General features: G+C 35.8%; 1 protein-coding gene across 1 annotated transcript; it reads right to left on the reverse strand.

The window, feature by feature from the left end:
• Positions 1-43,719: 43,719 nt before the first annotated feature.
• LOC149255412 (uncharacterized) lies at positions 43,720-44,472 on the reverse strand. Its single transcript, XM_089455033.1, has one exon. It carries the CDS (start codon positions 44,470-44,472, stop codon positions 43,720-43,722), a length of 753 nt encoding a protein of 250 aa, XP_089311159.1.
• Between the last annotated feature and the right edge of the window lie 23,637 nt (positions 44,473-68,109).

Raw genomic sequence — 68,109 nt, forward strand, 5'->3', positions numbered from 1 at the left:
CCCCCAATTTGAGATATGATTGAGAATGGAATCAACAACCAATTTGATTGCAAGATAACATATTTTATACATTTTCTTCCCTAGAATATTTTTCCTTAGCGGGGTCCCACATTTTTTGGGTCTATTAACACATTTTCCTATGTTTTCTTTTCTTTCTTTTTTGAAAAAGGATTTTTTTCCTTTTTCTTTAAAGCTTGAATTCTATGTCTTAGTTCCTTATTCCATGCATACTTAGCATCTTTCTCTAGCTAAGTGATTAAATAGATCTTTCTCTCCCATATTATTAAATCTTCTCCATTTCCTCCCGGAAATTTTGTAACATCCCTCTCCTGTTATGTAAATATTTTCCTTCTTGTTTGTCATTAGACAATTTTAGTATGTGGCTAGTGCACCACCAAAAAAAGAAAAAAACTAGATTTTGAAAATGATATTTTGAATTAATAAAATTATAGAATAAAGCTCTAAAATGTTGGGAGGGATTTGTATTAGAGAAACTTTCCAAATGAGAAAAATATTCAGATTATCATAAATTCCTTAGAAAAAAAACACTTAGATAAAAATAAAGACAAAGGAAAAAGATTTGTGGGAAAGAAAAACAAATTTTAAAGAAAAAAGGAGAACCTAGGCTAAGAGGTAGATATAATTCTCAAAAGCCAGACTTTGCCATGGAAACATTTGCTGAAGATTAATGTATATAATACATGATGGGAATCATCAAGAAATTGTTGATTCAAAGGAAAAATTTCTCTGATCAGGGGGAATCAGAGAATCAGAGGAGATTGGTTCGAGGTTGGGAGGAAAAACTCCTTCCCCGAAGCATTTTACGGCTAGGAACATTATTCCAGGCAGGACTTCGGATAGAGGTTCTACTGATTTGTTTTATAAATGGACTTGTTTCTACATTGATTGATCAATTAAGAGTAGAGGTTCTATTGATTTCTTTTATAAATAAACTTCTTGCTATGTTTATTGATCTGTTATGGAAAAAGTATAATTATTTCTTTGTGATAAATGAAGTAGGAGATTTTTATTTGATTATTTATTCCAGAGATTTTATGTTCGCTATTTTAGATAGTGGTACTATGCATGGAATTTTGGTAGAAATAGTATTCATAGGATGATAGAGAGCTATTGGAATTTTTATGAAAGTACTCGAAATGTTATTATGATGTAATAGTTTCAGTGGAGATGTAATCTGAAGAAATGTGAAGATTAATCATTCTTCAAAATGATATGAATGGTTGTTTAGTCAATACTATCACATATGAGTTTCCTGTAGGAAAGAGAAAAAATATGACAGGATTATGGTTAACTTCCTCTTGGAAATGAAAACTGAGACCATTGTATGAATCTAAAGTTAGCAAATTAATAAATGAAATGGAACAGGAAAATAAAGGACAGAGATTTATATTATGCATCCAATGGAAGGTTTTCCCGGTTGTGAGTGTAGAAATGTAATGTAATGGATCTACGATATGCATAGGAAACTTTTAAGTTAGTAATAGTAAGTATCAAATGTATGTCAGATACAAGTTTCGAGATACAAGGTTAGATCCCACATGTAGAGGGTTGGTGTGAATGGACTGATGGAAGGTTGAATGATGAGCTCAAATTCTATTAAGAAATAAAAGAGAGGAGGCTTGTACACAATTATTACTAGCTTAAATTGTTGGTTTGCCTATGTGAATTATATGGTGGGCCAATTTAAGTTTGGGCATCAGTTTGGGTCGCTAGTTAATGCCTAGAGCTATGAAAGAGTAGTGGAATAGCTTAGGGTAAGAGGTATAGGACTTAATAAATTAACAAAATGTGTTCCATCAAGCACTCAACAACCATTGTTATGGTTCCAATTTGTTATCAAACAGTGCGATAGTAGTCAGTGACCTAAAGAGAACCATGGAGTTAGTAGTCAGTGACCTAAAGAGAACCATGGAGTTGACGTAACCTCAACTATTATAACAAGGGAGGTTGTGGCCATATTTTTGGTTCAGCACAAATTAAGTTTGGCATAAGAAAGCGCTGAAACTCTCCTCTGGAAACATTCCCAAACTGATAGCACATGCTGTCACGTCTCCTATAAAGAGATAAGAATAAATTTTTTTAGGTGTAAAGGTCATTAACTAGTATATGAGATTAGGTGTCGTGAAATTGGTTATATAATATACAAACACAAAACTTACGCGCGCACACACACACCCTTCTGAAAATAACATGTTAACCCCTAACTATGTACACTATCTTAGAAGATTTTATACCCTGAAAAGCAGAAATCGGTAGCCACTAAATGGGTATCATTGTTAAACGAAAACGATACTGAACCCAAATGATTTTGTGGAAATATTTTAGTTTAGTAATCTTATAAGCTAAAACTAAACAATTAGAAAAGAAAACTCAAAATTTTCCACATGTATCTATATATATAGATATAGATATAAACATATATTTAAAATTGATACAGTTTCATCATTATAAGGACGAGAATAAAAATTGGAAGCAATTACAGTTTCATTGATATAGAGATGATAATAAGATAAAAAATGGAAACAATCATAGTATTATCATTCTAGAGACAAGAATAAAACTGGAAACAATTATAGTTCCATCATTGCAGAGATGAGATTAAGAACTAGGACAAAAGATACAAAAGGGGGGTGTTGGTCAATAATTGTCATTGATGGAATATATATATCGTTGAGCTCTCCTAGTAAATGTCACCATGAAGACTTAAATTTTCAAATGGCCTTATTGTTCATGAAGCCATTCTGTCCTACCTCCAATTCTACACTAATTGATGACGAGTCACATTAAAATATCTTTTTCACTATCTTATAGGTACCCTCTTAATATGATTCTTGTACCATCTTTTGGAGCATAATTTTTCCTTTCCAATGAACTCTTTCGTGGCCCAAAACTTCAAATATTTTGAGAGATATAGATTTTTTAAGTTAGGGGTATTAATCTAGTCCTTTAGCCAACCTGTGCTAAGCCTCTCACGTCAACCTACCTATGGTTCATGTCCCTTTGCATGTCCACTGTAAAACCACTATAAATATAGGACGCTCGACCTTATTTTGACTCAGAAATTTGACACACAATCACATAACGGGTGAAGGAAGTTCACATCTCAGGAACACTAATTATTAAGGCATAGAAAGAGCACATAAATATAAACTTTGGACTGTGATATTGTTCTGCACCTCGGACCTCAAAATAACTAAAATGAACAAGGTCCTACACTTGGATAGAAGGTTGGATTGAGAAGTCATCGGACAGTGGCTTTGAATTCACTAAAGAGTGGGGCGGATCCCTTACTGTGTAGCTTGATCACCTTCAAAATAGTGCTCAGACTTGGATACCTGAATATTATGATGATTTTGGCTCTTTTTTATCTTTGATATTTGGCTCGGTGACTTTGGCTTAACCTGGACACTTATGTACCTCACACTATGCAATAGTTTGATGATAAACCTTCAAACAAGTACTACAGAACTGTGAATTCCTGACTATTGTTAAAACACTCTAGCTCAGATTAAGAGATAGAACTTCAGACTATGGACCATCATCTTACTTCTGTGATAAAAGGACTTGGTTTCAAAATCATATTGCTATATCTCGGGTTCCTCTCTAGACAGTGGGCTTGGATTGCTATATCGCGAGTTCCTTTCTAGACAGTGGATAGTGAAACAGTGCCTTATCTAGATAGTGGACATAAACAGTGAAAAATGGACATAGACACTGGAATAATGCCATTGTTGAATAGCACATTAATGGAGTAAGTGAAATGAAGATTCCTCCACCTCAATAAGCAACCAACAGTGGCACAAGCAGTCATGGATTAAGTGAAGTAATGTAAGAGGACAAGTGAAATTGAACTTGAAGATTGAAATCAACAAATAGAGTAAGGTGTTCTCATTGATGCCAATCAAGCAAATACATTTTTAATTCACAATTAAAAGAACAAAAGACAAACAGGATTGGTGTTCTTGGAGTTGGTGCTCCTAAACACAAGGTTGGTGCCTTGGAGAAGATAGGGTCGAAGCCCTAGAGGTCAGAGCCTCATCAAAGATGAAATTGGTTCTTGCCAATAATTGTCATACATTGTATTTATTCTTTTATACTCAATAAAATTATTCTTATATGTTTCTCTGATTAAATTTTGAAGAATTTAACTAGTAATAATAACAATTAAAAGAAAATATCGATTAACCCCACTCTCAATATTTCCAAAAGGGGTTGGAACCTTAACCCTCACTCTTCATCAAGAGATAACACATCATGTGCTTTTTTTCTACAACCTACAAACTACAATTATATGAATCCCAAATGATGAAGCACATCGCTGGCTAGAAATTCAAAGGTGCACGAAGGTATTTTCCCAGGTGGAAATTCTAATTGAGGGCGAATACAAGCCTCAATAAAAGGTGCAACCTAGCCAAACTAAAAGCCATGGTGAGCTCAACGCAAGAGGTACCCACCTGTAAAAATGAAGAGGGACGATTAACCTTACGCTCAAATTTGTGACGAAATCACAAAGAAGAGAAATTGCATTGAAGGTACTTAAGAAGGGATAAAATGAATATGTTAAATTGGTAATAGAAATGTGACAAAAAATAAAGAAAACACAAAAATGAAAAACATGATAAGAAGGGACATAAATAAATTTACAAGTACAAGAGAATTTGTAAAGTAGGGTCGCCTTCGAGCTACCTATAATAGAAATTACTAGTTAAACCCCAGCTAAGGAATTTTGAAAAAGGTGGAAATGCTATCAAGGAGTGATTTAAGAGAGAGGTTTTCATGAAATTTTAGAGAAAACAAAAATGTAAACTTACCCTTACTCATTAACTGATGGTAGAACTTTCCAATGGTAGAGTAGCCTTCCTAAGCAAGTGGAAGCCAAAAAGGGAGGGGCACCTGTGTGTATAATCAAAACCATAGAGAAAAAACGAGAGAAAATTAGAACCCAGAAACCAATGCAATTGAGAAAATAGGAGGTTGAAGGATTAATACATTCACAAAGAGTAGTGATACCTGTAAGAGGGTCATCAACCTTAAGTTGCTTAGACAGAAGGATTGCCTACCATAACTGGTGTACAAACCTGCAAAACAGAGCAATTCTTTAAGCATTTGCAAGTAACCATGTTGAAAGAGCGGACAAGAGGGTTTTATCAGGTTATGATTTCACGTGGTAAGAGGTAGATGTTGTAAGGGCACTGAAGAATTATCAAGCCAAGGTTGAAGCCACCACAAGAAGCTCTGGACAGAGCCCAAGTATTACCCTCTCTGAAATCCAGCCGATGCACCGAGAAGTTAGCAAGCGAAAGGATACAATGGAGCTAATGTTAATATACTCGCAGGATCACGGTAGATTTTACACACATAAATCCCCACTCTTGATTACCGGTACCTCAAGTATTGAGCAGCTGCGTGAAGGGTGTGGTAGACATGTGAACAGAGATGAGGTGTAAGTAGGAGAGTGGGGGAGTTTGGAGGTAGAAACACTACATTTAACGTGAGGTTTATACTTCGAAAACTGGTAGCCACCCTACCGTAGATGCATAGTTAACACAATTAATGTAGAGTTGTGCCATATTACTATGGTTATTAATGGATAAGGTACAATTATAATCTCTAAAAGAGGAGCAGGAGAAACGACCATAACACCCGAATAATTTGAAATTCGACCTTAGCTAAGTATGACATTGCACATTAATAAAGTTACCATCGGTTCTCCCATAGTGCTTAATTAGAAAGAGAAGGATGTTTACCAAGGCACCCACACTATTGAACCATGCATGATAAACACAAGCACAATATATCTTATTGGCTATGTGCATAAAGGTAGATATAAGCGTTATGTCATTCCAAATTATTTAAGAGTAGAGTAGCAAAACTTTTATTACTGTTTTCAAAACAAAAAGTCTTAGTGCTTGTATTGAAGGAACATATTACAATGTGTAGTCTTAGGTGTATGACAAATCGTATTAGAGATCCATTCACTACACTTGGCCTTAGTGGCACCATAATAAATAAATATAATATATTGATCGTGATTGTATGTTTTATAAGGTTCTAAGGTGGACTAGACGACGACGGAATGACAGAAATCCCTCCTCCAACTAATATGGGTGGTGAGAATTTTTATGTGGAATTGGATGAAGGTAGCAACTCACTACCCTCTTAGTTCGTGGATATAGTGAATAATCTACAATAGGAACTAGTATAACTTGGGAGTAGTAAAGAAAAATTACTGAAATCCAATGTAGAGCATGAGATAATGTTCAAAGAGTGGATGAAAAATTCCAGCCATAGAAGCACTGAGGTAGAAGGGCTAAAGAGGAAGAAAAGTGAAACAAAATCTAAAAAATTTGAAAGTGGAGGGGAGTCGGATCAGATATCCCCAAAAGTACAGAAACAAGAGAAGAAGATAGAGTTACAAGGTGAGTTTAGGTAGATTAATCCCCATAACTTTTATGGGGAGAAAGAGGAAAATGCAAAGTCTTTGCTACTGAATATGATCAAGTACTTTCAGGTGTATGAATATGAGAGTAATTTGAAGGATCGTCTAGATATCTATCAGCTATAAGGTAAAGATACTTTCTGGTGGGAAGAGGTAAAAAGCATATATTTTCAAGAAGAGAAGATAGTATCCTAGAAGGAATTTCAAAAACAATTTAAGTCACACTATATTAGTGAGCATTACTATGATGATCATGCCAAATAATTCCATGAACTGAAGTTGGGGTAACTAACCATCAAAAAGTTCATGGCAAAGTTTACAAACCTGCAAATATGTGTACCCTATCTTAAGGAAGAAAAGGCCAAACTACAATGATTCTTAAATTGTTTACCCACCTCTAATAAAGAGAGAATCAAGTTTGATCAAGAAAAATAAATGGATGAAGTAGTAACAGAGGCCAGGCTGTGTTATCAAAAGTTTGAGAATAGAAGTGAGGGTGGAAACTCATGGAAAAATAATGATAGGAGCAAGGTTGGAGGGAGTTTTAAAAGACAAAAGCCCTCTTACCTTAATAATTTTGGTAAGGATCATCAAGGAAATAAGTTTAACAAAGGAAATGAATCTCCACCATCACAATATATCAGAAGATGAAAAGCCACAAAACCAAACAAAAAGAACAATAATTTCATAAAAGATCAGGAACCATTAAAATGTTGGGGCTGTCATGAGCCACCGCTATTAAGAGATTTCCCAGATATCCCTAGATTTTTTTAGAATATTCCAACAATCCAAGAAGCAATGAAAATACATGACATTGCTATAAGTATTCCTAGGAATAATGTAGCATTGGAAGACACACAAGCCGAGCATAAATCTACCATGGTTGAAATCAAAGGTACTATTCTGAACCAAATTGTGTCTGTTTTAATTGATCTCGAGGCTAGCTTTTGCTATATTAGCCCTCAAATTGTAGAAAAATGTAATTTAAAATCTAAAAAATTCAAGAATGCCTCGTTGGTCCGGTTGGTGATGGATATAAAAAGAAGTGTAACCAATCAAATTAAAAAATTTGTTATTAGTTTAAATGGGTATCGTACATCAAAAAATTTAAATATTCTTTGCTTAGAGTCTTATGATGTGCTAATAGGCATGGATTGGGTAGGAAAATAGGGAGCTTATATAAATCGTTTGGAGAAATAGTCCAATGTGTGGGTCAAGGTGGACAAACTTGCTTAGTTAGGGGAAAACCAAAACCAGTATTAGTTCAACAAATTTGAGCACTATAGTAGGAAAGAAGTGCTAGGAAGGGGTGTCATATGTATATGGTGAAGGTAGAAACCAGTGAAAAGTTAATACGAAAAAGAAAAAGTAAAACGTTTAATGGTTATTAAGGAATTTAAATATGTTTTTCCAGAAGAAATTCTTGGACTACCCCCACATAGAGATATAGACTTTTCCATTGACTTGGTGTTGGGTGTTGTTTTGGTGTCTAGAGCCTCGTATAGGATGAGCATACTAGAAATACTAGAATTAAAAATGTAGTTTCAGGAGTTGTTGAATAAGGGGTATATCAGGCCTAGTGTCTTACCGTGGGGGGCACCGGTACTCTTTGTTAGGAAAAGGGATGACACCCTTAGGATGTGTCTTGACTACCATTAGTTGAACAAGTTAACGGTAAAAAAAAAATATCCTTTGCCTCAAATTGATGATTTATTCAATCAAGTGAGAGAGGCAACAATATTTAAAAAAAAATAACTTAAGAACTAGTTACCACCAGTTACGTATCGAGAATGAGGATATATATAGAACAAACTTTAGAATTAGATATGATCATTATGAATTTGTTGTGTTACCTTTCGGTCTCACAAATGCACCAAAAACTTTTATGTGCTTGATGAATAGCATGCTTCATCCATACCTTGATAAGTTCCCACTAGTATTTATAGATGATATTTTAGTATATTTAAGGAATGAGAAAGAGCACAATGAGCATTTGAGGATAGTGCTACAAACATTAAGGGAGCATCAATTGTATGCAAAACTCAGCAAATGTGAGTTTTACAAAGACAAGATACAATATTTGGGGCACATTATTTCTAAAGAAGGATTGGTTTTGGATGCAGAAAAGGTTAAGGCCATCATGAATTGGCCTATATCAAAGGACGTCTCACTAGTACATTCATTGATGGGAATTGCGGGATACTACCATAGATTTATAGAATTCTTTTCTAAATATGCCCACCCTATCACCTCTCTACATAGAAAGGGAATAAAATTTGAATGGAAAGCCAAGTGTCATGAAAGATTCAATAATCTAAAGCAATTATTAACCACATATCCTATACTAAAAATTGCAAATCCCAATAAAAAATTCATTCTATGTACAGATGCCTGTTTGGAGGGCCTTGGAGGAGTACTAATGTAAGACAATGTGGTGATAGCCTATGAGTCTAGAAAGATGAAATTACATGAACAAAACTATGCAGTGTATGATTTAGAATTGGCACCGGTAGTATATGCACTCAAAATCTAAACACTATTTTCTAGGGAAAAAGTTTACTTTTGTGACTCATAACATCAGTCTGAAATATTTTTTTAGCTAACTCGACTTAAATGCAATACAATCAAGGTGGTTGGAATTCCTTAGTGACTTTGAGTTTGAAATAAAGAATATAAAATGGAAAGAAAACAAAATGGCTAATTCTTTAAGCACACATTCACATACTTTGTTGGGGATGTTTGTTAGTAAGGTAAGTACATATTTTATAGAGCAGTTAAGTAGTCAATAACCCTAGATGCTCAATATCTAGAAACTCAACAAAAATTATAACAAAAGGAAATTCTAGGATATGCATAGAGTGCAACAAAAACTACTCACATATCGAAATAAGCTATATATCCCCAATGTGAGTAAATTGAAACATACAATATTAGATCAATATCTCAAGAAACCTTATGGGAGCCATCCGAGATACTAGAAAATGATCACCTCACTAAAAATAATTATTCTGTCCAGGTACGAAAAGAGATGTCATAGAATAGCTAATGAAATGCATAAAATTCTATGAAGTCAAAGTAGATCATCAACATCTTGTAGGATTGTTGAACCCCCTAACTATACATGAATAGAAGTGGGAAACAATTTTAATAGATTTTATTACCGGAATACCATGAGAAAAATATCAAAATGATTCTATAATGGTGGTCATAGATGTGCTAACTAAAGTAACACATTTTATGCCGGTACAATCCACATTTGGGACTGCCCAAATTGCTAGTATTTTCATGAAAGGAAGCTTTCGTTTGCATGGGGTACCTGAGTTAATTGTATTAGATAGAGACACTAAATTTACCTCCAAATTTTGGAAAGAATTATTTGGGGTATGGGCACACATTTAAATTTTAGCATTGTATGTCACTCGCACACCGATGGGAAAGCAGAAAGAACAAATCAAATTTTTGAAGATATACTAAGAATGTATGTTATGAATCAACCCATAAAATGGGAGGATTTTCGGCACTTAGTAGAGTTTTCTTATAATAGTAACTAGCAAGCTACTAATAAAATGAGTGATTTTGAATAATTGTATGGAAGGAAGTGTCATATGCCCCTTAGTTAGGGTCAACCAGAAGATAAACTTATATTGGGACCAGATGTTTTGCAGGAAATGGAACAAATAGTGTAGAAGATGCATCAGAATATCAAAATATCTCAAGATCAACAAAAAGTTATGCAAACAAGAAAGGGGTTCATAAAGAATTCAACGTTGGGGACCACGTATTTTTGCGAGTAAAACCCAGGAAAATTACTCTATCAATAGGAACCTGTGAAAAGTTTGCACCATGATTCTGTGGGCCTTTAGAAAAATTAGGCATAATTGGGCCAGTAGCATATCAATGGGCTCTGTCAAATTAAACTGCATAATTTATTTCATGTATCCTTTTAAAAGTTATGTCCATGAAAATTCTCATGTAACTGATTAGAATTTGATATACGTGGAACCCGAAAAAGATTCCCTACCAGAGCCACTCCGTATTCTAGATTGGAAAAAGACCAAGAATTGAGATCTCGCTAAGGTTAAATTACAATGGAAGCACTTTACCCCTAAGGAGGCTACATTGGAGCGGCAGGATGCTTTGAAGGAAGCGTACCAAATACGATTTCAGTAAGACATAGTTGAACAATAAAAGCACCAAGGATGGTAGTATTTTGAGACGAGGAATATGTAACACCGCTCTGTTGTTATGTAAATAATTTATTTATCATTTGTCATCAAACTGTTTTAGAATGTGGCCAGTAAGGCACAAATTTTTTTTGCTTATAGAATAAAATTGGAAAATGTTGGTAGAGATTTGTATTAGAGAAACTTGCCAAATCTGAAAAATATTCAGATTATTACAAATTCCTTTAAGACAAACAAAAAAAGCACTTAGTTGATGATAAACATTGAGGAAAAAAATATGTGGGAGAGACAAACAAATTTTAAAGGGGAAAAGAAAATAGCCTAGGCTAAGGGGAGGGCAGAATCATGAAAGGCAGGATGCTACCAAGGAAACACTTGTTGAAGATTAATGTATATAATACATGATGGGAATCATCAAGAGGTTGTTGATTCAAGGAAATATTTTTCTGCTCAGGGGGAACCAGAGGAGATTGTTTCGAGGTTGGGAGGAAAAGCTATTTCCGAGAAGCATTTTCTAGCTACAACATTATTCGAGCCAAGACTTTGCGTAGAGGTTCATTTGATTTCTCTTATAAATGAGCTTGCTAATATGTTGATTGATCAGTTAAGAGTAACAGTTCTACTCATTTATTTTATAAATAAACTTGTTTCTTTATTTATTGATGTATTATGGAAAAAGTATAATTATTGCTCTGTGATGAATGAAGTAGGAGATTTTTATTTGATTAATTATTCCAGATATCTTATTATTTTTATTTTAAATAGTGGCACTATGCTAGAAATTACAATAGAAATAGTATTTAGAGGATGATATAGAGCTATTGGAATTTGTATGAAAGTACTCAAAATGTTATTATGTTGTAATAGTTTCAGTAGAGATGTAATCTGAAGAAATATGCAAGTGAATCATTCTTCAAAATGGTATGAATGGTCATTTAGTCAATATTATCACATATGAGCTTCCTCTAGGAAAGAGAAAAAATCAGAGGGGAGTATGATTAAGTTACTCTTGGAAAATAAAACTGAGACCATTGTATGCATCTAAAGTTATAAAATTAATTAATGGAATGGAATAGGAAAATAAAGGACAATGATTTATTTTATGTATGTTGGGGAAGGATTCTGTGATTATGAGTGTAGAAAAGTAATGCAATGACCTCTACCATATGCGCAGGGAATTTTTAAGTTAGTAATAGTAAGTATCAAAAGTATGTCAGATAGGAGTTTTCAAATAGAAGGTTAGGTCCGACCTGTAGAAGGTTGGCATTAATGGAATGATGCAGGGTTGAATGATCAACACAAATTCTATTAATAAATAATATAAACGAGCCTTGTACACTATTACTACTAGATGAAAAGGATGGTTTGACTATGTGAATTATATGGTGGGCTAGTTTAAGTCTGGGCAACAGTTTGGGTTGCTACTTAACACCCAAAACTCTAAAAGAGTATTAGAATAGCTTAAGGTAAGCAATATAGGACTTAATAAATTATTAAAATGTTTGTTATCAAGTGCTCAAAAACAATCATTATGGTTAAAATCTATTATCAAACAGGGGACGTCGAAGCCATATTTTCAGTTAGGGAAAATTAAGTTTGACATAAGAAAGAGCTGAAAATATCCCCTGATTTTTTTTTCAAATTGACAACACATGTCGTCACGTCGCCTAGAAAGAGATAGGAATAAATATCATTGGTTGTAGCAGTCATTAACTAGTAGACGAAAGAAGGGGTGGTGAAATTGGTTATATACTATACAAACCCAAAACTTATATGCTCACACACACACCCTTCTGAAAGTAACATGTTAACCCCTAAGTATGTATGTTGTCCTAGAAGATTTTATACTCCAAAAACAAGAAATTGGTAATCGCTAACTTTGTATCATTGTTAAAGGATAACGATTGTGAACCCAAATTATTTTGGGACAAGATTTTAGTTTAGTAATCTTATGAGCTAGCACTGAACAACCAGAAAATAAAACTCAAAATTTTCCATCATACGAACAACATGCATATATATATATATATATATATATATATATATATATATATATATATATATATATATATATATATATATATATATATATATATATATATATTTAAGATCGATACTTAGCACAGTTCCCATTAGTAGTTTCATTGTTATAACGAAAAGAATAAAAAATGGAAACAACAACAATATTATCATTCTAGAGACGAGATTAAAAAATGGGACAAACGTTGAGCGTTGAAACCTTAACCCTCCCTCTTAACGAGGAGATAGCACATAATGTGCTTCTGGTCTACAACCTACAAACTACAAGTATGTGAATCTCAAACGATGAAGCACATCATTGTCTAGAAATTTAGAGGTGCACAAAGGTACGTTCCCTCCTGGAAATTCTGAGCTAGGGGTGAATACAAGCCTCAATAAATGGTGAAACTGAGCCAAACTAAAAACTTTGGCAAGTTCAACACGTGAGGTACCCACTTGTAGAACTGAAGAGGGTGGATTAACCTCACACCCAAATTCATGATGAAATCATAAGGAAAAGAAACCACATTGGAGGTACCTAATAAGGGATAAGTTAAATTTGTAATAAATTGTGGCCGAAAAAATGAAAACCCAGAAATCAAAAATAGGATAAGAAGGGACAAAAACAAAGTTACATGTATAGGCGAATTTGGAAAGAATGGTCACCTTTGAGCTACCTGTGACAAAAATGACTAGTTAAACCCAAGTCAAGGAATTTTGATAAAGGTAGAAATGTTGTGAGGGAGCAATTTAAGGGAGTGGTTTTCATGAAGTTCTACAGAAAACAAAAATGAAAACATACCCTTACTAGTTAACTGACGGAGGAAATTTTCTCCTCTAGAGTAACCTTCCTAGGCGAGTGCAAGCAGAAAATGGAGGGGCACTTACGTGTATACTCAAAACCATAGAGAAAAAATGAGAGAAAATTACAACCCTGATCGCCAATAGAATTGACCAAACAGGTGGTTGAAACATTAATACATTCACATAGAGTATTCATACCTATAAGAGTGACATAGACCTTAAGTCACCTAGAGAGAAGGATTGCTTCACGTACGTGGAGTAAAAACCTACAAAACAAAGCAATTTTTTAAACATTTTCAGGTAACCATGTTCGAATAGAAGACAAGAGAGTTTTATCATGTTATGATTTTACCTCGTAAGTGGTAGTTGTCGTGATGGCGTTAAAGAATTAGCCAGCAAGGGTTGAAACTTCCACGAGAAACTCTAGATAGAGCCCAGGTATCACCCTCGTAGAACCCCAGCTAATGCATTGAGAAGTTACCAAGTGAAAGGAATATGATGAGGCTAGGGTTAATACACTTGGAGAATCACTATACATTTTACCTACATAAATCTTTACCCTTGGTTACTAGTACCTCGAGTAGTGAGTAGGCGCATGAAGGGTGTGCTGAGCATGTGAACGGAGATTAGGTGTAAGCGGGAGAGTGGGGGAGTTTGAAGGTAGTACCACCACGTTTAACATGAAGTGTACACTTCAAAAATTGGTAGCCACCCTACCCTAGATGCATAGTTAACATAGTTAACATATAGTTAAGATATAATACTATGGTTATTAGTGGATAAGGTACAATTATAGTCACTAAAAGAGGAACATAGGAAACCATCATAACACCCGAATACTTCAAAATTTGACCTTAGCTAAGTACGACATTGGAGGTTAATAAATTTACCATCAGTTCCCTGATAGCACTTAATTGGAACGAAAAGTATCTTTACCAAGGTGCCTAGACTATTGATGTATGCATCATAAACATAAACAGAATATAAATAATTGGTTATATGCATAAATGTAGATATAAGCCTTATGTCATTCCACATTATTTAAGATACTGATAGAGATTGTATGTTTTATAATGCATTGAGGTGGAGTAGATGGTGAACGAAAAATAGAAAGCCCTCCTCTAACTATTATGGGTGGTGAGGATTTGTATGTGGAATTGGGTGAAGGTAGCACTTCACTACCCTCTTAGTTGGTGGATATAGCAAACAATTTGCGATAGGAAATAGTACAACTTGGGAGTAGTAATGAACAGTTACTGAAAGCTAGTGCAGAGCATGAGAGAACGTTCAGAGAGTGGATGGAAAATTTGAGCCACAAAAGAATTGAACCGAAAGGGCTAAAGAGCCATAAAAGTGAAATAGAACCTGAAAAATCTGAAAGTGGAGGGAAGTTGGGTCCGATATCCACAAGAATATAGAAATGAAAGAAGAATATAGAGTTATAAGGTGAGTTTAGGAAGATTGAACCCCCTACCTTTGATGGGGAGAATTAGGATGATGGAGAGGCTTAGCTACTAAATAAGATCAAGTACTTTCATGTGTGTGAATATTAGAGTAATGTGTGAAGGTTTTAACCCTATATAGAAATTACCTGCATAGGAATTCTGAAAACATAAAATAAACAATAGGGAGAGCATAAAATGTTAAATAGATATACAAAGAGATTTTCCCCTAGATCACAAAATTGGGACTACTAGATTGATTTTTCATTATATTCCTTTCAAGGTTACAATAAATATATATACATGATGAAGAATCAATAAACCTCAATCCATTAACCATGGATTAGAACATAATCATAGTTCCCTTGACAAGATCTACAAAATACCATGGAGAGAAAACCATCATGCCCAAAACCATGTGCGGAATCCATGCACACAACCATAGGTAAGTTTGCCCACCTAATATAGGGTCCAAAAAAAACTAAAAAATCCCAAAAGATTTTATATCGCACTAGAACCTTCATAGTTATCTACTATATAACTAACATATTACTTAAACATCAAGAAAAACTAGACTTAATAAATGATATAAAATAAAGCACCAGCAAAATGATGTTCTAACTTCTCTTGCAGGGCTTATACTACGAGGGAACTACTCTTGTGAAACCTCGCTTCCTACCATATATATAAATTTGAAATATTTATTCCACTCTAACCCTGTTCCATATTCTCATTTTAGGTGTATTCAACATTCTAGTTTATTTTGATTCTATTTCCAACAAGCCACATGTGGAGCTCCCTAAACTTCAGCTAGCAGGAGAGAGTGTTTTAATTCCCCTTTTCCCATCTTGGGAAAACGAAAAGCATTCATCAAAGATGGGAATTGATAGATATTTGTTTCATTCCTAATTTGTAGGCATTTTATCAGGGATGCAATTATATGTCTTCTCAACGGCCTCATCAACAAATTTTGTGGGTGTTCAGAATAGTGTACAAATTTTTAGAAACACTATGTATGGAAACCTTACTATCCTTTCAACTCTTTTTTCGAATCCTACCATAGAAGGTGATTCAATTGTATCAATGTATTGGGGCCCAACTTCATATTTGTGCACACATTATAAAAAACATGTTTGCAATTGTGATGCAACCTTAGGAAATGTCTACTTATTGTTTGAATTTTTTGAGTGTGAGAAACCACATAAGCACATACTAATGTTTGAAAAGTGTGTATATCATGTAGAAACACTTATTCCATGTGGATTCTAATTCCAATTCTACTAGTAACATTACTATTAATTAAGTATTTCAGGATCAAGGAGTTGACCAGGAGTAGTGTACCCCCTTTATGGAATAGTAATTTGTAGGATTTCATGCAGTTTACAGCTAAAATTCAGCAAAAAATATTTTGATATCGAACTTTATCATGAAATTTCTTTAGTTTCTATTTTTCATCATGTTTGATAGGTTTTTAGTAGCCTAGTAACCAATCTATTGAGTGCTAGAGGGACAAATTCATGCAAGATTGAGCTTACCATAATAGATGATTCAACTCTATTAGAGTTTTTGCGCCTGTCAGGCGGAAAGAGTCGATAGTGCGGACACAAATCAACCTCCCTAGGAGCCTAAGACTCTCTAGTGACAAACAAGACAAACAAGAGCAATCCTTCTCTAAACATGCATTTACTATATGGGAAATCAAGTGTTTAGATCCTACCTGTAATCCAACGTTGTTGTAGGAGTCCAGCTCCGCTGATCCGGATGAGCTCCTCCTTCACTTTGAAACCTGCATACACTAACAATCAAACGATTAAATAACACTTGATAATCTCATAGAATTAAACATATTTAACACATAGACCAAGGAGTACATGAAAAAACTCATAAATAACAAGTTATTGAGAAGAATGGACTCATTTGCATTAATAGGTAACAAAAGGAACAAATACAACCTGAGCCTTGGTGTTGTGCAAGTCCCTCCCAAGGTCCATCAAGAGTTCTCCTTTACTTTGACAAAGCTCACCCACTTCCAAATAGAACAAGCAAATATGGCAATCTCTCCTCACAAGCTTCTAAATGGGAGTCCTAATTCCTACAACATTTACCCTTAGAAATGTATAGCTTCCAACCTCCCCTCCTTCTGACCCAATGCCTGTATTTATAGTGCTCAAGAGGAGGTTAATCAGGTCCACCATCAATGGGATAATCCCCTCTTTGGATGGGATAGCTCCCTTATTGATGGGATAAGTTCCTCTTTGGTAGGGGTGCATGAACCATCTGGAGGCGCTCAATACACGTCGAACAACCTTCTAGAATGCTCTAGAAATGACCACAAGTAACTTTTTAAAGATGAAACTTGCGCATTTTGACCTTTACAGGGGGACGCACCTACCCCTTTACATATAGAGCGTCCAAAGACGCAGCTTTTGTGAACATTGGGTGCGTCCCCGCAGGTAAGGTTGAGAGAACCTGCGTCCCCAGAGATAAATACATTTATAAAGACTTTCTCTCTTTTTGGAGTTTGACATGGACAGCAGAGGCATAAGACTTGCCTAAGAGGATAGCATGACTGTTGATAGAGCCATACTAACTGTAAATAGTCATGGTGACATTTTTTAGTGTAACAGATTGCCCCCTAAAGTGCGAAGCCTGTAGTAGATTAGGGTTTTGTAAATCTAGGAAGGGTGAAGCACTTTATCATTTCAAGGATTATCTCGTGGAGAGCCTGGTCAGAACCTGCAATTTTCAACACAAAATACATGTATAAGATTATATCATCACTGAGGTAGGCATTCCCATACTCAGATCAAAACTTTAACTAACTGACTAACTACTCTGATACAGGAATGATCTTGTAGTACATCATAATCATAGACTTTTGTAGACACAGTATGGGCGCAGCCATCTGTTTATGATTAGTCTACTTAGATAATGAATACAAAACTCCTCGCAGCCTGGATAGTGGAAACTAGATCCAGGGTCTTCATTTCCGCTTCCCGAATTGGTACGATTCTAGCCATGCGAATAAATGAGTTGATGTCGAACATGGTAGAAACCACTCGATTACCAGTCGATGATGTAAACTGTTAACAAGTGTGAGAGAGACCACCAGTAATGTCAATGGTTCTCAAAGTACCCAGCACAATCCATGAGATGTGAATGAATGAGTTGATGTCGAACATTTCACGGAATCCTTCGATCGAAAGTCAATGATGTAAACTGACGTCAAAGGCGAGAAACCTGCCATTGATGCATGCAGACTTCAAGGTACTGACGATTTCTAAGTCATCTCTCTAGATAATGTGCTGATGTCGATAGAAAGCGACTCGTTGCAGGCAAGCCCGCAACACGAAATCATTGTTCAAGTTGAAGAAATGTTGCTGTAAGGACTGACTCAGGGATGGTCAAATGGATGATAAGTATTTTGCAGATGAAAGTTTTGTTTGCAGACCTCTTGAACACATAACGACACAACAGATGGCTTGGTGATAAATGACTCAAAGTTAATCCCCGGAACCTGGCTGAAGACTTTCAAAAGTGGTTCGATCAACTGTGAGGTAAAGGATTTCCCAACCCAGGTGAATGAAAAGTGTCGTGTTCAAGAGTGGTAATAAAGTTTCTTCTGAGACAAAAGGTAACAAATAGGCTCATTCTTCTCTCTTTTCCCCCACCATTTCTGGCAAGTACCTATTTATTTTTAACAAGCTTGAGGAGGATAACATATGCTTAATTATAAGCTCATCCTTCGGATGAGTCCAACCTAGTTTTGATTCGAACCCTAGGAAGGAGCGGTTCGTTCCTGTTTGTAATTGAACAGGTCCTTTACTGTGAAATGTTTAACGAGCCCAGTATAGGAGAAACTCGGCGTTTTTCAATTTTAGAGAGTCTGAAAAACTTAAGAAGACTCCAAGTTGAACTTTTTCGTAGATTTGTGTCCCTCAAGCCTGAAAAAGTATAAAATAATACCTGGGGGAACCGCTTGATCTTGCGATCAAGGAGTACTTTCATAATTAGTGCCACTGACCTGAAAGGTAAAAAGCGATCAAGGACACGTCGTTTTATTTCCGTATCGAGTTTGAAACGACAAAAACCCGGCAATCTTTTCCTGTTTTTACGGTCAGAAAAGGGCTATAAGGGGACCGTCTTTTAATTCCGTTTTAACGAGTGTAAAAGAAACGCTCGGCAATCTTTTCATGTTTTAGGAGTCTGAAAAGGGCTTTAAAAGAGAACTCCAAGGTTTCACTTTTTCGTAAGTTTTAACGAGTTCGAAAAAATGATAAAAATGTACTCATGGTTTTCACTTTTTCGAAAGTTTTAATGAGTTTGAAAAAATGATAAAAATGTACTCATATGGCCGACTTTCAATTTAATTTATGAGCAGGAAAAGACGGAAAGAACTCAGCATTTTCATTTGTTTTACGAGAATGAAAGATAGCAAAATAATCTCGAGATTTTCATGAGTTTAACAAGTCTTGAAAATAACTGAAATTGACTCGAGATAGGTTTCATTTTTACAAAAGCTTGAAACAGATAAAAACTATGCTTCAAAGTAGTTTCATTTTTTAACAAGCTTGAAACAGAGAGAAAACTGTGCCTGATGCCCCCTAAGCGTAACTGCTAGAGCGCATGCCCCCCTAGCTTCATTTCATTCAACCAGTTGGATGAAATGAAGGTTCAGTTACGAGATCATTTGAAAGACTCAACCTAAAACTGTAAGAAAATTATGCAAAAAACTGAAATAACTAACCTAAATATACAACGTAACATTTGAGATCTAGTCAAATTCTCGACTTAAGTAAGGGAGGATTTGTTTCATTTTTTAACGAGCTTGACACAGGAAAAGAACTATGCTCGGATTCGGTTTCATGTTTACGCAAGCTTGAAACGAAAAACCATGCTTGTTAAAAGTTCACATGCCCCCAGCATAATGACGCAAAACGAGGTACATGCCCCCCAAGCTTCATTGCATTCAATGAGGTGGATGGAATGAAGCTTTACTTTTCGAAATCTTGGAAAGACTCGTGGGAGTTGTTTCATTTTTTAGTGAGGTTGACACAGGAAAAGAACTATCCTCAAAACCCTTGTTTCATTTTTTAAACGAGCTTGACACAAGATAAGGAACTATGCTCGTAACTACTCTCTACAATCTAGCTAACAAAAAACTCTACTCTAAAAACCTTGATTCATTTTTAAACGAGCTTGACACAAGACAAGGAACTATGCTCTAAAATCCTTGTTTCATTTTTTAATGAGCTTGACACAAGACAAGGAACTATGCTCATGACTACTCTCTACAATCTACCTACTTAACCTACCCTTGTTTCATTTTTTAATGAGCTTGACACAAGACAAGGAACTATGCTCAAGACTCCTTGTTTCATTTTTTAACGAGCTTGACACAAGACAATGAATTATGCTCAAAAAGTTCGCATGCCCCCAGGATAATGATGCAAAGCGAGGTACATGCCCCCCAGGCTTCATTGCATTCAACCGGCTGGATGAAATGAAGGTTTACTTTCAATATTTAACTTGAAAAGGGAGTTGTTTCATTTTTTAATGAGGTTGACACAAGAAAAGAACTATCCTCATACCTGATTCATTTTTTAACGAGGTTGACTCAGTAACAGGAATTATCCTCAAAACCCTACTTTCTACAATCTACCTACATATCCTAAAATCTACCTGATTCATTTTTTAATGAGGTTGACTCAGTAAAAGAACTATCCTCATGCTAGCCTGATTCATTTTTTAATGAGGTTGATACAGGAAAAAACTATCCTCGTACACACTGATTCATTTTTTAACGAGGTTGACACAGTAAAAGGAACTTTCCTCACACACACTGATTCATTTTTTAACGAGGTTGACTCAGTAAAAGGAACTTTCCTCACACACACTGATTCATTTTTTAACGAGGTTGACACAGTAAAAGGAACTATCCTCGCAACTCCTTGTTTCATTTTTTAATGAGCTTGACACAAGACAAGGAAATATGCTCATGACTTCCAGTTTCATTTTTTAACGAGATTGAGACTAGAAGAAACTATCCTCACTACAGCCTATTTCATTTTTTAACGAGGTTGACACAGGAAAAAACTATCCTCGTTGCATCCAGTTTCATTTTTTAACGAGGTTGAGACAGGATCAAACTATCCTCGTACACACTGATTCATGTTTTAACGAGGTTGACACAGTAAAAGGAACTTTCCCCGTACACACTGATTCATTTTTTAACGAGGTTGACACAGTAAAAGGAACTTTCCTCACAACTCCTTGTTTCATTTTTTAATGACCTTGACACAAGACAAGGAACTATGCTCATACCTTCCAGTTTCATTTTTTAATGAGGTTGAGACTAGAAGAAACTATCCTCACCCACACTGATCATGGCTTTCAACTGGAAGAAAGATATGTCAATGGACACACCTTGATCATGGCTGCCAAGAGGTCTTCATCAGAAGGAAGAATAGTTCTCTGGAAGGAACACATGTCAAGGGACTCAAAAGGGATAAGAACATCGTGTTCAAGTAATCCCATAGAGTTCTCCATGTCAATTACCGGATCTAAATCAACAGTGAGAGGCTCAGTTACATCGGTAACTGAAAACATGGGACCGGTTGCCACATAATTAACCCGTGGCAGGGTAGATACCACTTTAGAATCAGGAACATTTAGGGGTGTCATATTATTGGTAGTTGAGACAAGACTAGGGAACGAAAGCTGGTCTACAGTCACAATACTGCCATTGTGAGGGAAAGACATCACGCGAAAGAGTGTCGATACGACAGCTTTCATTGCATAAACATAGTCTCGCCCAAGGAGTAAATTGAAATCCAAGGGACCTCGAACTACCATAAGATCAATACAGACAGTTTTACCTTCCAAGGTAATAGAAAACTTAGGAAGGATCCCTAAAGGTTCACTAATGGTTCTGTTAAAAGCTTTCAGATTCTGCGTAATAGGCGCAAGCTGAGGGGAACCCAAATCTTTCCAAACAGTTGAGGATAAAATACTAACAGAAGCACCTTCATCTACCTGTGTACGATGTATGTCCCTACCCCCAGCTTTGACAATGATTTGGAAAGGGATGGAGGAAGGAAGACGGGGTTCTGTTAGTCTATTCCAATCAAAGGAAAAGACCTCAGTACTTGGAAGGGGTTCTGTAGAAACAGGTGAAATGCCCCCCGGCATAGAAGAATCAAAAGGAACAAATACAACCTGAGCCTTGGTGTTGTGCAAGTCCCTCCCAGGGTCCATCAAGAGTTCTCCTTTACTTTGACAAAGCTCACCCACTTCCAAATAGAACAAGCAAAGATGGCAATCTCTCCTCACAAGCTTCTAAATGGGAGTCCTAATTCCTGCAGCATTTACCCTTAGAAATGTATAGCTTCCAACCTCCCCTCCTTCTGACCCAATGCCTGTATTTATAGTGCTCAAGAGGAGGTTAATCAGGTCCACCATCAATGGGATAATCCCCTCTTTGGATGGGATAGCTCCCTTATTGATGGGATAAGTTCCTCTTTGGTAGGGGTGCATGAACCATCTGGAGGCGCTCAATACACGTCGAACAACCTTCTAGAATGCTCTAGAAATGACCACAAGTAACTTTTTAAAGATGAAACTTGCGCATTTTGACCTTTACAGGGGGACGCACCTACCCCTTGACATATAGAGCGTCCAAAGACGCAGCTTTTGTGAACATTGGGTGCGTCCCCGCAGGTAAGGTTGAGAGAACCTGCGTCCCCAGAGATAAATACATTTATAAAGACTTTCTCTCTTTTTGGAGTTTGACATGGAGAGCAGAGGCATAAGACTTGCCTAAGAGGATAGCATGACTGTTGATAGAGCCATACTAACTGTAAATAGTCATGGTGACATTTTTAAGTGTAACAACACCTAGTTTTAGATTCAAGGAAAACCTTACAAAGTAACCCATTCCTCAAAGAAGAAATTCTCTTGAAAGTTCAAATTGGTGACAATTTTTTGATGTTTTGTGATAGCCAAAAGCTTATATATCGCACGAGAGATGATTCAACTATATTAGACTTTTTTGGCCTAAGTTTAGATTTGTCCACACAACATGAAAAAAAATGTTTGGAGTTGTCATGCAACCTTGGGAAATGTCTACTTACCATTTGAATTTTTTGAGTCTGAGAAACCACATCAATGCAAACCAATGTTTGAAAATTTTGTATATCATGTAGAAACATTTATTCTATTGTGGATTCTGAATCTAGTTCTACCAGTCACATTATTGTTGATTATGTATTTGGGGAACAAACTTGGAGTAGTGTAGATCTTCTATAGAATAGTAATATATAGGATTGCATGCAGTTTACAGCTAAAATTCAACAAGAATTATTTCCATAACTAACTTTATCATGGAATTACTTTAGTTTATATTTTTCATCATGTTTGACAAGTTTGCAATAGCCTCTTATCTAGTTTATTGAGTGCCAAAGGGGAGGTTGCATGCAACATTTTTGACTTACCATTGACTTGGTCATTTTTCAAATAATTTTTTTTGTTGTAACCTAGTTGGAGGAATGAGTTCAAGTATTGTAGCTGCAACAATTAGTCTGCAAAGTTATACTCGTCAATTCAACCTATATTTTTCAGCATTGTAGTGTCTGCCCTTTATAGTGATATTTATTCAAGGATAACATGTCTAAAATTTCTTGGTTCTAGTGAGTAGTAAAGAGTTAAGAGCTAATTTTCACTATTAAATACCCTAAACCCTAAACCCTAAACCCTTATTCTACTATAGTCTATATGACATAAAAAATTATTACTTATCCATGTATCCATCTACTCATATATATATATATATATATATATATATATATATATATATATATATATATATATATATATATATATATACATGTTCACATTCATGTGTCTTTTGTTTTTTTACATATATATTTTTTTGGCAAGTTTGATATCATAAATGCATGAGTTTCCCAAATAATGGCTTCATGGTCATACAAATTCTTGATTTTCATCTACTTCTGCTTGCATCTGAGGGGTTGATTTCTAGGTTTGGTAATGCCATTGATGTACGAAGTTAATTTTTTCCCTTCAATACAAATACTAGAAGCCAAAGACGAGAGAAGAGTCAGAGCTAGTGTCAAACTTTAAAAAGAATTCTGTAATTGTATTTTATTGTCTGAGACTAACTTTTAAACTTCTCTTGTTCTGGGTTTCCATTATTTGTAATGAAGGGAAAACTTTAACTTCTTAGGTCAATGACATTACCAAACCTTCAATAACAAATCAACCCCTCAGATGCAAGGAGAAGTAAATGAAAAACAAGAATTTGTATGGCCGTTTGGGATATTCATGCATTCACAATATCAAACTTGTAAAGCACCAACATGTTTATGAATGAAAGCAAACAATTTAGGAGCTGCAAATTTAGATGCGAAACAAAAATGAAGAGAGAATTGTTTAATATGTTTACACAGATTAATGTTATGTTAATAACTTAAAAAAAAATACAGATTGTTCAAGATGTTGTTCTCAACAACAAAATAAATGTCCTCATCTATATACCAAATATTATTAACTCTTAACAATATGCAACTAGTTTGTACTCTACCCATCTCCTTTAAATGTAATTGAATTTCGTTCACTCACACTAGCCACTATGTTTTCTCGGTTTGTTACATAATCACAATCATCCATTGAATTTCCTTTAGGATAAGGGTTGATCAATGCACTACGCACTTAAGTGGTATTGCTACTTGTAGCAATTGGAGAGTCAAAACTATCTAGAATCTTACTTTTAACTGATCCTAATTGGACACTGTATAAAGATGATGTAGGAATGTTGGTGAGAGGATGAAAAACAATGAGTGTCGTTTTCCCTATATTGCAGAAAAAATGAATGTTTTAGTTATCTTTTAGGAAATTAAAGGTCTCCATTTACCTTTCCTTGCAGACATATTTCCACTAAAGCTACAAATCAGCACGTTAGACAAAAAAAAGTCAAGTTAGCCATTTTGGTTCCCCTAAAATAAATCTCATTTTGTTTCATGTCATAAAACAAAAGGCTGATTCAATAAAAGATATGGAACATACCATATGTACAAAAGCCATGTCTAATGGACTCTTTGAAATTGTTCTACCAAAACGAGAAATATCAAGAGATGGTGTGGACTTCACCAGACACTTGTTCTATAAGGTGGAGGTATTACAACTAAATATCCCTTGATATTCATGCCTTCATATGAAAAACCTTGCACTTATTTCCTTGAACACCATTTTTGTTCCAGGTACAACAGGTATTTTCATATTTGCACTATTAGTATGTGATTTTTTGGTTCTGAACATAGACTGGTCATTATGATGGCTCTCATTTGAGATTCTTCCTATTGTGACACTAGGAGAACGTGACTGTCTTCGCAGCCTACTACTTGCACAGGTTATTTAGTAATAGGTATTATAGAGCTGGGAGCTCTTGGTCTACCCCGCGTGGTAGAAGGTTGTCTCTCAAGCATTATCATTCTTAAAATTGGAGGTATGTTAACAGAAAATCCAAGAAATAATGGAGGTTGAGATGGTTAGGGTTTTGGTGATGGGAGTCCCCTTAGGAGGTTGGTGGGTTAGTAGAGGGCATACAATATATTTTACTAGCAGAAGAAGAGTGGACAAGACAATAACTGGTCTGGCTCAGGCTTGGAGTAGATGGTCCTCTTGCAAGTGTGGATAGTTTGGACAATGATTTTGATGATGGAAATGTACACCTTGATGCAAACACTATAGAAATTCTTTAGGTGTTGAAGCCCTAGATGAGGTTGGACGTGTAGGCCTTATAGTGGGATAAAAATACTTTACTGTTGCAAGCCCTATAGACCTTGTTGTGGGTGTAGATGGACTGCATGATTTAGGGACTAAACGTATTGAGGATCTTCCACTTGCCATATTTGTCAAGTTATTTGAAGTGATATCATAATATTTAATGAAGACTCTTTATGAATATTATTGAGTTGTGCACCATAAGAGATCAATATCATAAATCATGTACTTCTTGCATTGATAAGGAAAAATTAAGCATTCCTTTGTCAATGTCGATCTGAAATTTAGGCATAATATTATAAGCATATCTTAAGTAAAACAACCTTAATAGAAAACAATGAATCCTAGATGAACCATTACAGAGTTCTATTATTAGGGAAAGAAGCTATGTATTTCTAAGCAATGGACAAGTCATTGTTGGAAACTTGCATTCATGTGTTTCCCAATTTTGTGTAGTTTGAGTAGTTGCTTCAAATTGTGAAAATTGGGCAATATTTTAAAAGAAGTGTATAACCCAAGGAAATTTGTATAGAGTAAAAGGCTCTACTATTGAAGTCAAACATAAAAAGAGTTAATAAGTCCTCAATTACCCAAATTTATTTAACAGATGTGATCTCCTTATAAACGTGTTTGATATAGGAACCTTACCAAAATTGTTCTCAACTACCTTCTAACCAGTGTCAAAAAATGAGTACCTTACTTAAGTTTCTAACATACATTCCATGCCATTGGTACAATGTAAGTTTGTGAGAATCTATTGCTACTAGAAGGGTGGATTTAGTGCCTAAATAAGACTTGGAATAGAAGTTGAACAACAATGTGACGAGGAAATGGGTTTACCATTGCAGATTAGGAATGTTAATAATGATTCTAAGTGCATAGTTACATAATGGACTCCTTGGCTAGATGTTAAAATTGAAGAACCAACTTTATTAATCAAACTTGGAAGCTCACACGTGAGGAGCTCCACCTAGAGACCGCCTCTAGCAAATGCTCTACACAAATAATCTTACAATCAAAAATATATATAGTCTTCACACAAGTAGGGAAGTTAGAACAACTGCCTAAGAAGTAGGAACTAATTCCTAATCTAAGGCTCTAGTGAACTCACTCTCTTCTAAATTACATATTGTCCATTATCTGCAATACTCACCCTTAATAGAGAAAGGGGTTCACAAGTATTCCTAACATTTCCCTTAGCAACTCAAACTTTATTTGACCGAGAGGATTACTGAAAATATCAACAACATTGTCACATGTACTACAATATTAAATATGTATTTCCTTTGATTGAACTTTATCCTTGACAAAATGAAACTGCGTATTAATGTGCTTTGTGCTTTTATGAAATACTGGATTATTTTCAAGTTTGATAGAGCTTTGGTTGTCACATTTGATAATTATTGAAACCCTTTTTTCTTCTCCAACGTCATGGAGAAGTCTCCTTAACCAAATTGCTTCACAAGTTTCTACACACATTGCTTGATACAAAGCTTCTGCTAAAGACAAGGATATTATGTTCTTCTTTTTCTTTCTTCATGTAATGATCCCAGACCTAATGATTAATGCATAACTTGTTATGGATCATCGGTCGTCTAGATTTCTGTCCCAATCAGAGTGTGAAAAACCTATCAATCAAACATCAAATGAATCAGTATAAATAATACCAAAGTCTAAGTTTCCTTTCAAATAGATTAATACACCTTTTGCTACAACCCAGTGACTCTCAAGAGGCTTTGACATGAATTAGATCAATACACTAACTGCATAAGCCAAATTTGGCCTATTTGTAGTCAACCATATTATACTCCCAAGCGGATGTCTATACAATGTTGCATCTGCCTCCTTAGAACCATCATCATTCTAAAGTTTGGTATTCTACTATAAAGACACTGTTGTAGTTTTGCACTAATCCATTTTGAAATTTTTCAATAAACTCCTGACATACTTACCCTATGACAGAAAAGTCTTGCGAGAATCCCTCCAGACTTCTAGACCCAAACAATAGTGTAACTCTCCACAGTATTTCATCTCAAAAACCTATGACATATTCTCTTTGATTTCTTTAATGAGTTCATTTGCATTTCCTGTAATGATAAGATCATATACATAGAAGGAAATGAAAACAATTCTCCCCTATTTGGCAAACATGGTATACATATTAGGGTCATTCTTTCTTCTTTTATAGCTATGTTGTAGGAAAAATGAATTAATTTTATCATACCATGACCTAGGTGTCTGCTTTAGTCCATACAATGCTTTCTTCAATCTACAAACTAAATGTTCTTCCCCCTGTTTAACAAACCCCTTAGGTTGCACTCAATACACTTCTTCTTTTAATTCCCCATTTAAAAATGCATATTTCAAATCTATTTGGTGTATCATCCAATCATGTTTGCTAGCTAAAGTAAGTAATGTTCTAATTATGTTTAATTTAGCTACATGCGTGAAGGTTTCCTCATAGTAAATACCTTCTTTCTGTGAGTACCCCTTTGTAACCATCCTAGCTTTATATTTTCCTATACTCCCATCTGCTTTAAATTTAGGCTTGTATAGCCATTTGCAACCTATGGGTTGTTTTCCTTTAGGTAATTCAACTAGATCCCAGGTTTTTTTTTAAGTATTGATTCATATTTTTTAAGTATTGATTCATATTCCTCTTCCATGGCAGCTTTCAACTCATTATATTGACTATATTCCTTATAACTAGAGGGTTTAACAACATTTAAAATACTAGTTATAAAAGAATTCTCCCTATATCTTGTTGGAAACTGAGTTTGCCTACCTGACATCCTGAGTGGTGGAGTGGCTTCAAACCTATTTTGATCATCCCTCGGTGGGCTTGGCTCGGAAAATGCATCTCTACCATCCACTTCCTTTTTTTGTTGCTGTTGCTTTTCATGATTGTCATGTGTTTCATAACTCCCTTATTCCATCAGCAAAGGCATGTGCCACTCTTCATTGGAACTCTCATGGTTTCGATGATTAACATTACCATGACTACATCTCTACTTGTAAAGACTTTATGAGTATAGGGATTAAACAATTTATAAGCATCAAACTTTGTACAATACCCAACAAAAATGCATTTAATAACCTTTGAATCCTGTTTCTTCATATCCTCCTTTGGAACATGAGAAAACGTTTTGGAGCCAAAAACTCTTAAATGATTTACTGCAGCCTTAAAACTTAGTAAAGCTTTGAAAGGAGTTTTCATATCAAGAATTTTTGTTGGACTCCTATTCTTCAAATATACTACAGTATTTATTGCTTCGGCCCAAAATCCATTAGACAGGTTCTTACATTTTAGCATGTTCCGAGCACACTCCACAAGGGTTTTGTTCTTCCTCTATACAACCCTGTTCTGTTGAGGAGTATGGGGTACTGTGAACTATTGAAACATCCCATGGTCTTTACGGTATTTGATGAAACTAGCCTTCTTGTATTCTCCCCTTGGTGTGAGTGGAGAATCTTGATGAGTTTTGATGGCTACTTCTCAATCATGCTTCTAAATTCTTTAAAGTATTCAAAAACATTAGTCTTTTTTCTAGGGAAATATACCCAACTAAATCTCCTACAGTCATCAACAAATAGTAAGAAATATTAAGCACCTCCTAAGGACTTCATTTGCATTGGCCCACATAAATCAATGTGCACTAGCTATAGAAAACGTAAACGTAACTTCCTCATGCTGGTTATCAAGTCCATGCACTATTAAGAAACAAAGGAATTGCAACGAATCTCCAACAACGACGGATACACACCGACGATGCTCACTCACAACAGATCAAACATTGCATCTACAACGACGTCGTGCCTCCTCAGATCAACTCTCCACGCTACTCCACGAGTGGAAATGGTCGATCCGTTGCTTTGATTTTGACAACCCTTATGCTATACCACTTCGTCCTTACCACCGCTCGGCTCAAACCCTAGGAGCGGCACCACAGTGCTCGGCCCGGAGCTCACTCCTCCGCTCGACCTCCTAGTGCTCGGCTCGATCTCTAGCCCCACTCTTTTTCTTCACACACACAGGCCCCTCTCCACGCTCACTGCATCACCGAGACAACTCCTCTAGCCATGGCAATCTCCACAGCAGCCTCCACCTCGTAGTTCCGAATTACGTTTAGCAGCAACGCAAATTTCAAACCCAGATCCGTGATTTTTAGGGCGCGCTGATCAATTTCCCTCTAAGGAAAGCATCCAACAACGTGTCTTTACCTCTGCAATCCGCGTTGGTGAGCGCCCTTATTCAACCAAAATCCGTGATTTTTAGCGCGAGCTGATCAATTTCCATCTAAGGAAATCATCCAACAACGTGTCTTTACCTCTGCAATCCGCGTTGGTGAGCGCCCTTATTCAACCAAAAAAAGTGTTGATCCATTTAACTCCACACTTTAAAATAACGTTATCTTTTCACAGACTATCTTCACTCAATCCACCAGGGGCCTCTCTTCTGCCACCTAGATGCTGTCAAAGCGCACTGGCTTTGACTCACCAGCCTGGAGCAGCTCACAGGTGACGAGCTCCACCTAGAGACTACCTCTGGAAGAATGCTCTACACAATTCATCTTACAATAAAAAATATATATAGTTTTCATACAGGTATGGAAGTTAGAACAACTGCCTAAGAAGTAGGAACTAATTGCTAATATAAGGCTCCAATGGACCAACTCTCTCCTAAATTAAATATTCCCTTTTATACACTAGATCTCTCCGTGATTGAATTCTTTTATGAATTTATTAACAAGTTTAAAATTGAGAAGGTGGCATGCAGTTTGGTTTAGATAAAATATAAATCTCTTCATTAGAGTGGTTTGGTTTTGGCCAATTCTTTGTTGTATTATCTAAAAGAGTTATACCTAAATTACACAAACCATTAAGGAATCAATTGCCCTACCTATTTGATTTTATAATTGAGATAGTTGGATTGTAGATATTACAATCAATATCAATTTCATTATTCAATCATTTAAGGAGTGAAAAATAACTCGCTACAAAATGTATATTGGCATTAACCATTCAAATTTAAAATAGATCATATATATTGAAAATGATGAAACATTCAGTGAAATACTCTCCTAATTCTAGAGAGTAATTTTAGCAATGAACCCATCATACAATTATAATCCATGATATAGCTCAATTCTACAAAGTTTAAATTTCAAAGTTCTTCTCACATAAATGTTGATGAATAAATAAAATTGCACAAAATTTTTACTTTTATCTTTGGTACTACTCTTTCCTATGCACCCCGTTTACTTTGCAACATGTGGTGCAATTGCTATTTATGAAGACAATGAAATAGGAATTACAATTTATGATCAAATTTGTTTATCACTATCAATTTTGATGATAATGTAATGGTTGAGAAAGTTTATTACCATATGAGATTATCATTATCCATTTTGAGTATAATATAATGATTGAGACAAAGTTTAATTGAGGAAATTTTATATCCATTAAGAAAAGGGAGGAAATTTGGTCTAATTTTATTTCTATTAAAAAAACTAATAGTATAATAATCATAAATTGTCCATAAATTAATAACATAATAATCATAGATTGTGCATTAGGTGTATATCTATTAGTGACATAGTGTTCTATCATGGCAATATGAGGTGAAAATGTCACTAGTTAAATCCCTATGAGCACAAATCCAATCAAGAGTAGGGGTTGCCATCCCCACATGAGATATAATCCTTGAGTGATTTGATGGTTTAGATGCCCATAAATACTAGTTAACATCTATACATGTATCCACACATACATATAATACATTTCTATTTATATGCACCTATGAATTTGAATACCTAGTATGGGAAGAAGCTAAAAAATGTTTAATATAGAGGGATCACTTATATTTTATTTGATTATTGAGTGGAGAGCCGAGTTTAGGGTATATGTGTAGGTGTTAGATGTTAAATGTTAAATGTGTATGCATTAGATGCATCTAGTGTAAGAAAAATTGTATGTCACATTTTTAATGTCAACTATATAATAATAATAATAATAATAAACACAATCTTCCATGTTCTTAGTGCAATAAACCGGTTTGAGGCAAGTAATAAAAATAATAAATTTTTTTTTTTTATATTTTTTTATTAAGAAAATTAGGAACAGTTTTTTTAAATATAATAAAATCATAATACCATGGGCAAATACCATGGTTTATTAATACCATGGGCAATCTAGAATTTTAGTTATATGCTAGGATCTAGGCTAATACAAATATTACAATTTAATTTGTGATATTTTAATTTTGGTTTTTATTAATAAAATTAGAAACATTTTTTAGATAAAAGTAAATCATAATACCATGGGCCAATACCATGGTTTATCAATATGAGAGAGATAGATGCAGGAGGAATAGAGTGGGGGAGAGAGAGACAAAGGTGGGAGAGAGAGGAAGGAAGAGAGAGGAGCACAGAGAGAGAAGAAGAGAGAGAGGAAAGAACATATACATTGAGAGATAAATGTGGAGAGAGAGGGATTTAAAAGGGAGAGATGAAGATGGAAAGTGGGAGAGAGGAAACAACGGAAGAGAGAGAAAATAAGAGGATAGAGATAGGGAAAGAAGGAGAAGAGAGGGAGACATAGATATGGAGGGGGGAGAGAGGGGGGGGAGAGAAGGAGAGAGAGAGGGAGACAATGATAGAGTTGGAGAGTGGAGAGTGAGAGGGAGGTTGGAAAAGAAGGGATAAAGAGGAAGGAACAGATAGAGGACTTCGTAGAGAGAGAGAGAGAGAGAGAGAGAGAGAGAGAGAGAGAGAGAGAGAGAGATTGAGTTGGAGGAGGTGAGAGAGGTACGGAATAAGAAATATATAGATAGAGAATGGTAGATAGGGAGCGGTAGCAATGAGAGATAGATGGAAAGACAATGAGTGAGAGAGGAGAGCAGCATGAGAAAAGGAGAGTGGCATGAGAGAAGGAGAGAGAGAGGGATAGAAGGGGAAGAGGGAGATGAATGGAATATAGGGAGGGAGAGGAAAAGGGAGGGATATAGAGATAGAAAGATACGAAGAGAGAGTGTGTATGTTTTTGGGGTGAGAAGGAGAGAGAAGGTCAAATAGAGATATAGATGGAGGGTGTATAGAGGGAAAATGAAACAGGCAAAAAGAGGGAGGGAGGAAGAGAGATAGATATGGAGAGAAGTGGAAGAGAAAGAGAAGGGAAGAGAGAGAGAAGGGGAAGAGAGAGAGGGAGAGGGAGGGCTAGAGAGAAAGAGAGATATATGGAGAGAGAGAGAGAGAGAGTATGTATGTTTTGGGGATGAGATAGAGAGACAAAAAAAGAGAATTTGGAGAGAGAATATGGAGAGAGAGAATATTGAGAGAGAGAGAGAAAGGGTGGGAAGAGAGAGAGAGAGAGAGAGGGAAAAAGAAAGAGACAAAGAGATAGAGGGAGGAAGAGAGATAGATATGGAGAGAGAGTGTGTGTCTCACATTTGTTTAGGGGGCTGAGATAGAGAGAAAAATAAGGAGAGAAGGATGGACGTATAGATATAGATGGCAGTGGGAGAGAGGGAAGAAGAGAGAGAGAGTGGGCCAGAGAGGTGGAGAGAGAGAGAGATGGGGGAGAGAGGTAGTGGGGGAGAGATAAGGAGAGAGGGAGGGAGATAAACACAAAGAGACAAATACAAACATAGAAGTTAGATCTATAAATTCATAAATATTTTGGTTTTTGACTAAAATAAATGTATTGATTAGTCTAGTCAATGATTTGTAATCCCATTTGATTTTTTTCATTAGATGTATTAATTGGAGTGTAGATGTCAATTTCTAATCCTATTTGATAGCTTTCACTAGATGCATTAATTTGAGTTTGGATATTGATTTTTACTCTTATTTGATTTCTTGCACTCGATGGATTATTTTTAGTGTATATATTGATTTCTAACCCTATTTGATTTCATGCGCTAGACACATTGATTTCAATACAGATGTTGATTTCTAATCCTATTTGATTCTTTCCAGTAGATGCATTGATTTAAGTGTAGATGTTGATTTCTAATTTGATTCAACTAGATGTATGATGTAACTTAATTTCAAAGTAATTAGATTAATAACGTGCATTAACTCCTATGTTATAGTAATTCAACCATAAATACAATATTTGAATTTTAAATGTAAATAAAATCTCCACTCACCCAAAATGCTTGTGTAAAATATTTGTAATTGACTTATTTTTTATTATTCCCATTTTCAACCATTCACCATCCTAATCACTTTGCATTCAAACTAGGTAATAGAAAACAACTACCATTGATAATGATTTGGAGTTTAACACTCCATAAATCACAATGATTGACTTTGGAGATGTTATGAAACCAGCTCAAGAAAAGATAGAAAAGATAGATCAACGCCTTAGAATTCAGCCTCTTTGAGGGGGCAACCTCCTTTACATTACATAAATGAACAATTATTGGATGATTCAAATGACAAAACCTCCTTTCTATATATAGGAGTCTAAGGAGTCACAATATAACCCAGCCGACCTAACAATAATAATATAAAGCCACAAAACTAATAATAGAGGGATTCTATGGGGCACAGTAATAAAAATATGGGGATAATAGGGGCACAACAATATCAATAAGGGATGCAACTACAATAGTAATGGGGTAATCACTAGTATTATAGGGACCCAACGTGCCCCTCTCCTTCAAAAAAGTGTTGTCTTCAATGTTTGAGTAGTTTTGGATGCTTTTGTATAAAATTCTCATCCTCCCATGTGGAATCTTCAGCGGATAAGTTCTTCCACTTGATAAGATACTCCGAAATTGATCGATTTGATACCTGTCGAGTTCTTGTTTCTATGACTGCCTCCGGTTCCAATATAATTTTTCCTTCCTCATCAAGTTTTGGCAATATTGTTTGAACTGGGAGCTTGTCGCCGATAACTTTCCTTAAACATGAAACATGGAAAACTGGGTGCAATCGAGAAGCTGCAGGAAGCTCCAATTTGTATGCCATAGTACCAATCTTTTGCAACACCTTGTACGGACCATAATACTTTGGTGATAATTTATTATCCTTCTTAGCTTGCTTGAGGGACATTTTCTTATATGGTAGAAGCCGTAGGAATACCCAATCACCTACATCAAAACTTCTTTCGCTGCGATGTTGATCTGCCTGTTGTTTCATTCTATTTTGTGCCAACACGAGGTTATCCTTTAAGAGTTGGAGGACTTGTTGTTGATGTTCGATGTGATGTTCCACTGCTTGAACCTTATAATTTTCTCTTAAATATGATGTGATGGATGGTGGCTGATATCCATAAAGTGCCATAAATGGGGTCATTTTTGTTGTTGTATGGAAGGAAGTGTTATACTACCATTCAGCGAGAGGCAACCATTTGACCCATTGTGTCTATTTATCAAATACAAAGCAATGAAGATATCCTTCCAAACATTTGTTTACTATCTCAGTTTGCCCATCAGATTGAGGATGATAAGATGAGCTATGAGCTAACTGAGTACCAAGACAAGAAAATAATTCTGTCCAAAAATTTCCAGTGAAAATGGGATCTCTGTCACATACAATAATCTTTGGTTTTCCATGTAGCTTTTGAATTGTTTCCATAAATACAGTAGAAACTGTATTGGCTTTAAATGGATGTGATAATGCACAAAATTGTGCATACTTGGCAAGTCTGTCAACTACCACCATGATGACACTCTTTCCCTCAGACTTGGGTAAACCTGTGATAAAATCCATTGAAACCTCCTCCCAACGTTGGCTTGGAATGGATAAAGGTTGTAATAGGCCTGGTCTCTTAATTGTTTCAACTTTATTTTGTTGGCAAACCAAACATTCCCCCACAAATTTTTGAATATCTGATTTAAGGCCATTCCAAAAAAATTCCTTCTTAACCCTGTGGTAAGTTTTCAAAAATCCTGAGTGCCCTCCTAAGGGAGAAGTGTGCAATTCCATAAGAATCTTTTGTTTTAGTTGGGAATTCTTACAGAGGTATAAGCGATCTTTGTACCATAAAGAATCATTTTGCCAGCTAAATGTATCAGATGTACTAGAATCTTGTTGTAACTTTCGAATAAGTGCCCACACTTATTCGTCATTATTCCATTCCTCTCTTGCTTCGTTTATCCAATCTGGTTGGATAATAGAAATGGCGCACAATAATGCTTCCACATCCTCATCCTTTCTTGAGAGTGCATCTGCCACCACATTTTTCTTCCCTTTTTTGTAGATGATTTCAAAGTCATAACCCAACATCTTTGTGACCCACTTTTGTGTCTCTTCAGAGGATAATCTTTGTTCTAAAAAGTATTTAAGGCTATCATGATCCATTTTTACCTTCAAGTGTCTTCTCATTAGGTAGGGTCGCCATTTCTTAAGTGCATGGAGTATTGCCAACATTTCCTTCTCATAAATAGCTTTGTGTAAAAACTTTCCCTTGATTGGACGACTTTCAAAAGCAATGGGTCTTTCATCTTGCATTAAAATAGCACCAATTCCATTTCCTAAAGCATCACATTCCACAATAAAGGTTTTTATGAAGTCCGGTGTAGCTAAGACCGGTGCTTGGCACATTGCCTCTTTAAGATGTTCGAAGGCCTTTGTTGCTTCTGGAGTCCATGAAAATGCGTCTTTCTTCAATAATGTTGTTAGAGGTGCTGCTATTCTCCCATAATTCTTAACAAACTTGTGATAATACCCTGTCAACCTGAGAAATCCTCGCAGGTGCATTATGGATGTGGGGATTTTCCATTCCTTAATGGCTTTAATTTTGCTAGGGTCTACCTTAACTCCTTCATGAGATACAATATGACCCAGATATTCCACCTCTTGTACTCCAAAGAAACATTTGGATCTTTTTGCATATAATTGTTTCTCCTCCAATATTTGTAGCACCCTCTCAACATGTTCAACATGATCCTTCCAAGACTTGCTGTAGATTAGTATATCATCAAAAAATACTAACACAAATTTTCTAAGGAATGGTTTGAAAATGGAATTCATCAAACCTTGAAATGTTGAAGGTGCATTGGTAAGGCCAAAAGGCATGACCAAAAATTCATAATGACCCTCATGAGTTCTAAATGCTACTTTTGGAATGTCTTTAGTCTTCATTCTGATTTGATGATATCCTGAATGAAGATCCAACTTGGTGAAGTAAATTGATCGATGCAATTCATCCAGTAATTCATCAATGACGGGAATGGGAAACTTATCTTTAATAGTGAGCTTGTTGAGCTCCCTATAATCTAGACACATGGACCATGATCCATCCTTCTTGTGCACTAATACTATTAGAGCAGAGAAAGAACTTTGACTCAGTTGAATTATACTAGCCTCTAGCATTTCTGCAACCATACGTTCAATTTCACTCTTTTGGGCATAGGGATATCTGTACGGCCTGATGTTTGGAGGAACACTTCTTGGAATCAGATGAATAGCATGATCATAACCACGAATAGGTGGGAGACCTTTGGGAGTCTCAAATACCTTGGAATGATCGTCCAATAATTTTTGGAGATTTGGATAAATAGATGATTGCAATGTGGAAACATCTAGCGAACATAATTGTGGAATTACACAACTTTGTTCCTTTTTTATAAGCTTTGTCATACCGTTAGAGCTGATTATCTTTCTCGGTTTCCCTTCAATACCCCTTAATTCAACTTCCTTTCCTTCCACCGAAAATTTCATGAAAAGTTCTTGAAAATTAAAAGCTATTATACCCAAGGATTGTAGCCATTGAACTCCTAGTACAACATCATCACCTCCCATTGGAATGGAAAGAATTGGGCTAGTCAATACATATTCTCCCATCGATAGCTTGATATTATGGCACTTTCCAGAGCAATTTATTGTTCCTCCATTTGCAACCATCACTTGACACTCTGGTGCTGGATATAAGAAGTAATTCAATTCTTTTGCTACCTTACAATGAATAAAATTGTGGGTACTTCCTGAATTAATCAACACTATTACTTTTTTCTTCTTGATTTGTCCTTCTATCTTGATGGTTTGATGAGTGGTAATTCCTCGCCGATGCATTACAAGATATGGTTGGATTCATTTCTTCTTTATCTAGGGTTTGTTCTTGGAGTATATCCTCTTGTTTTGACCTTTCTTGCTCCTTTTCTTCTTCCTCTTCACAATCTATGTAGAATAATTTCTTCTCAGCAGACTTATGACCTTTAGTGTATTTGCTATCACAACTGTAACAAAGCCCTTTTACTCTTTTTTCTTCCAATTGTTGTGGTGTCAACCTTATAGGTTTTGGAAGACTAGGGGTAACAACACTTCCATCTTTATAGTTGTGAGTGGTATGCTTCCTGGTTGCCATAATTTTGCTTTCCATTTTTCTTGCTAACCTAAATGCCTTCTCTAATGAATCAGGTTCCCAAAGGCGAACATCATGTTGGATATTATCCTTTAAAGTCCCTATGAACACATCAATCCTATGCTCCTCTGGAATATTTTTTACCCTGATGTTCAATTTTTGGAACTCCTCAATGTGCTCCATTATTGAACCCTTTTGTTTGAGACTTATCAATTGTCTAAAAAAAGTGTTGCTTTTTGTATCCTCATAATGTGCTGTTAATTATTTCATAAAAATTGCCCAAGTGATAATTTGTTTACGAGAGCAAAGCCATTGATACCATACAAACTGATTTGGTTCCAAATATAAAGTTGCAATAGGTACCTTTTGTGTGTTTTTCACATTATTGAGATCGAAAAATTGCTCCATCTGTAATATCCATGTTGCGGGATCCTTGCCATCAAACTTCCTCATATCGATTTTTGGAATATGGTGGGTCTTCGATCCCACATTAGAGTCTAAGAAATCATGATTAACATTTCTTTCGTTCGCATCATGAGTTTCCTTTACTACCTTTTCACCATTAGTAAGTATTTCTTGTAGAAAATTTGTCAAATTTGTCTTCAAATCTTCCTTGTCTATCTTCAAATCTGTCTTCAAATCTGCCATGTCTCTCTTCAAATCTGTCTTCAAATCTATCTTCAAATCATCCATCTTAACTTCCACGCCATTTATCTTAGATTCCACGCCATTTATCTTAGCTTCTGTTAGCTTTTGTGAGAGTGACATTTGTTGCACTTGTTCTTGTAATTTTGATATATCATGTAGCATTTCTTCCACTTCTTCATGAGTCATGCTAGAGCTTTCAGATTGCTTACTAGGTGTTTGCATTTCATTTCTTCGGGGCATCAGTTACTGATAATAATTCTCTACTATGCCCTTTGAATTCCTTCAAAATAAATTTTCAAACCAAGCTTAAGAAAAAATTTGAAAAAATCTACACGCCTTTTTCACTTTGTAGGAGCTCGATATTGCCTCTGATGTATCTCTGTACTTTCTGATCATCCAATTCTGAAATTGTGATCTATAGTAGCCCTCTGTGTCCTCTTTCCAATGCCACCAGTCTGACCCAAATTGGATTCTCCAAGGAAGAGTTATGTGAAATCCACCACAGTGACTTGATTATAGACTAGTTCAGTAGACCGAACTTGTACGACATGCCAGGAGTCACTGTTTTGACCTTTGGCTTTGAAAAATATCTACAAAAAACTACAGTCCATCCTCTTTCTGAAACTTCTTACTAAATTTCAATCCGATGCTCAAAGAGAAAGTTATGACGATTTTCCCGAGGTCATCTGTTTGGAATGTAATTCAGGAGTTTGCAAAAAGACCAACTTCCTCAGATCATATCTCCGCAAATGTAGCACGAAACACTGTGAAATTTGGACCCGACGTTCAGCATGATGTCTTCTCTAATGGGTTTTTTTAGCTTCTGAAACGTCGCAGAAAAAAAAAATTATAGCGAAAATGCCACGATGACCTATTTGGATGAGTGAAACCCTAGAATCCAAAGCTCTGATACCAAATGTTATGAAACCAGCTCAAGAAAAAATCAACGCTTTATAATTCAGCCTCTTCGAGGGGGAAAACTCCTTTACATTACATAAATGAAGAATTCTTGGATGATTCAAATGACAAAACCTCTTTTCTATATATAGGAGTCTAAGGAGTCATAATATAACCCAGCTAACCCAACAATAATAATATAAAGCCACAAAAATAACAATAGAGGGATTCTATGGGGCACAATAATAACAATATGGGGATAATAGGGGCACAACAATATTAATAAGGGATACAACTACAATAGTAATGGAGTAATCACTACTATTATAGGGACCCAATAGGAGAAAGCTAAAATTAATATTGGAGAGCAAGAGAGACCAGGTATGATGTTTACTACAATATCCGAGTTAAATATTTTAATGGTTTATGATTTGAACTCCCATTTTCATATGTTTGATATAAAAAGATGAAAAAACTAATATTTGTGAAAATAATAATAGTAGAAGAGAATAATTTGATATTGATGACAATGAAGATTGTTAGTAATTGACTACATTCTTATTATTGATATTTTCTATCATTCAACATTGTTACATTGTCACTTTGCATTCAAAATTTCTATTTCATCATTTTTCATTGTTCAAGTTACTAACACTCTCTCTCATGAGGAAAATTAAAAATTAAATTAACCAAATTAATCTTAGATCAAAATAATTAGGTGTCAAAGATCTCAACCTAAAAAGATGATATTATAATTTTTGGATTCATATGAATGCACATGAATATTTATGTATTTTTTTTCAAAATTTGAATATTTATGTCTTTTTTCTTTGACTTGTTTTTTATTTTTTATTTCTCAACTTATAATATTGGTTAATTATCCATTATTCATTTCTATTTTTAACATTTTATTCTTCACTCTAAATATTGATGACCTTATACCAAAGTATTTCATACCTTAAATTTTACTATTTTTTAATATCTACTAGTTTTCTTAGTAGTAATGAGATTCTAGGGAAATGAATGATGAATTAAAATCAATGTATGCAATATTTTACTATTTCTAATTCATTGAATCATTTATGGTGCATGAATCAATTTATTTCATTATTACATTTGAATTTGATATATATATATATATATATATATATATATATAAACACACATAAAAAACACACCCTAACATCCCCATGCCCCCTAAATTTCACGGAAATTTAGGGATGCTCCCACATTCTCTATTATGTGTCTACCTATTCATGCTTCCCCTCATCATCTATTATCACACACATGTGGGATATTTCATGAAGTGAGTTTCTTTGTATGTAGCAAGATCTCATGATTTTCCATGGTATAGATTATCTAGGAAGAAAATATGGAAACAATCTTAAGTCTTCATCATTTATATGGAAAAAGAGCTCTTTGAGAATGTGTTCTTAAATAAAATTTCTGATTTATTTACGATAATATCAATATGTTTATTGAACTATTCTTGAATTATATATTTGAAGAGCTTAATACACTTGCAATCATTAGTGTCGCTAGCCCAATTGGAATCAAATAAACGAAAAAAAAAAAGAGACCCCCTTTAACTATAATGTATATCAAAATTAAGTATACCTTGGTTATATCTAGGTGTCATTTTTACTACTTCATATTTTCTCTCAGTTGGTGTTTTCACATACAATCCATACGTCTTTCAACACTTCCATATAATGCATTCTTAATTATATATACCCATTTGTATTTAACTTCTCTTTATGAATAGGTAGAGATCCCAAATGTTGTTCACCATTATGGAATGATGCTACTCATTCATTTATGTCTAAATAATGATGGCCAAAATATTTTACAAGTGCTTCTATATTAAGGCCTCAAACACTAATCTCTAGGTTCACCAACTTCTTCTTGCATTTTATGTACCATTTGACTAATTTAGGGTGTTGGTACAAGTTCAAAAGATTTGAAAGGGGCTTGAGGCATCACAAGAAGCATAATTATCAAAAATATTTTAATGATGTTTATCAACAATATATTTTGCCAAAGTAAAATTTTAGTGGCTAATATTCAAAAGTAAGGTAATTTCCTATCTTTTTCCAAAAAAAATTAGCAAATTTCCACCTTCAAAGGGGCCAAAATTCTATACTATAAAAAATCATTAAAAAATTGGATATTTTATAAAAATATAGCCAAACATTTTACTTATTTCATATTGGGTACTAGTAAAATTCACCAAAGTTTGTAAACTTTAAGATAAATTTCTATCCTTAAAATTTTACTTACAATAGAGTGAATCACGGTATTTTGATTACTAAGTTGTGGTATTGAGAAATAATTTAGATCATCAAATGGCTAAGGACGAATTTTATTCATGTAAGCACTAACCCAAAGTTACCACTTTTATACAACCTAGTAATATCATCAAGAATTCAAAATAATAGAACATGCTTAAGATATTTCACTTCCTTGATGACAAGGAGGCAAGGTGAATTTTTTGTTGATTTAAAATAAACAATTTGATATAGTAATAAAAAGTTAAGGAATATAAAGCAACTATTACTAATGTAAAACATAAACCCATGGTTAATATCAACAACATAAAATTCATTACTAAGTACAACAATAATTAGGAAGAAATTAAGTTCCTACATTGACTTTATTTCAAATATGTACTAAACCTAATTATTGTATGTTAAACAATAAATCGACTTAATTTATTGTTAACTTGAAGTCCTCTTCTTCTTAACATATTGGAGCCTATAATTTTCCTTTCTCATAAATTAAAGATTGTATCAAAAGAATTTAAGTGTGATGATTGATTGTATGATGAGATTTCACTATTAAAATTCATAAAGTGAAAATAATTTAATATGTGATAATGATTCACCTCATTCAATATCAATATGTATTTCTAACCATATAAATTTAATGATTTACATAATAAGATTTACAATATAAATTTTACCATAAAAACTTTTAATTAAGAAATCCAACCAACATTTAATATTGACAACCTTTCCCTAGCTAATGGCCTTGAACAAAGAAAATTGCTTTCAATTCAAAGTAGCTCTTGAAACTATACAGAATATAAATTTTGAGTATTTAGGCATTGATACACCTTATACAAAAGGAAATTTGAAAAACTTTTATGAAAAAGGAAAGCTAAAAGAAGGAATTCATTTGGTCAAATTTAAAAGAGTATGAGGTGGTTTGGTCGAACGTTCTCTATTTTGAATTTATCAACATACTATATCTATTAATAGCTCAAACCTCTAGAGGTGCAAGAGAGTATATTTTTCATTTTATTTGTGTACTTCACTCTCTTGAGACTCAAGGGAGTACCAATTTAAAGTCATGGATTCAATTTAAATGATTTGATGAGCTTTATTTTTGTAATAAATTGCTATGAGAATTAACAACCCAATTATAAAATTCAGGTATTTTGTCACATGTTTAATACTTTAAGAAACAAATCACATGTTTAATACTTTAAGAAACAAATCACATAACAGATTTTCAAAATTTATCTTTGAAAGATAGCTCTACCTTTTTTTTAAATAAACATTATTTCAAATTGAGTGTTAAGCCATTATTAGGATATTTTAAGTCTTTGATTATAACTTGACAAGCTGAAAACTCTACTAGTTTACATTCATAAAAATGAATTATTTGATATATTAATAGAAAAATTATTCACAGAAATGAATTATAACTAATTATGTTTTTAAAATTAATCACATCATTAGAATTTAGTCTAAATTTCTAACCAACTAATATAAATATGAATTATTTAATGTACAAATAAAAATTGTTAAATAAATTTAGAACAATGTAAAACATAAACCTATAATTAATACTAACCCAAAATCATTAGTATATACAACAATAACTAGAAAATCAAATTACTACATTACACCATTCTCTTAACATGAAATTTACTACCACAATGTACATAACTACCTAATTTGTTCAACTGATTATCTACTACCTAATAAGCAAATGGACGGTCCTAACAGCTACATTTTTTTCAGAATTAAAAATACCCCTTCAACACTGACTACGATCCCCGAAAATAAAATAGAAATGGAATTGATACATTAAACTCTGAAAAATGAATTCTACAGAACCAGCAAAATTGATGTTCTCACTCAGGAAATCAACGACGATAACAATAATAATCCCTATCTCGATCTTCATCGTGCGCAAAGGATGACCTTCTCCTCTCTCTGTCAAATTGCAACTTTAGCGATGACGAATCTCTGTCATTTTCATCAAAGTTATACCCTTGTAAAGCTTCCATGGCAGTTGTGGCACACTTAGGGTTATCGAATTCCACAAAACACAGAACAAATACAGCACTCGCTGATTCTCCTTCTCCATCTCCACGAGATTTTTTGGATTCCATGGGCTTTTTAACAATCCTCACTTCTTTGAAACCGCGGAATGGGCGAAATATGTGAGCTGCTTCTCTACTAGTGCAATCGCTTGGCACACCCATCACAAACAATGTGTTGGATGCATCTTCTGGTAGATACGGAAGATCATCGACAGGCTGCCTCCTCCCAATTAATGGGTCTAGCCGATGGCTGTCAGACCTGAAATTAAACCCCTTATCTTCTCTTAACCTATTTGAATATGTAAGCGGCTCAGTCTGCGAAACAAAGCGAGGGTCATCAAGGAAAGGAAGAGAAGGAGCATGAACATGATCATCCAATAAGCGAACCCCTACTCTGTCATCACCTCTGTCAGCAACCCTGAGGTCTTCCCTAGGGTTAACGTAAACACCAGACAATGACGTATCACGAGTATAGTCATAATCATAATCATTGCGAGGCCGCTTGGCGAGTACGGAGCTTCGCCGGTCCCTTTCTCTCTCAGCGCCTGTTGCTCGGAATTCTGGGTACTCCATGTTTCTCTTTCTTATTACCCGAACAGAATCAAAGACCGTTGTGCCCTAATAGAGTAATACAGAAGCCAAAAAATAGCTGGAAACAAACGCTTTTATTGCCCAATGTCGTGGCTCCTGTAGAATTTACGATGTAAATGTATTAATATAGGGAGTATGGAATATACAGATATATTTTACGGTGCTCATGTATTTATGGTCGGCCCATTTTAATTGTTATATTGTCACCAGCCAAACCCGATGATCCATCATTTGTCTTCTTTAAATGCTTAAATCTCAAAATTGGGGTTGTATTGTTGGGAGTATGGTTGGTTCTCCTGTTCACCAGCATTCAAATTTCACGGGATACTTGTGATAAATCTCAAGATGTGGACTACCTCTTTACATAAAATCTCTGTTCTTATTAGTCTCTGCCATCTATAGTAATAAAAAACGATGTACTTAACATTAGTCTGCTTGAACGCGTCCGTTTATCGAGTATAGACAAAGTTTTTTACATCATAGTGGTTTATGGTCTTATTTGGCCTCTTCCCGAGGCAGAGGCGCTGAAATCATATCTTATGTTGTATTTGTCCGGGTCTTTCTCATTCATTTTTCAGAACTGTTTGATTAATGCTAACATTAATCTGGCATTAATCTGGCAATATAAAATGCTAGCTCTTATTGCATTTGAACTATCAGGAGGCTGAACCTGTTGATATCACTGTTGCAATGTGTCACTCTGCATGTTGTTGTGGTGTCTACAGAACAGATGTTGTTGCTGACGGTAGACAGACAAAACAGATGTTGTATAACCATACCTAAAAGCATATCTAGATCGATATACATAACCAGTTGTTGGAATGAGACGCAGATCCAGATCGAACATTAGTTTCAGTAACAAATTCATACGCATAAGATGTTGCTGAGGGACGAAGCACCACATCCATGACCTGCAATGCTTCTTGCGGAAGCGACACAGGCTCCCCTGCTAAGTACTGTGCCAGTTGCTTCAAGTGAATCGTTGTGGCCTGCCTGAATAACATGTGGTAAGTCCTAACCCGCTTGAACAACTCTCAAATGCTCATTTGATCTCATGATAAAGCTCGCTTTTGATTCCAAATTTTCCCATTTCCAAACTCATTATAGCTCTCTAACTCTCACTGGTACAATTACTCATAATAAAACATGCAATTTTAATACTACTGTACAGGTTTCCACAATTATTGCATTAATTTGAAGAATTTCTATTATACCAACTGAACATAGAATATACACAGAGAACTACAAGAACATTTTAAAGCTCAGAAAGGGATCTTACAGCAACCATAGAGATTTATTGTCTCGTCTATGAATCTCTACAGTCTTCTTCTTTGGTCACATAGGCAGCAATCAGGCTCCCCTGCTAAGTACTGTGCCAGTTGCTTCAAGTGAATCGTTGCGGCCTGCCTGAATAGCATGTGGTAAGTCCTAACCCGCCTGAACAACTCTCAAATGCTCATTTGATCTCATGATAAAGTAGTCCTAACCCCCTGAACAACTCTCAAATGCTCATTTGATCTCATGATAAAGCTCGCTTTTGATTCAAAATTTTCCCATTTCCAAACTCATTATACCTCTCTAACTCTCACTGGTACAATTACTCATAATAAAACATGCAATTTTAATACTACTGTATAACGTTCCACAATTATTGCATTAATTTGAAGAATTTCTATTATACCAACAGAACATAGAATATACACAGAGAACTACAAGAACATTTTAAAGCTCAGAAAGGGATCTTACAGCAACTATAGAGATTTATAGTCTGAAGACTGTGTCCCGATCTGAAGCGTCGAAGCTTCACAGAAGAAGAAGACGAGCTCATCATCAAACTCCACTCCTTCGTTGGCAACAAGTATGTCATTTTATCTCCGTTGTTGCTGCAATGGATTTCCTTTTAAAGCTGGATCTAGCTGGATCTGTCATGAAAATCTAACTTTTGAAGTCTCACTGATTGAAGTGATTTTCTAATCAGTCTGTGAAATTGTGCAGGTGGTCTTTAATTGCACGGAGATTGCCCGGACGGACGGACGGACAACGCGATAAAGAACTACTGGAACACACACATCAAAAGAAAATTGTTGAGCAAGGGACTCGACCCCAGACCCATCGTCCACTCGGCCAGCCAAACAATATGCCCGGCCTATTCCCGAGCACGAAATTCCAGCTTATGGTAGAATCCAGCCTGCAGGCTGTTTTGCGCCAATGCAGGTCTTAAAAACACCAGAAGCAACAGAGAATTCACGATTTTGAATGCCATTATAATTAAATGCTTCACCGTCATTGCAGTGCTGAAGAATATCTCCTCTCTTTCTTAAGATGAACACCAACAGTGACAGCCATCAAGTTTGGAACTGTACTCCAAGTTCCCAACGCCTAGACTCCAATGAAACGCTTTGAGCTTCCACCCGGTTTTATCTCACTGAATCTGGCATTTTCTCGAGCTTTATCTTCGCAGGTCTGTAGCAATTTCTCGGCTTTATCTTTGCAGGTCTGTAGCAAGCGCTGTAACAGACTCATTCTTAGCTCATTCTGCAACTAAACAAGCCACTGGCTTTGAACATTTTGAGAGGGTGCACCTGTTCAACATGCAAGCCCATGCAAGCCGTCGTGCCAATCGACTCGTCGCGTTTAGGAGAGGAACATTAGAGCGGCATACCAGAAATAGCATGCATGCAACACACGTATATCATGCATGTTAGCCCCACCCGTGTATTTTCCAACTCGGTATATGCTGCTTTGGTGGCACCCGTGTCTTTTCCAACTCGTGACATAGGAAAGTACTTGAAAAACTAAAAATGAGCGTGGTTTGAGGTTCATCCTTTCCAGCCACTTAACGTTGCTATTAAACGTCTTGATACCTTGAACGCGTGGTTTGACGTTCATCCTTTCCAGCCGCTTAACGTTGCTATTAAACGTCTTGATACCATGAACGCGTGGTTTGAGGTTGATCATTTTCAGCCGCTTAACATTACTATTAAACGTCTTGATACCATGAACGCTTAGGTTCACTTTTTCCACGTAGAAAAGCGGACATACCTCAAGGGTCCTTAGATTCTCTCCGACCGGAAAATATTTGATACTTAGCTTTTCCAGGCAACGTCGCTTTCGGCGATGGAGGACAGCGATTAGATTTTGATTGTTCGTACGGACGGCCAGGTTCTAACTCGAGATTTCAACGGAGCGGGTTACATGCAATGAACAAATCCACCGTGGAGTTACAATAAAAAGATTCAAACTGAGAAAGAAAGGAGTGGAAATGAGAAAGAAGGTTTTTGATGAAACGCATTCAAAACCCTAGAAGCCGCAAACGCAAGAACCAATCGCTGAGGAATGCATTTGAGCCTTTTGTTCTCTGTGATGCTGAAGTCGCGGTTATCGTCTTTTCTGAATATCATGCATGCAAGACACGTATATCATGCATGTTAGCCCCACCGGTCTCTTTTCCAACTCGGTATATGCTGCTTTGGTGGCACCCGTGTCTTTTCCAACTCGGTATATGCTGCTTTGGTGGCAGGGACTTACTGCCTTAGCAGCCTTCCTTGTTAAATTATGAAGTTTCTAATATATTTGACTTAACCACGCTTAAATTAATTCACGAATTACCAATTCATCGTGACTTTAAATAAATAAATATAATCAAAATATTTTGAACTCTGAAATTAACCGATCTTATTCTTGCTGAAGCATAAGTTGTATTTGGAACATCACAATCCCATATATTCAGCCTCGCTCGTGTTTGGAACATAACAATCCCATATATTGCTCGGGATTTTGTTTGCAAAGATCTCGCTAAGTTCATCATACTTTAATCTCTAAGTTCGTCAGATTTTTATTAATGGATAACATTTAATTTTCTAGCTTTCACATTAGGTATTTTTTTTTGAAAAAATTCTCTCTATAATCCCTTTTATTTACATATGTGCTCTACAAATACTTTTGTTGAGGGAGGTAACTATCTCCTTTTCTGGTAAGTGTTTTATAGTTTTTATAAAGTTTGGTACGGGCATTCACTCTTATAAAATAGTGAATAAATATTATATGCTAAAATGTAAAAATTTGTAAAATTATTTGTTATGAAATGGTGAATAAATATTATTGGTTTATTTATTATAAAATAGTAAAAATCTATTACATAAGAAATGTAAAATTTTGTATAAATATTTGTTATAAAAAAGATGAATAAATATTATAGGTAAGAGGCCAGAGATTTTATGTAATTAAGGGAAATATTTATCATCAAATTTAAATAAATTTAAATAGGTTTAGTGTAGCTTTCAATAAATAAATAAAATATTTATTTTTTACACTAATTTGTTTTCCATGGGTATCATTTATATTGGATTTAACACATCATATTAAAGGTCATCATTTTAGTTTTAAAATTGGATTCAACATATGATATTAAAATTGATATTTTCAACTTCAAATTGTCATGGTTTCTCTCTACTTCATATTATTATTACTTGCTCTTGCATAAGCTAACTCTCAATTTTACAAATAACAAGGAATACTAAATGTGTTTTGCACGAGTTCATTAACATTGCATTTAACACGTCATATCATATTAAACGTTATATTTTCAATTTCAACATCCAATTTAACACATTATGAAAACATTTCTCCCAATCACTAGAACTACATCCAATTCATAGTGGAAGATCAACAATTATACTCTACCTTCTTCTCGATTTAAACCTATGACCTCTTATGAGGAAACACATGTTCTTAACCATTAGGCCCACTCAAATATGTTAATTATCATTTTTATTATATTTATGGTCATACAAATAATAAAATGAGAAATACAATTTATTAAAATATAAGTCTCATTTTATAACGACAATTTCTTATAGTCATGTTAATAACCATTTTTACACTGTTGACTATAAAGTCAATGAAATAGCAATTACAATTTACTATCAATAACTTTATCACTATCCATTTTGAGTATAATATATTAGTTGAGATAGTTTAATATTTAAATGAATTTATCATCATCCATTTTCACTTTAAATTAATGGTTGAGACAAAGTGTCATTATGGAAAGTTTATAATATATTAGCTAAGATAGTTTATTATTTAAAAGAATTTATCATTATCCATTTTCACATTAAATTAATGGTTGAGAAAAAGAGTCATTATGGAAAGTTTATTTCCATCAATAAAAGGGAGTTAAATTGAAATAAATTAATTTTAGTAAACAATTTTAATAATATAACAATCATATAATTCCCACATGGTTTAAAATACTTGGTTACAAGGTGTTTTTTTAAGACATTCTATGGTAAAAATGTCACTAGTTCAAAACCCTATGGACACAAAGCCAAATTATGAGTTTCGCGTGGCCTAGATCACCTATGATCACTCTATGATTTGGAATCTTAGATTCCTCTACATGGAAGTCTCTCTAACCATAAGTGCAATGCAATATTCCCAATGGAAAATAATAGTAAATAACATAGACCAAAAATAATAGGAAATTCACACATGCATGCACAATTAGTAAACCACACAATATGAGTAGTAAATTTGAGTCCTTTTTTTTGTAAGCTTGCGAGGACGATATCTTCATCATCTCTAATATATCACCCACATCCAGGAACTGAACCGGTGACTTCACATTAATGAGTGCTTTAATAGAGCACATTGACCAAAAAGGAGTGGAATGATGGAACCTAGGTTTGCTTCTACAAACGTACAAGCTAGGTGAAAGATGTAGATCCTAAATGGTAGAAATGACTTAAACTCGTAACTTATATTGCCCATAAATTTTGTTGTTATTGTTATTGAAAGAGTTGAATTGGTATTTCTGCGCTCAATATTGCTCCAAAAATTATGAAAATATAATATGAGGCTTCTCAAAGCAAACCCATAAAAGCATAGAAATGGTTTAGCTTAATGCCAAGTGAAGATCAAACCCACCAAGTGTTGTGAATTATCGAGTTACCAATAAAACAAAATGTTAAAGGAATTTTGATTTCTAGCCCATCTATTGCGTGGAAAATTTTGAAATTTTGACCATGGAATCCTCTCAGAAAATGATGAAAAATCTAGAAAAATTTTGCGTAGATTCTAGATTATCCAAAAACGATAATTTAGGGAAAAAACATGAGAATGTTGAGCTCTACATCCAACAAGAAATCATGTCAGCAAACGATCCAAATCCACCTCTAGAAATAGGTGAAATAGAGAGTGCAACCCACTCTCATACCACCCTGTAACGATGCCTCCCTTCATATCTACCCATTTTCACGAGCTTTCCTGGGGTAGACATCAAATGAGGGGCTACTATGACAACACTCGACCTCCTAGGTAACCTTGAGGAAGTGAAATTGGTAAGAACGCACAACGCAAACCTTGTATACTTGTTATGATACTCCCATGAGCCTTCTGAGTTATCCCCATGACTAGTCTGTGGATCCCACTAAGTTTTAGACCATTAAATGCGTGGACTCTACCTTCATATGGACAAGAGTGAATCTAGAAGGCTCTAGTCACTCGCACACTTTTGAGGCCGAGAATCCAAGTCTCTACCGAGATATCCGTGTAGCTTTTAGAATCCATAATTTACATGAAAACAAGACTTGTAAGCCAAAAACTCGCTCCAGGACTAGGCCTCACCATCCCCAACCAAGACTTACATTCTCTCAAACACTTGACACCAATGCAATCTACACAACATGAATAAAAGATAGAACATAAATGACTGATAACTCATATGATACTTGAAAAGAAGGATTACCACCCTCTTCCCATAACTTTTTGACATCAACTAAGTCTTGCATATATTATCCTTTCAGTCGCAAGTAAATACATGAAATAACCATGACTATAACTAGTCATATAACCTGCTTATAACCATACTTAAACCATGTAAATATCAATGAAATAAAAACCATTAATACAACATAATAACAAGTACTAAATCAAGGGAATTGAATTTTTATTAAGCATAGGCAAGAGCCAACAAAATTTAGGGCTTCCACATACCACCCGACCATAGACATGGTTGGACCAAATATTTTTTCAGCCAATCATCCATGTGCCATATTTCAAGCATGAATATGGGAACTCATGGAAAAAATAATCCAAAAAAATACAGGGGAATCTAGAGGTTAAAACACCTCCACCCTCACCAAACCGTGATCTCACCAAAACCGGCACCGAGATCACAAAACGAAACCAAGCTTATAATTCCTCCAGACTCCATCGCTATCCTTGAGGAATTTTATGTCTCCTTGTCTCTTATGCTTTACCACAATACACACGAGATCACTAGGCCCTAAATCAAGACACCACACTAAGGATTTACAATATATCCCGCCAAAAATGGTCAAGGGATTCCTCAGCCTTCGAGAATTTTCCTCAGCCCACCTCCGCCCCAAATTCAAAAACCATTAGTGAATTCGAAATCTCAAAACCAAGAAAAAATCCCATCACGCCATGGCTATCTTGAAAAAGGAAAGGCAAGGATGAAAGCCATTGTCATAACCCAGCAAGACCGTGTCATTAACAACTAGAGAACCAAATACCAACATGAAAATCCATGGATGCCAAAACCATCTAGCAAATCACACCTATAATATGTTATCTGCAAACTTTCATGTTGAATTTTCTTGATCCTCCTCTTCATTGCGTGCTCTTTGCTTTCCTTTCTTTTCCGTGTCCTTCCTTTGCTTACTTTTCCCTTCCTTGCTCCAAAGTTAGAATGCTCCAAGAAAACTCTGTCCAAGAGTGTGAGAGAAAGAGAATAATGAGAGAGCTCTAAAAATAAATTGACCAAAAGCCATGAATTGATTCTTAGAAGCCTTTTTATTAATGAGGCCTCTATTTTGTTCATTTTCCATTATTTTCCTTCAATTACCTCCTCACATGCAACCTATGACCTTTCACCTTCCTTTTATCCCAATTTCCTTTATTTTCATAAATAAATGTTCCAAAATACCTTTTCCCCCTTTTTAATGCCTTAGTCATTGCATTTTCCAATTTACCTTAGCCATAAACACATCGAGTGATGCACATTAGGATATCTTTGCCCAACATTCAACTTGGAAAATGTGTCCCTTAACCGTGGTATTTTTTCTCCTTTATTAACTTTTATTACATGAACTTTTAACGAGGTGTTTTTACAAAGACATTGCAAACAAAACAAAGTTCAACAGAAGGCAAGGAAAGTTCATTTTCTTTGCACTTATAGGATTATCACACAATATATATGGAAAATAATGTGAGTCATTACACTTATAGAATGGGAACAGTGCGTTGGGTTGCTCTATCCCAGAAAAACAAAGTGTGATGGGGCTAATTTGCTTAAAACACGCAAAACAAACCCTAACCAAGCTCAAAAATAAGATCTCCTAAATCCAATGACCATATGAACAAGCCAAATAAAGTTGATTTCAGAGGTTCTAAAAGGCTAGGAAAAGAAAATCACTAAATAACATCTCATTCCCCAATGGAGTTGCAAAGTTGTTCTATGGATAAATTCCTTCTATGAATAGAAGTAATATCCCTACACTTAGTGGCTTATTCTAGAAACAACCAAGAAAAAATTGCAAAGCTTTCCTTAGATAATTTTGAAATACAAGAAGAAAACCTACTTTGAATACATTGCAAGCTTCCTATTTCTCCTTACCTGTTAGCTCCATCTCCAACTTGAATTTCTAAAAGTGGAACATACAAATCATCAAAACAAGCAAGAGAACCAAAAAAAAATAGAAGCATATACAAACAACTCTAAACAAGAAGTCAAGGTTTCAAGTTCTACATATGCATAAATAAGACATAGTGTGTAGAAGAAAGAATGCACTTTTGTATTAATAATGGCAAGAAAATATTATAACCTACATAGAAATTGACCTTATAGATCTCTCCTATCTATCTTGTCCTTATGTTCCCACAATAGAAAGCCTTCAATCACACCTCAAGAACATGGATGGATTATGGACCTCTATACATAAATGAGTAGCATAAAGTCATAATTCATAGTCTCCAAAAGCCACAAAGAATCTATGGCACAGGTTGTTTTTATAGGGTAAATGAGGTGGTTTGGGATTTACCATTCTATGACTTAGATCCGCATTAGGGGGAGGTAATTTCTATGGGATAAGAGATAAGACCCCAATATTAGGAGTTTGAGATCAGATCCAACAATAAATAGTTAAAACTACTCCTAAAGCTTCTAGAGAGAGAAACTTCAAAATTAATTTTCTTTCCTCATTTCCAAGTGTTCATTGCAATTTTTGTGAAAGCAACCTACTTTGACCAGCATTTAAGGTTTCATGTTTGAAAATTGCGCGATCACAATTTTCCTTCAAGGTAAGTGCGATGACCCACAAAATTAGGGCTTTTAGCCAATGTAATCGAGGATTGTTGTAACTTTTAGAAAGGGAATGATTTTTGCTTTGTGGGGGATTATTGAAAAGTGTAAATGGATGATTATAGATCCAGGTTTAGGGAAATTTGGTTGAATGAGACAAAATTACTTGTAACAATATTGGATGGATTCTATGGAAACAATAAAGTGTTGATACTAAAACCAGATCGGCTAAAGACCACCTTCAGGACCGAGTGGGGAACTTTTTTCATTCAAGTGCATATCATTTAAACTCATTAAAATTTGTGCTACATTCCAATGGGCCATGGAAATCATATTTTGTGGATTGATTGGCTAAATTATGTTCATATACTTCGATGATGTGAGAATGTTTTCCAAGAAAATATCTCACCACAACCATTATCTAAAGCATATTTTTGAGTGATGTCGCAAGTATTGAATTTCATTAAATCTAAAGAAGATCATATTTGTTGTGTCTAAAGGTAACGGTTTAGGACACATTATTGATAAGAGTGTAATTAAGGTTTACCTAGAGAGATTGAAGACTATTGTTCAAATCGATTTTCACATGAGTAAGAAGGAAATGGAGTCCTCTTGGGAAAGATTATTTTTTTATGAAAATCCATCTATGATTATGCAAAGATGGTTAAACCATTACAGGAGATGGTAAAGAAGGATTGCATATATAAATAGGAAAATTAGGAGAGATATTTCTTTGCTCGAATCAAGCAAGCCAATGTTGATGCCCCAACCTTATAAACTAAGATTTTGTCAAATATTTCATGTTATATAAATTTACTTCTGACATGTCTATTGCAGTTGTATTAAAACAAAAATATGATCAAGGAAACAATTGGCCCATATCTTTCATGAGGACTACATTACAGGGATCAAGACCGAATTATCCCACCATTGATAATAAAGCATATGCAGTATACAAGCTAGTCAAGCATTTTAGGCCTAACCTTTCCAAATCTCACACTATTATCAATCTGCCTCATCCAATAGTCACAACACTCTTTGAACAACAAGAGTTAGGTGAGAGGAGGGAAAACTGGATGGCATGATTTTAAGAATATGATCTTGAATTCAAGCCAGTTCACATCATCAAAGGCCATGGTCTGTATCCCCTTGAAGTAGAAGAAATGAATGCACTACAAGAGGAATCTTCTAGGTGGGAACAAGAGATCAAGATGTTTAATATAGAGAAACTTTCCCCCATAATTACTACCACGTCTTGGTATGGAAATATGAGAAAATAATTAGAGCATGAGACATTTCCTTCACATCTATCGACTAAGTAGAAGAGGGAAATATGCCTTAAATTGTTATCTTACCAACTTGTGCATGGTGTTATTTTATTAAAGCACCACAATGGTCTCCTACTTAGATGTTTGGAGCCTCCATATTGAGAAAGGTTGTTAAGAGATATCCACGATGGACCAGTAGGTAGGAACTTTTCAAGTGATACCATTTCGCATAAGGTAATGAGGGCTAGTTATTATTGGCCCACATTATTTAACGATGCTCATGGATATGCCCGAAAGTGCCCAATTTTTCAAATATTTGATTATCACGCTATAAAGTCAACTGTGGCATTACTACTAATAATAGTTGAGGAACCATTTCAACAGTGGGGATTGGATGTTGAATCTTCAAAACCAACAACTGTGAATATGTGAACATGCCACGACTTGAACGAGGGTTCCAATCTGCATTTTGACTATTGTTACAAACTCTAGCAGAGGGCAGTGCCCTGTTCGTAGAGCTTCGGAGGCGTGGGCTTGCCCTGGCCCAACAAATGAGGCAAGCGGGGACCAATGAGGCCCCTTCATACAAGCAAGTAATGATGGATAAAGGAAAGGCCCCACTGGAAGGGGCGCAGATCTCTAGATTTGAAAATGCAGGAAAGGATGAGCTAAGCAAGAAGAAAAAGGCTAGTGGGCAAACTAACGAAACCCAAAGTTAAAAATGAACCAATGAAATCAAGATTTTGGAAGAAAAAGAAAACAAGAACCCTGGTTGCAAGCAGGAACCACAAGAAGCAGAAGGAAGAAACAAAAAAATGTGGAAACTGAGGCCCTACCTAGTACGACATAGATCTGGAGGGATCTGCCACAGCGACCAGAAAACAGGAGGACCTGGGGCACTGCAAGCCCAAAACGACAGAAAGTTTGTGGGTTGTTATCACCAACCCTAAAATGCAAGCTTACAGAGACCATATCTCAATACATGTGGTGGCCTGTAAGTTCATGGGCTTCTGGCCTACGGAAAAATCCCTCTGCTTCTGGATCAGGCAACAATGGAAGCCTAAGGAAGATGTGAGGTTACACCTAGGGGCTAAAGGGTTCTCTGTTGTAGTCTTTGTGAACCTAGAAGACAGGGATCACATTTTTTATGGAGGATCGTATTTCTATGACTCAGAAGGCTTCTATATGAGACCCTGGAAACCCAACTTTTCACTAGAATAGCAAACATTCACGCATGAACCTATTTTGATTCGCCTATTCTCTCTCCCCATTGATTACTGGAGACTTGTAGTGCTGGAGCAATTAGGCAACAAACTGGGAACCTTCATCCAAGCCTCGGAGGCTACCCTGCAAAAAAGGTACACCTCTTGTGAAAGAATATGTGTTGAAATGGATGTTTCAGGTGCACTACATGAAGGTCTATGGCTAGAATTTAGAGATGAAGTCTTCTTTCAAGCCATATATTATGAACAAATCCCATTTCGATGTCATAAGTGCCACGAGCATGGTCACCTATTTAGGGAATTCCCAATGAATAAGCCAACCAAGAAATCCAAAGAAAACACAGGCAAGGATCAAGAAGCTTTTTCCCATCCAAATGGGAGACAACAGGCCATTCGGAAACACCAACCCAAAACAAGCACCTCCATCAAAGCTATTGTCAATGCCTTTGAAGTCCCTGGGTCCATAATAGTTTCAACTGAAATTGCCCAAGCACTAGACCTAACACAGAAAATCCAGAATGCTCCTTCACAGGAAGCCCAAGATCCCAATCCAAATCTGAAAAATGAGACTCTACAAGTTCATGAGTTGGCAAAAGACTTAGAAGGAGATGTGGAAATGATAGCCAGTGAAATAGGAACAGAGGATATGGAATTAAGTGACATACCAGAGAGGGAGGGCATTGATCTCAATACCATGGTAGAGTAATGGAAGCAAAAAGGAGTGGAACATATCCCAGAGGAGGAGGTAGCTAGAGTAATTTTTCTCTTCCTAGCAAGGCAAGATGCAGAATTAAAAGGGCAGAAAAGAGGCTTTTGCACCACAAGGGGTCTGGGCATCAAGGCCCAAGGATTACATCAAACAAACAACAATGCCAAACATAGGAAAAAGAGAGACCGGTGAAAAAAAAAATGAAGCACTACAAGAGCTAGGTCAGATGCTCCTCAACTCAGGTAAGATGAAAACCCTTAAGGCTTTCACGTTCTCCTCTTAAACCCTATTAACTATGAAGATTCTTTCATGGAATGCCAGAGGGCTAAACAGCCAAAGGAAACAAAGACTTCTGAGAAAGAAAGTCAAAAATGAAAATCCTGGCATGATTTTTTTACAAGAAACCAAATGATCCAGCCAGAAAATGAAAGGGATAAGCAGAAATTTAGGAAAAAGAATGGTATACACGGAAGTGGAAGGGAATGGAATGCAGGGAGGCCTAGCCACTTTCTGGAATCCCCACTCCCTCCATCTTATAAATGCAGAGGCTTCCAGATCATACATCTCCCTAGAAATGCAAATCATAGGGAAATATAATACATACCTGTGTACTAATATCTACAGCCCCCAAAGACTAGAGGATAAACTGTTGATGCTAGATCGGCTCTCCAAGATGCAACACAGACATCCAATGGCTAAAGCTATCTACGGAGGAGATTTCAACATGATTACCTCACTAACAGAAAAGAAAGGAGGGGTAAGAATGCTGAATAGAGATGTAGAGGCATTCAATAGCTTCATCACAACAACAAATCTTGTTGATATCTTCTCCAAAAACAGGTTATACACCTGGACAGCAAAAGAGGAGGAGAAAGGCAGATTGCCTCTAGACTTCACCATTTTCTTATAGTAGAAGCCATCCTCCTTGAGGGGGTCACTGTGGAATCAGACATAATTACTTGTTGAGGCTTTGGTCATTGGCCCTTCACCCTGGACGTAGCCATCCTCAGCACACCGAAAAACAAACCTTTCAGGTTTGAGAAATTTTGGTTGAGCCACCTAGAATTCGCTTCTAAAATAAAACATTGGTGGCATGAGCCACTGGAAACCAGAGGAACCAAAATGTACCGGTTCCAAGATAGATTAAAGCTCCTCAAAGCTCAGCTTAGATCCTTGAACCAAGAGGTCTTCTGGAATATCTTAAAAGACAAACAAACCTTGGAGGAACAGATGGCACATATCCATATTGAATGGCTCAAAGGGGACATCACCGAGGATTCCATTAGCACAAAGCAAGTCCTGATTTAGAAATGGAATGAAAGATGCCAGCAGGAGGAAATAGTATGCAGACAAAAGTCTCGCATACAATGGCTCAAAGAAGGGGAAAAGCACCAAGTTCTTCCATCATTTGGCTATAGATTACAGGTGCACCAACAAAATCACTTTGTTGAGGGATGAACAAGGCACTCCCTTCCACTCTCATCAGGATATTTCATCAATCCTCACTGATCACTCTAGCCATATAACAACGGAACTAGACACTAATAGGGAAGAGGCTATTAGGGAAGTCATGTCCTACATCCCAAGGTTAATAATTGAATATCAGAATAAATCCTTAAACCGCCCTGTCACCATGGAGGAGGTGGAATAAGCAGTGAAAGAGATGCCTAATGGAAAGGCACCAGGACTGAATGGCTTCACCATTTATTTTTTAAAGCTTGCTGGGAAATTGTGCGACTGGAAGTATGGGAGGTGGTGGAAGACTCCCGAAAATCTTCCTCCATCCTCAAATCCCTTGTTTCCACCTTCATCTCCCTTATTCCCAAGGAGGAGGGAACATGTACCCCTTCGAAATTTCAGCCAATTACTCTGTGCAATGTTCTTTATAAGATTATCTCCAAAGTGATGGCCAATATACTGAATCCAATTCTACCTTTGATAATCTCAGAGGAGAAATTTGGCTACGTGGAAGGCAAACAGATCATGGATAATGCCCTGCTAGCATAGGAAATGGTTCACACTCTTCAATCCCAGAAAAAAGCAAGTATGATCATTTAGTTGGACCTCTCGAAGGCCTATGATAAGGTTAGTTGGAAGTATCTCGAAGCCATTTTGGAAGCCTTCAGATTTGCACAACGCTGGATCAACTAGATTCTACCCTTAGTCAAATCCCCCAGCTTTTCTATCCTGGTCAATGGAGCTCCCACCTTCCCCTTTTCCCCCTCTAGATGCATTTTCTAGGGGATACCATTTCTGCTTTTCTTTTTGTCATATTGACGGATGGCCTGAGTCACATCATTAAAACAACAAAGGAGAGGAACTATATCCAGGGCCTCCAACCTCTACCACCTTGCCCAGCCACTACTCATCAACAATTTATGGACGATACCATGCTCCATGGAACTCCAACGATGCAAGAAGCCCAAGGTTTCAAAGATATCCTTAATCTCTTCAGTCAAGCAATAGGTATGGACCTTAATTTGGACAAATCCTCCATTTTCTTTTTCAATACTCACTTAGCGATCCAGAAAAATCTTACTACTATCCTTTGGTTTAGAAGGCAAAGCCTTCCCTCTAAGTACCTTGGAATCCCTCTCACTGATAAACCCTAGCAAAAGCTCCACTCGGAGAAACTGCTTTCCAACCTCGAAAAACGGAGTAATCACTGGACTAATAGGGTCCTTAACTTCGTTGGCTGGCTTGTCCTGACTAAGGCTGTCCTACAAGCCATTCCTTAGTATATGCTCTCCAGCCTTCCGGCTCCCAAAGGTGTTCTCTAGAAAATAATAAACATTCAAAGAACCTTCTTATGGTCTATAAAATCGGATAAACAGAAATGGGCTCTAGTAGCTTGGGAAAAACTCTGTAAACCCAAGATGCTGGGTGGTTTAGGGCTTCAAGACCCAGGCATAGTACACAAAGCCTATGGGGCCAAACTCTAGTGGAGATGGGTCGAAGAACCTCAAAACCCTAGGCCAAGCTATGGAAAGCCAGGTATGTTGAAAACTAGCGACCTTAGGATCTCATTAGAATGACTCACCCTCCAGTCGGATCCCTCATTTTGAACTTGGAAAAGGCCAATTGGGACATCATACAACATCACTACTTCTGGGAAATCCGCAATGGTAACACAGCTCTCTTTTGGGAAGACGATTGGCAACAACTTCCCAAGCTTGAAAGTCCTGATTATCTTCCACTACAGCACAGGTACTAGGAACAAGGAAAACTCAGGGTAAACCAATACTCGATAGATAGTATCACGGACCAACAATGGAGACATTGGCGCCCTAATACTACCCCATAGGCAGATTGAATGGGTAACCTTCTCTTATCCTTGCACTCTTGTCTGGATAAGAGGAAGATATGTTACTCTTAGGATGAAGATCAATTGAGGTGGGGCAAACTTGATGGAGGCACCTTCAACCTAAAGGAAGCCAGAATTTATTTAGAACACAGGGATTTGGAAGAGAAAGTGAATTGGCACAATAATGTCTGGCAAACCACCCTCTGGCTGAAAATAAAGACTTTCTTATGGCTCCTAATGCATCGTAAGATCCTGACTTGGGAGAACCTGTGCAAGAAGGACTTCATTGGTCCATCCCAATATCCCCTATATGAAAAAGAAGAGGAGTCGATGAATCATCTCCTCAACAATTGTGAATGGACCAATAAACTATGGGTATGTATGGAGGAAATATTCAGACAAACGGACACGAACAAAGAGTCCATACAAGATAGCATAGCCAACTGGCAGACCAAATATTCTAGTTGCGACACTGTAAACATCCTATGGAAGCTAAGCCCTGGTTTTATAGTCTGGTCGACATGGAAAGAAAGAAATAGAAGAACCTTTCAGAAGGATTCCAAGCAGCTAGATACCATTAAAACGAACATCATGCAAAATATGCATGAAACTTCCCTTACCAAGAGTAAAACAAAATAAGAAAAGAAGCCTTTTGCAAATGACAGGAAAATTCTACAGATTTTTGGCATGAGTGCTACCACTGACCCTAATTCTCCAGCACAAAGACCTCAACCTACTCCTTCTCTGCTATCCTGGCAACCTCTTGTACCGAGGTTTCACAAATTAAATTTTGATGGAGCCTCTCAGGGCAACCCTAGCTTGGCCAGCCTTGGAGGTGTAATACACAATGACAAAGGGGAAATCCTTCACATCTATAGCAATTCTCTCGGCGAAGCCACTAATAGCAAGTTAGAATTTGCAGCTTTGGAGCAGGTTTTGCAAATCCTAATCCACGTGGGGAGAGGGGAAACAATAGTGGAACGAGACTCGCTCTTAGACATTAACATTACGAGGAAAATGTGAAATGGCTCACGTTCTGAGAAGGTAACAAGGCACTAGCACCTAGCCATGGTCATTGAGCTCATCGCCAAACATCTCTCTTCTCTCAATGGAGTTGTTCTGCAGGAAATCAGGTGCAATGTGAATGCAATGGTGGATAGCCTAGCCAAATACTCAATCAACCACCAGAATGATGACATTAACACCTATTGGTAGGGCGTCACATGTGCCAATCTTCGGGACAAATGCCTAATGCCTACAAATCTCAAGGTGAGACCTCATAGGCGTGTCAAGAGAAAAGGATAGCTTACAAGCCACTGATCATCAATGAATTATGTGGTTTTCTATAAATGTCTATTCCCTAATCCTTAATGCCTGGAGGTGGCACCGCTAGTGGGTGTCGTATGGCTTGCATCAGAAAAGGTGGAAGATTTACCACAGGGATAAAGGTTAGCATACCCTTCACGGATTAAGGTATGTGTGGCCTCATTTCTTCAGTAACAAGTGTGGCAGTCCAAATGTACTCAATTGTAATAATAAGAAGGTTGCCAGTCACCTACTGTGGATTCAGACTGTTAGAAACATGGAAAAGATGAAGCTTTAGGTTAAGATCGTGGCCCCTTGCACTACGTCTTTCCCTGTTAATACACAGACAACTAGGATAGATTTCACCTGCTTGCGATATTCCTCAGAGCTTAGCCATGTGCTCACCACTTCATGTATAAGAGTTCGATTTTCAATTGTTGGAACCTGCAATAGTGCTATGGCCGAGAGCAACATCCATAGCTCTAGAGCTACCAAAGATCTAAAAAGAGCTCAAGAGAATTACGAGGCTTCTGTCTCCAAGAAAGGTAAATAGTATATTGAAGAACTCCAAGTCGAGGTGAACAAAGCCCGTGAAGGGATGGGCATTAACACCATCAGTAATGATATCGATTGGCTCTTAGACCTAGGCACTGGGGCAACCAGAGACACCTTGTTTTTGAGAACACAGTGTGAGGCTTGGAAGATGAGAACAATGCTTGCTAAAGCCCTGAGCATGCAAGGAGTAGCTCTCAAGGATGCCTACCAAGCAAACTCCCTAGCCTCTGCCAGGAATTAATCATGGCTGGACAAGCTGGAAATAACCATGAACTCCCTCACAGAAGAACTGAAAATACTGGTTTAGAGCTTGGGAGGATTCGTTCGGCTCTTCAAGATGTCTATATGCCATGGGCTTAATGTCTCTATTGATATCCCTGAGGATGAGTCCAAGACAACCATTATCTGACACCACAGGTCCTGTAGTGCTCCCAAGAGAGATGATGGTGCTAGTTTGAGTACTGTTGGCTCACCAGAAGTCACAAAAATTGACCAGTAGGTTACCTAGGGGCCAATCTTCTACTATGGGTTCCTTCCTATCCTCTGATTTTGGTTTTTCATATGTCTATTGAATGTAAGCTTGGGCGGGCCTTTAAGCAACCTTCTTTGATTGTATTTGCTTTAGTTCTACCTGGCAACCTTATGTGGTTGGCCGTTATCTTTTTCAACTTATGGTTCAGTTATGGTAGTCTTTATCCAAAACATTTCCTTTCCTACATGGCCTATATAAGTGGTCTTTTATTTTGACAGGCTTGCATTTTCTCTATTTCTCTTTGAAAATGGTAGACCCCTTTTCTAACCATATGTAATATTTTTGTGATCTAATATATCATCTGATTTAGAGAAAAAAAAAGTGGGGATTCGATGTTATGAGTGAAATATTTCCTCATGCATCAAAGAAGCATTGATACATGTTAACTACAACTGATTATTTGAATTGGTGGACTGAATCACTTCCACTAAGACAAGTCAATTATTAGGAAGTCATCCAGTTTCTTAAATAGAACATCATAACCAGGTTCGTTGTTCCTACATCACTTGTCTTTCATAATCATAATTAATTTTTCATGCTAAAGATTTATGAGTTTGAATTAGAAAATGGTATTGTTTAAAAGAATGCATCAAACTACTATGCACAAGGGAACAATTTGGTTGAGTCTACAAATAAGAACCTAATACGTATTATAAAAAAACAATTTTTTTAACAATATAAATAGCATGATTCTTTGGCGAATGCTTTATGGGCTACCACGTCACTCTCAAAACCTATATGAAAACCTCTCCCTACATCCTTGTATACTGAAAATAAGTTATCCAACCTCTAAAAATATACCTTTGAGCCTTGCAGCTTTCTCAATAATCTCAAGGTGGACATTGCCTTCTTGTTCATAGTAGAATAGTTGCCTGTCTCAATCTAGAGGAAGAAAGGCTCAAGCCAAAAGAATTTTTTTCCTTACACCATAACCAATTCAAGAGTTGGTTTGATAAGAAGTCTGCAAGTAACAAATATTTCGGTGTTGGAGACCTAGTATTGAAGTGGGAAGAGGCCCATGAAATCAAAGGTAAGCACACCAAATTTAAGCCATTTTAGATTGGAACTTATACCATCATTAAAAGTCTTGGCTACCCTTTTTATAGGTTGAAATCCTTAGATGAGAGGACTGATCATTTGCCCGTCTATGGTCAAGATCTTAAGAATTAATTCCAATAGCAGCCTTGGCCTGTGTTCCTTCATCTGTATATTTTTATTTTCTTGTTTTGTGATGTTTATCCTATCATGTTTAGAATTTGTTTATGGTTTTTTTGGTTAGTACACATAAATAAGACCTTCTGTGAAAGAGTTCTTATGGCCCAAATGAAATATGTGGCAGAAATGAAAAGAGGATTGTGGCAACTACATTACTCGGTTATATGTTAAGTCTCCTTCTTTATTTGGGTCTAAGTGTTTAGTCAACTAATGTCCACATGGAAAATATGAATCATTCAGAATGGAAAACTCTTAGTGGACCTATGATTACCATACCTTTGGATTTTCATTTTTGACAAGGCATTTTATTTTGTGGTGTGTTCATGTGTCGACTTGACTGAGTAGATAAAGGAAAGAGGAAATCTTGAAATGAACATATTAATTTATTACACTATATGAGTCCCTTTAAACAAGGAACAACCTCTCTTTATTATAAACTAATAAGAGATCCCTCTTCCAACTTAAAATAAATATCTGCCTTTACACATTCTATTAGCAACTAAATATAAGTTTGAAGAAGAGAAAGGCTTCCTATGTAGAGAGGTGAAGCAAGAAACTTCTTCAGGGTACTAGATAGGGCTGCTAGCAACGAATAAATGTTGTGATTTCTTGAGGCAACTCCACTAGGGCACTGAATAGACCTACTCGCAAGGGAGTGAGCTTAATATTTGACTATCAAAATCTCGAAACATTATTATCCTTTCCTAATCTAAACAACTAAGGTTTGACATATTCTTGAATGTGTTTAACACAAGTAAATAGGAGAGTTCATGTGGTAAATTGTGATAACTAGTGAAGCTATGGTGATCCCTTTGATGAGTCAATAATTCCTTAAGGTCTATACTCTATGTTGAAATCTAGACGTAGATAAAGAAGCTGGAGTTTGTCTAGTGTGTCGCCAAGTGTTGTTGTTACTACAACACCCTCCAAAATTTTGGTCATGTTTGAATTTTAGAGCCTACCTATCATCATGTGAAGTGTCACTTTTGATCGTCAAGTGTCATTTTATGTTTTGACACATGTTTCAAGTCACTAGTACAAAATGACTAATTAGTTACTAAAAACACAACTAAAATTTGCATATCAATGACCATTTTTTAGTCGGTGACCAATAGTAGCTAATTTATAGTATCTTATAACGTGACCAAATTTTAGTCATTTTTAGCTTAGTCATTAATTGTTTTCCTCAATTTTACCATATAGTAATATATTTAGTCATTAATTTGGTCATTAATTTTTCATTGGTTGTCATTAATTGTTACAATTAATGACCAAATATATACAAAAATATATTACTATATGAATCCTCGAGATAACCAATTAATGACCAAAGAAATATGACTAAATTTCACCATTTAATAATATAAAAAATATCATTTGCAGTAGTCATTTATCTTATTTTGGTATTTTCATATTCATTACATAAACCATTGATTTAGTAGTTTCTATTCATTTCATTTAATTTAATTCATAACCATTATAAACGACTAATTTACTCATATATTCATTTTATTCGTGCTCATCATTAATTAATATAAAATACTAATTTAGTAGTTTTAGATTGATTTTATGTGTTTATTATTAATCACCATAAATTAATTAGTTTGATTTTGCGACTGAATTTTAAGAAGATGTCATACAATGTGCATGTTTATCTAATATGACAACGCAAAGTTACATATGTTAATTACAAGACTAAATAATATCAAGTGCAAATAAAAATAATTTCAACCATATACATTTTATTATATAAAATATCAAGTATTACAATAGGAGTTTTCAACTTATTATGGGTTGGACTACAATTTACACATGAAATATTGTTTCATCATTTCAAAACATTATCATTGTGTTTCCAATGGATTACAAGTGAATTAACCAACTCTGAAGGCTTGACCATCAGTCTCTATCAGTGTGTCTTATGCACGATATTGGCTTTAAGAGTATCACTAGATAGATTCTCTTCTCTCTCGCATTTTGCATTTGTCGCTCCAGTGTTATTGTTCTCCTCTTTCTTCAATTGTTGCTACACACCATCAATATTGGGTTCCTCTCCTGAAAATGAAAGAGGATACAATGTAGAGTATAAGACATGAAAGATGATGAATACTTGAATATAAAACAAAGTAGACTATAAAATATTTATATGACATATACCTGAGCATTTGACAGTGGCCATTATGTGGCTAGATGACCTGTATAAACAAAGCAAATAAAATGTCACCATAGAAAATGGAATTGGAGGGGGATTCATCATGCATGCTAGGATATTTGTGTGTTCACACATCATATTGCTCACTTATAATTGTATCAAAAGAAAGAAGTATGCACAATGACATGTAGTGACATGTGGGCGTCTATTTGACTCAATGATATGCTTGATTTTTTAACCCATTCTAATCATACCACAATCAAGTTAAGAGAGACAGGGATACAAGAAGGACTATCAATAAATGAAAGTAAAGACTTTAGAATGAAGCTCAATTGTACTTTAATGCAACGATAAGTATTTGTAGCTTGTTGGTCACCGATGACCATCAAATCACACTGTGAAAAATTCCTTGCGTTGATAAGTTGGTTGCACCTGCACTAATCCTCTATAGTAGTCCCTTGACTTGCCTATAGATATAATTTTAGAAACAATCATACTCCTGCAATTCTTCCCTACATGGATCGTCTTTGTCCCCCCCTATTGATAGTAATTTTTCAAGGAAACAAAATAGAACTCTCCAATTACATCATCGGCTTTCAAAACAATGCTTGAGCATTTCCAGGTGACTGTTGAACCAGTCTCTACTGAGGTCCATGAAATCCTTGATTTGTCTCCATCGTAAAAACCTATTTTTGTAGTAAAGTTATAAATCCCACATCTGCATTGCTTGTCCCCAACATACCAATTCTTTACAATGGAATACTTTATTATTCCTCCCTCAGTGCAATAGAAATCCACTAATGTGGCATGAGATGATTGGTGTCATAAAATGGTATAATTCATCCTTCAATATATGTCATAGAACTCCTCTCACTTCACAGAACTCCTCTCATCTACAAAAATAAGAGTCCTCTCAAAATGCCTGGTATCCATCTCATTCATCCTTAAATAAGTGGATATTTTCATGGGTGAGGAATTGTGCTTGGAGATTTAATAGAAGGAGCTATCACTAAAAATATAAAAATACAATGCAGCATAATAGCTATTAGTAGGAGCAACAACACTACCAAGCTACTTCCTAACCAAATAAAGATACTCCTAAATTACCTCATACAATGAACAAAAGATAACCTCAACTACCTATAGAGTCTACCTATGCATGGTAGAAATGAAAACCATGTCAAAAACATCATCTACAACAACGTTCGTAAATCTCTTCTTCTAGTCAAGGGCATGCCCAACTTTTCAAAAGTATCAAGCAGGTTAGGGTCCACCTCATCCAAGATCCTCTTCTTCTACTACTCTATCTATTTAGGTTCAGAATAATACCAAAAGTCTTCAAAATTCATGGGTGGGTAAAAGATATCATACCATTGGGTTCTTCCATTCACTAGTAAAAAATGATGAAATTAGTGACCAGGTGACTAAAAAAGTTAGTCACCACAACTTTTCAAAGTAAAATACTACCAAAAATGAGCAATCTTAAGTGACCCAACTAAAAAAAACTAACATAAATGACTAATTTAGTCTTGAGTTAGAATATATGACTAGATAATAAGTAATGTAACTAAAAATGACTAACATGAATGGCTAATTTAGTTTATGAACAAAAATACAACTGCTTAAAAATTACTACAATAATACAAATTAGTCATTTTAATTGTGGTTGATGAATGACTACACAACACGGACCCTTGGAGCCAATTGATCATGCCGTTGATGTACTTCCCACATGACAAAAACATTTGATGGTCTATCGTAGCCATATACTCTATGATGATTTTCATAGATGCCTAACCTATAACAATGAGCTACATGTTATTTGCAAAGCCTGTAAGCAATGAAAGGATTATATTAAAACCTACTGTGACATGTTGCACTCACATGCTTATCAAAGTGTTGAGAATCATACTTTCTTCGCACTTTGTTTGATCCTCTCCTTAAATTTTCACATCAAAGGAATGTTTCAGTTATATCTGCGAAGTGTGAGATTGATATCCTTCTACCAAATACCAAAGACATCTTTTATAT

Source organism: Pinus tabuliformis, chromosome 7 (genome assembly GCF_031772625.1).
Source record: "Pinus tabuliformis cultivar Carrire ecotype Pingquan chromosome 7, CPIR1, whole genome shotgun sequence".
Lineage (NCBI taxonomy): Eukaryota > Viridiplantae > Streptophyta > Pinopsida > Pinales > Pinaceae > Pinus > Pinus tabuliformis.

Bases quoted from the DNA above. Each gene is read 5' to 3' on its own strand.
- LOC149255412 (XM_089455033.1), bottom strand. From the start codon at position 44,472: ATGGAGTACCCAGAATTCCGAGCAACAGGCGCTGAGAGAGAAAGGGAC.